The sequence below is a fragment of the Myxocyprinus asiaticus genome, chromosome 44, assembly GCF_019703515.2.
Source record: "Myxocyprinus asiaticus isolate MX2 ecotype Aquarium Trade chromosome 44, UBuf_Myxa_2, whole genome shotgun sequence".
Taxonomy (NCBI): Eukaryota; Metazoa; Chordata; class Actinopteri; order Cypriniformes; family Catostomidae; genus Myxocyprinus; species Myxocyprinus asiaticus.
Window position 1 is genome coordinate 34,034,812 of NC_059387.1, and position 65,378 is coordinate 34,100,189.

A 65,378-nucleotide genomic window follows, 5' to 3' on the forward strand; every position below is an offset into this window, starting at 1 on the left:
CAACTAAAAAGAGAGAAGCCTCGACAGGAAATGGTGTAAATTCCAACAATATCTGTGATAAATCATTTACACTTTGGTTTCATGAAAAAAAAAAAAAAAAAAATTAGTAGAAGGAAATCAACCTGTTACCAACAATTAAAAATAAATTTTCACTCTGGGACAATTGCAAGGGACTTCGTTTCAGCTTTTGGTTACGTTCTGCAAAAAAATGAAGTGCGTGTTCTGTTTTTGTTTTCATTCCTTGAAACGTTTTGCGCTTGCGATAAAAAAGGACCGGGGTACGTGTCCTAAAGAGCACGCGAGTTGACACTCAACACAGAATTACTTGGTTGCTTTAGCAATTGTGATTTTCATCTCACATTTGATTTTTATGACACTATTGGATAGGTTTAGGTTTAGGGTAGGGAGGTCGGTTCTTTTTGCAACTGTTTGAAAGAAAATGTAATTTGCTTTTTGCGTCACACAGTGGACATTTCACCTCAGAACTACCGTGATACGTGTTATAAACCACATAACATCATTTAGCAAAAATGTCGCCACATTGACCTAATTTTCACGAGATCAGACTCTTTATAATTTTAGTGCTTAGTTTTTAAATGTCTCTTGAATTTCGATGGTTTCATGCTGTCTGCAGCCAATTATTCACAAAGCACATTGTGATCACCACAAACATTATACTTGTTGCAAGTGAGCCTGTATTCAATGTAGTTTGATCTGATATTTGCTATCGTAACTATGCACAATTATAAAGTTAGTTGCATTTTATTATTTGCATTTCGCAAATAATATTGCGCCCCTCCCACCCATTTTTTGGTTGTGACCCACCAGTTGAGAAACCACTGATCGATTTAAGCCTCTCTGATTCTCAATCAAACCTATACACCCATTGTATGATAATACAGAACATGATTAGCTTCTGAATATTCCTAAAAGTCTCATCCCCAATTGGTCACCCCAGGAAACTAGACCTTTTTTTTTAACATATATACAGAAAATAACCAAGAAGGAACCATAATGTTCACGCCGTTTGCTTGTAGGGTTTAGTCCCAGTCTTGCTGTGGCCTCACCTATATCACATACACTTCCTGCATACACTCCCTGTTCTCGTTGCAGTGTTACCATGGAAACTGTGAAATGTGGGAAACCCTCTGTCCTTCAAAGGGGGAGTGAGGGGGTGCTGGTAATCAAGTGATTGAAAACAGCAATAGCGCATCAGCATGTTCTGAGCTAGTGTTTTCACTCTTAGAAATCATCTGCAATTAGATTGCTTGCAAGCAGTGATATTGCATGTAAACTGTATACATTACTGTATTTTTCCACTGTCCTTTTGCCTGGCAGACTGCATCACTGTATTTAAATAACCGATTATGTTATTTACTGACATTTTTGACTAGATGGCTTTTCTGAAGCTGTCTACACTGCAAATGCAGCTCTACGATGCTTTGTACTTATTTTTTGAAGGGAATGTGGCATTGTTAAAGTATATTGTGGTTTAAATTGTTTACTTGGTGACTGCATAGTACTTGACTGTATAACATTGGCTTCTTTAGGTCTGCACTGGCTGAGGTCACATCCCTGTAGTTGATAATGTTGGGTTTAAAACACTGGCTTGTTATATTTTATTCTTACTATTTGGAGACCAACTAATGGTGTGCTCACTTCATATCGGAATTACCGTAATTACGAGATTCCAACATGTAAGTAGCAGTCACATCTTTGTTTCCACAGTTTTCCTGAGCAACCACTAGGCGGCATCATGATGATTCTGATTCTGAACTGTTTTCGGGTTCACATCTCCATTAGAAGCAATGTAAAACTACCGAAACGAGCGATCCAGAGAACACATTTTTTTTTGGAGTAAAAATGAGTTGGCTGTCATATCAACTTAACCAACTTAGGGCCATTTCTTCATGTAATCTACCCACTAGGCACTGTCCAAAGATGGTCATCGCGACTCTGTATCATCACTATGGAGCCATATGTTTTTTAATTTGGCAATGTTTACAAAAATAATATGCTAAACATCACTTTGTGCTCTATTTTCGTGACCGCTCTAAGCACAGTGCTACACACAACAACCGTGTGCTGTGTCTATTATCTAAGCCAACTCAAAGCGCAAGTGGGTGTGGGTGGGAGTGTTTGCGCTATTTGTGGGTGTATGCGCGCAAACTGCGGGTGCATTGTATGTTAATGAAGTGGCACAATTTGCTATTTTCCTGAGAAATAGGTCCTTGCTCAAAGACGTTTGAGAAGCATGTCTGTTTTCAGCCCAAAGTATAAATTCTGTTCCTGCATCTGCAGTTTGAGGATTTCATGGAAATATATTGGAACATCAAATCTAGTCCCTGATGATCAGAGTTGAGGCCATTTTATGAAACAAAAATATATGAGACTTGCATTAAACTTTGTAGAGTTCATGGTTTATTTTTTTTCATTTATTATTATTATTATTATTATGTTTATGCTATATTTAGAATTGTTTTGACCACTTCGTTATTTTGATTATATTTTCATTTCATTTGAAGTGTAATTTGAATTTAGAAATTTTTTTTGGTAAAAATTTTCATTTCATTCCTTTCAATATATTAATTTATTTTTTTTAAGCAAAATCGACCAATAAAAGTAATGTGAGTGCAAAAAAAAAAAAAAAAAAAAAAATATATATATATATATATATATATATATATATATATATATATATATATATATATATATATATATATATATATATATATATATATATATACACACACACACACACACAGTTGAAATCAGAAGTTAGCCAAATACATTTCAACTAAGTTTTTAACAATTCCTGACATTTAATTGTAGAAAACATTCCCTGTCTTAGGTCAGTTAGGATCACTTTATTTTAAGAATATGAAATGTCACAATAATAGTAGAGAGAATGATTTATTTCAGCTTTTATATCTTTCATTACTTTCTCAGTGGGTCAGAAGTTTACATACACTTTGTTAGTATTTGGTAGCATTGCCTTTAAATTGTTTAACTTGGGTCAAACGTTTTGGGTATCCTTCCACAAGCTTCTCACAATAAGTTGCTGGAATTTTGTCCCATTCCTCCAGACAGAACTGGTGTAACTGAGTCAGGTTTGTAGGCCTCCTTGCTCGCACACGCTTTTTCAGTTCTGCCCACAAACTTTCTATCGGATTGAGGTCAGGGCTTTGTGATGACCACTCCAATATCTTGACTTTGTTATCCTTAAGCCATTTTGCCACAACTTTGGAGGTTTGCTTGGGGTCATTGTCCATTTGGAAAGCCCATTTGCGACCGAGCTTTAACTTCATGGCTGATGTCTTGAGATGTTGCTTCAGTATATCAACATAATTTTCCTTCCTCATGTTACCATCTATTTTGTGAAGTGCACCAGTCCCTCCTGCAGCAAAGCACCCCCACAACATGATGCTGCCACCCCCATGCTTCACGGTTGGGATGGTGTTCTTCGGCTTGCAAGCCTCACTCTTTTCCCTCCAAACATAACGATGGTCATTATGGCCAAACAGTTTGATTTTTGTTTCATCAGACCAGAGCACATTTCTACAAAAAGTAAGATCTTTGTCCCCATGTGCACTTACAAACTGTAGTCTGGCTTTTTTATGGCAGTTTTGGAGCAGTGGCTTCTTCCTTGCTGAGCAGACTTTCAGGTTATGTCGATATAGGACGCGCTTTACTGTGGATATAGATACTTGTCTACCTGTTTCCTCCAGCATCTTCACAAGGTCCTTTGCTGTTGTTCTGGGATTTATTTGCACTTTTTGCACCAAACTATGTTCACCTCTAGGAGACAGAATGCGTCTCCTTCCTGAGCGGTATGATGGCTGTATGGTCCCATGGTTTTATTCTTGCGTACTATTGTTTGAACATTTTAACGTGGTACCTTCAGGTGTTTGGAAATTGCTCCCAAGGATGAACCAGACTTGTGGAGGTCCACAATTTTTTTTCTGATTTCTTTTGATTTTCCCATGATGTCAAGCAAAGAGGCACTTAGTTTGAAGGTAGGCCTTAAAATACATCCACAGGCACACCTCCAATTCGGTACACCTCCTATCAGAAGCTAATTGGCTAATTTTCTAAAGTCTTGACATCATTTTCTGGAATTTTCCAAGCTGCTTAAAGGCACAGTTAACTTAGAGTATGTAAACTTCTGACACACTGGAATTGTGATATAGTCAATTAAAAGTGAAACAATCTGTCTGTAAACAATTGTTGGAAAAATTACTGGTGTCATGCACAAAGTAGATGTCCTAAAGGACTTGCCAAAACTATAGTTTGTTCATATTAAATCTGTGGAGTGGTTAAAAAATTTGTTTTAATGACTTCAACCTTAATGTATGTAAACTTCTGACTTCAGCTGTACATATATATATATTTCTTGATCCACAGCCTAACCTGGAAGACCGATATAACACTAACCTAACCATGATTTGTGTGTCAGTAAATTATTAATTATACTAACATTCTCTATAATTTAACGGATTTTACCTCTAAATCCTGATGAGAATCACATTTTTCATGTGGATAAAAGAAGCGTGTCACTGTTATAGAAATATGCCTGGCATTCAACAAGAACATCAGTCCATATTTCTATTCTTTTAATTTATTGCATACAGTCCATTTACACTTCCAATTTCTTATGAATATGCTGTCTTTGTTTATATCGCCGGTGCTTGAAAGGGAATGGACTATATAATAGGACATAGACGGAGCCGGAGAAGAACCTCAGAATTAAATTGTACTTGACCCAGCCCATTAGCGCTGTGCTCGTGCAATTTTACCAAACCCACTTGTGCCTAGACTTAGTGCATGACATGCTTGCACGAAAATACCAAAACTTCATGGCCATGTCCATTGACTTGGTCCGTATGATTTATTGCATAGTGCTGCACTTAAAATAAAGCCCATTATCCACTGAACACTACCCAGATAGCAATATAGCCTTGGGCCAAATTTGGCAACATTTCTGCAGTGAGTTTGGCCCACATACTACATGGAATTACAGTCCAAGATTGGCCCTAAAGTCACGTCATGTAAAAACCAACCAATATGGCAGCACCCTCAACATACTGCCAATTAATTATGCCATTGTTACCTGTAGAGCTTTCTTTGTTCTTAAACATTTTGAAAGAACATATAGATGTGAATTTATGAATGAATGTACCAATACATATTTTGCTGTTTTCGATAACAAAGCCATTTTGTTGCTGTAGGAACTAATAATTTCCAAGGTCTGAGGACGTGAACTACGAATAGAATCTCTGAGGTGCCGTTTCGACACAGTGTGAATGCAACATAATTGTATTGTTTTACCAATGGGTTTATATATGCGACTAAATGGCTTTTATGAAACTCTCTATTAATGCAAAATGCAGCCCTTTGATGCGTTTACTGGGTGATTACATAGTAGTAGGCCTACTTATTGACAGAGTGACTGGTTAACATTGGTTTCTAAAGGTTTGTTCTGGGTAAGGTCAAGATTTAGACTGCTGGCTTGCTATCTTTCATATTTAAAGTACAGATGCACTCTTTACATTTCTCACAGAGAGATCTCTTGTACCATTTACACCAGATTATAATCTGTTTATTGCCAGTTGTTCTTAATCAGATTCAAGCGCTTGGCATCTGTGAGCATTGAATGACTGCATCAGTAGTGAGGCTTCTGTTTCCATGACAACCACAGGCTGAAAATAGCCCTCCCTTTCTCTCTCTCTCTCTCTCTCTCTCACTCTAACATGCATGTATTTGTCTCTTAAGGCATGTCAATGTTTTTCTCCTTTTCGCTGCTGTCTGTCTCTACCCTCCTCTCCTCCCCTTTGCTTTCCAAACCTCACCTCTCCACTCTCCCCTTCCTCTCAGCAGATATATAGTAGCTCAGTTGTCATGGAAACCACTAGAAACTATGGTGATGGGTCTTACAGCATCACCTTGGCAGCACCATGTGGCTCAGCACAACTGCATACAATGATTTATGCAAATGATTACAGTAAATTGGCCAAGTCGGCCTGAAAGGACATCTTTTTGTATTTATTAATCATTATTTCTTTGTCTTAGTATTTTGCCACAGTTGACATCTTCTAGGTGTGCACTCAATATCTTCCTATTTAAATACTATTTATTTTCAACACAACAAATAAAGATAAAGTTGCACTTATTGGGTGTAAATATTCTTGCTAGATGATTTTACTTTGAAGAAAACCTTCAGGCAAACATATAATGTAATCGATCACCTTGAAAGATTTTAAAACATTTGGGATAACATTTTGTCTACTACTATACACCTCGATAGAAAGATTGTGTGTTTTTCATTCCATATTAAAACCGTTGCTTTTTAACATGCATAATTGTCCGTAGCAAGTAACGTCACTGGTTGCTATAGTTTTGATAAAAATACTTCTCACTGGAGCTGAATACAGTCAACCGAGCATTCATTCAAATTCTTGCAAAGCTACAAAATCAGAGCAAGAGTTAAGAACATGTGACCCATTAGAATAAGTTATTTCATTCATACAAGGAGTCTGTCAAACATAAATCATTTTAAGACAAGCTTATTGTTTTCAACAGATGTCACTTCCTCTTCATTTCATCACTGATGCTGATGCGGCTTCCATTCGTTTACTCCTTCTCTATTGGTAAAGCTGAGTTCAACAGAGAGAAAAAAGAGAGTTTGTGAGAAGAGAGCGATTCAGTCCAGTGAACAGACTTACCAGGTGTCAGGCAGCATGTGAGTGAGTCACTAAAAAAGTACCATGGTAGTACTGTGGTATTCTTTGAAGTGCTTTGGAGTAATATGTATGGAAAATGTCATGGTATTTAAATATGGTAATCCTTTTGTACCATGCTATATTTCCAAGTACCACAGTATTACCTCCTGATACCCTCACTGTGCCATAGTACCGACGCAAAACTTTGTTTTCACTGGTGGTTTCATGATATTCTTCATCATATTTTATTAGTAAGGTGAATTTATCCTATTTGTACCCATTTTGTGCACAGGATACTTGTGAATCTCACGAAAACTGTCAAGAACACGTGCGGGTCATGTTTTTAATGCCAAAATCAAAAGAAAAGTTTTTAATGATAATTTAGCATATTTAAAACCCATTCTCTGTTTGTGAATTCCTGCTTCTCTAATGTAAATAATAATAATAATAATAATAATTCATTCAAATATTTAATTGTAAAGTACATTTGTAAAGTATAATCGTAAATATCCAACATGGTAGTATTTTTTGTACTCAAATCTAATTTATGTTGATTTTAATAATAATAATTAAAAAGTGTCCGGACAGGATGGTTTTCATTTCTAGTGTTTATTACAGTAAAAAAAAAAGTAGACAGACAGACAGACAGACAGATAGATAGATAGATATATTATATTATATATACTGTATATATCTATCTATATATATATATATATATATATATATATAGTTGTGCTCAGAAGTTTGCATACCCTGGCAGAAATTGTGAAATTTTGGCATTGATTTTGAAAATATGACTGATCATGCAAAAAAAAAAAAAAAAAACTGTCTTTTATTTAAGGATAGTGATCATATGAAGCCATTTATTATCACATAGTTGTTTGGCTCCTTTTTAAATCATAATGATAACAGAAATCACCCAAATGGCCCTGATCAAAAGTTTACACACCCTTGAATGTTTGGCCTTGTTACAGACACACAAGGTGACACACAGAGGTTTAAATGGCAATTAAAGGTTAATTTCCCACACCTGTGGCTTTTTAAATTGCAATTAGTGTCTGTGTATAAATAGTCAATGAGTTTGTTAGCTCTCACGTGGATGCACTGAGCAGGCTAGATACTGAGCCATGGGGAGCAGAAGAGAACTGTCAAAAGACCTGCGTAACAAGGTAATGGAACTTTTTATAAAGATGGAAAAGGATATAAAAAGATATCCAAAGCCTTGAAAATGCCAGTCAGTACTGTTCAATCACTTATTAAGAAGTGGAAAATTCAGGGATTTCTTGACACCAAGCCAAGGTCAGGTAGACCAAGAAAGATTTCAGCCACAACTGCCAGAAGAATTGTTCGGGATACAAAGAGAAACCCACAAGTAACCTCAAGAGAAATACAGCCTGCTCTGGAAAAAGACGGTGTGGTTGTTTCAAGGAGCACAATACGACGATACTTGAACAAAAATGAGCTGCATGGTCGAGTTGCCAGAATGAAGCCTTTACTGCGCCAATGCCACAAAAAAGCCCGGTTACAATATGCCCGACAACACCTTGACACGCCTCACAGCTTCTGGCACACTGTAATTTGGAGTGACGAGACCAAAATAGAGCTTTATGGTCACAACCATAAGCGCTATGTTTGGAGAGGGGTCAACAAGGCCTATAGTGAAAAGAATACCATCCCCACTGTGAAGCATGGTGGTGGCTCACTGATGTTTTGGGGATGTGTGAGCTCTACAGGCACGGGGAATCTTGTGAAAATGAATGCAGCATGTTATCAGAAAATATTGGCAGACAATTTGCATTCTTCTGCATGAAAGCTGTGTATGGGATGCTCTTGGACATTCCAGCACGACAATGACCCTAAGCACAAGGCCAAGTTGACCCTCCAGTGGTTACAGCAGAAAAAGGTGAAGGTTCTGGAGTGGCCATCACAGTCTCCTGACCTTAATATCATCGAGCCACTCTGGGGAGATCTCAAACGTGCGGTTCATGCAAGATGACCAAAGACTTTGCATGACCTGGAGGCATTTTGCCAAGACAAATGGGCAGCTATACCACCTGCAAGAATTTGGGGCCTCGTAGACAACTATTACGAAAGACTGCACGCTGTCATTGATGCTAAAGGGGGCAATACACAGTATTAAGAACTAAGGGTATGCAGACTTTTGAACAGGGGTCATTTCATTTTTTTCTTTGTTGCCATGTTTTGTTTTATGATTGTGCCATTCTGTTATAACCTACAGTTGAATATGAATCCCATAAGAAATAAAAGAAATGTGTTTTGCCTGCTCACTCATGTTTTCTTTCAAACTGGTACATATATTACCAATTCTCCAAGGGTATGCAAACTTTTGAGAACAACTGTATATATTATTATTATCATTATTATTATTATTATTATTATTATTATTATTATTATTATTTATTTTGCATAAAGTAAATGAAGCCCATTTTAGGACCATACATTTTGGGGTTTTTTTTTGCATTGTGACTTTTTATTACAACTAAGCACATTTAAAAACCCTTCTCCAATTGTCAATTCCTGCTTTTATAAAGCAAAATAATAATAATAATAATAATAATAATAATAATAATAATAATAATAATAATAAAATAAAACAATTTATTATTATTAATTATTCAATTGTAAAGTACATTTGTAGGTATACATCATGATAGTTTTTGTTCTACTGAATTTAATTTATGTTGATTTTACTAAAAAGGGAAAAAAAGTGTCCAGAAAGGATGATTTTCATTACAACTGTATATTACAGCAATGATAGTTATATAATAATAATAATATGAATGTTACATTTATGAATGAATGATACATTTATACATATACTGTATAGACAGACAGACAGAGATAGATAGATATTTTTGTTTTATTGATTTATTTTTTTGCATTATACAGCAATGAGAATTTGGTGATAAATTAAACGTATACAATTATATATATATATTTTTTTTTTTTTTTTTTTTTTTTTTGTGTGTGTTGATATGAAGTATGACCTATACATGCTTTGTGAGATTCACCAATATTTGACAAATCATCTGTCTAAACATATCCTTATCAGTATATACTATAGGGCCTACATGTTTTTTTGAAGCAAAGCATACAAAGTTCTTCACATGACCTGCAATCTTCCAGATTTCTGGATGTTCACAATTTTTCAAAATCTGAAAGTTTGATGAGAGATGCATGATATTTTGGAAAATATGAGGACGTCAGTGAGCTTTGGAACTGCAGATTTTGACAAGGCCATCAAATGTGAGCCGAAATGCGTGTAACACATACTGAGTGTGTTATGCATACAGAATTCAAATTCTGAATGCTCCAAAATATTAGTATGAAAATGAAAAGCATAACCTCATTACATCAGCCAGTAGCATTCCTAAAAAAGAGAAATGTGAAATCAGGCATGAGTTTTTTATTTATTTATTTATTTATTTTTACATAAAACGTCTACTTGATTTCAGCATCTAAAGTTTGCAGTCAGTATGACATTAATTCACAGTAAACATATTCAGAAGTAACTTAATCTTGTTATTTACAGTTGCGTAACATCACTGTGTATTCATACTCTTTACTAGTGTCATGTAAATTTACTATTATAGTGTTATCGGATAACCTGTTGTATAGTTAGAATATGTATAATTTTGTGTAATGGTGATACAATCTTACCTGAAAACATGACAGCAGTTTAATGAAGGAAACATGAAGGCATTCCTGAATGACATGCGCCCTCTAGTGAGATATTACTGTACTGCGATTAAAATTGTAAAATGCAATTTAAACACACACACATTTGCACATATTACCTCTGATTTCCACTTTGCACTCCACCTCATCTTCTCCGAGTTCATTTACAGCCTTTCAGGTGTACTTTCCACCATCAAATGTGCTGGGCTTGTGGATATTTAGAGTCAAAACTCCCTGGTTATTCTGCATCAGTAATTTTGGATCATCACCTATTATCATCTTGTTCTTCATCCAGATAATCTTCGGCTGGACAGAGTGACAAAGAGGTGATGCTACATAATATCTTACTTTAAATTGTATGTTTTCATAGATTTTGGCCACATATTAAATACAGTATGTTCAAACATGATATGTACGGAACCCTGAACCATATATAGAGAGAGAGAGAGAGAGAGAGATGTCTTAGTGCCTTTCTGAGCCTTTGTCCTACAAAAAATAAAAAAATAAATAAAACAAAATTCTCTGCGGATTTTTTTCCTCTGAACATTTTTTTTTTTTCTCCTCAAGAGGCAACATGTGAGGGGAAAAAGTCAGAGAAAAAAAATCAGAAAAAAAAAATTCAGAGAAAAAAATTAAAAGATAATGAAAATCTGAGGGAAAAAAATCTGAAAATAAAAATATTTGCAGATAATTTTTTTTTTATTAATATTATTATTATTATTTTGTAGGACAAGCTCAGGAAGACACCAAAAAAAAAAAAAAAAAAATTCACCTAGTGAATTTTTGTTCACCTTGCGGTCAAAGGTTTCCATAGAAATGCAATTGTAATAGTATTCTACAGTAGTTTTGAATAAACACCAGGAGACCCCTCTCCCCCATTTAAATTTTTTTGGTCCTAATTGGAGGTCCATTAACTCTTAACTCACTTAAGAGTGAGTTGAGAATTAATGGGATCCCCCCCTTTATACCTTTAACATTCCTCTAACCTTTGGGAATCCTCTGACTGCACAGCTGATGGCCTTGCTGTAGCCCATAATGATCGATCTATTCATTAGCGGTGCCGTGAATTTAGGAGCGCATGTCATATCCTGCCTTAAAAGCATTACTGAGTAATCTTATCTTGGCATCTGTTGCCATCTGTGATTTTGGGTACGGAGCCCCCTGAGGACAGGGAGGGAATTAATTTTTTGTTTAACCAAGTTGTATGAGTTTGAGAATTTTTTTTCCCAAAAACTGCTCCGTTCACAGCAATCGTCCATTCGTTCCTATAGGATGTGTTGCAAAGCTTGTCAGAGCATGCAACGGTGACCAGTGGTGACCAAGCTTAGCGAAGGGTCTTTTTAATGTGAAATGCTCCTAAACAACATTCAGGCTGTTCATGACACTGACCGCTCTTGCCGATGATGGCTGTGTTCTTGCTCAGACACGGATCCTCACTGAGCCCACAGAGGTTCTCGCTGTACACACGGAACATGTACTCATTTCCAATGACGAGATCAGAGACAGTGCAGCTAGTGCGCCGATTGTGTTCATACACGGTAAACCACTCCTACAGCGGCAGAAATGACAATTCTTCGATGCATTAAAGGGACTTGGAATATAGTGCAAAAGTTGTATAGACTACTTTCATGGCATCGACAGCATCCATTCACATTCACTTTCATATAGAATTTAGCAGCATACATATCTGCCTAACATCTCCTTTTGTGTTCCACACAAAGTCATTTAGGTTTGGAACAACATGAGGGTGAGTATATGATGGCAAAATCGTTTTTTTTTTCAGTGGTGACCTATCACTTTAATGAATGTTTAGGTGGATAAATGGAAAAACAGATGGCTCACCTTTGTTTTCTTGTCAGCTTTCTGTATTGTGTACCCAGTGATCTCACAGTTACCGTCATCTTTTGGTGGTTTCCACTCCATCGCTGCATTGAAGCCCCAGACGTCAGTTACATGCACATGAGTCGGAGGGCCAGGTTTATGTGGGGAGAGATTAAGGCAGTCAGAGTCCATAAACTACATATGTATAATATAGGGATGTGCCACAGTGCTCGACTAATCGACTTGTCATAAACTTTTTTCGTGATATAGTGCCCCCTTTTTGGACCCGCTGGCAGGCCCATAGAGTTGAAGAGGTTAATATTTTGAGTGATGGTGGTTTAAATGGGAGAAGCAATTCTAAAGTTAATTAAAGGATGCAGCTTCTTGGAGAGTGTTTTTGCATGATGATAGTTTGTCAGCACAATAAAAGTTTAGTGCATTTATGCACCGCTGCTGTTTCAGCCATCAAAGTGCTGCATCAACAATACAAGACGATCACTGTCAGACGTTAAATCCTCTGCTGTGAGTAATGTTCCTGTATTTGTGAGGTGCTTGGGAGAGATTTACTAAGTCTGTCTGACACTGCTTGAATAAACAGTTGCAGTAAACAAGGTTTAACCTGCTTGATGTCGCATCCTTATATTGCAGTTCTGCACTTTTGAATGTGGAGCGAGCATCGCCCTCAAGCACTCCGGCTACATTGAAGTGTGTCATTCTGCATTCAGTATGCGCATAAGCGGTTTAGTGCCGCTCTGTATTAGAGCCTTTCTTAGTTCTTACTTTGATAGTTTTTTGTGATAAGATGTTATAGTTATTTAGCCTATATTTTTGTTGAATAGACTTTAGGTACCATGTTGAAGTGCTGCGCTGCATATATCCTTCTTAAACACGTCTGATCAGGGTCACGTGAACATAGTCAAGCCTACTTATACATTAATATCCTTAACACCAACTAGTTGACTAGTCGATTATGAAAATTGGTATTTTTGCCCTTATATAATATAACTGCAGTTTTTAACATTTTGATGCCAAGGATTGTAGAATATTGCAATTTCCTTGTGAGGAACCCCGTTTCTAAAGCTATATATTTTCACATGTAAAGACACATTTATACTCTGTGAGAAAAATAATACTGACATTATACTATAAAAGGCAAGCATGATATTATAAAGAAAACCATGTTGGTTGCAAAATAAAATAATTTTATATTGTGATTTTTCTGAAGCCAAAAGATGATTTCTTTTTTTATTTCTATTTTTAATCATTATTGAACATTTATATATATATATATATATATATATATATATATATATATATATATATATATATATACACATACATACAGTGGTGTGAAAAAGTGTTTGCCCCCTTCCTGATTTCTTATTGTTTTGCATGTTTGTCACACTTAAATGTTTCAGATCATCAAACAAGTTTAAATATTAGTCAAAGATAACACAAGTAAACACAAAATGCAGTTTTTAAATGAAGGTTGTTATTATTAAGGGAAAACAAAATCCAAACCTACATGGCCCTGTGTGAAAAAGTGTTTGCCCCACCTGTTAAAACATAACTGTGGTTTATCACACCTGAGTTCAATTTCTCTAGCCACACCCAGGCCTGATTACTGCCACACCTGTTCTCAATCAAGAAATCACTTAAATAGGACCTGCCTGACAAAGTGAAGTAGACCAAAAGATCTTCAAAAGCTAGACATCATGCCGAGATCCAAAGAAATTCAGGAACAACTGAGAAAGAAAGTAATTGAGATCTATCAGTCTGGAAAAGGTTATAAAGCCATTTCTAAAGCTTTGGGACTCCAGAGAACCACAGTGAGAGCCATTATCCACAAATGGCGAAAACATGGAACAGTGGTGAACCTTCCCAGGAGTGGCCGGCCGACCAAAATTACCCCAAGAGCGCAGCGACGACTCATCTAAGAGGTCACAAAAGACCACACAACAACATCCAAAGAACTGCAGGCCTCACTTGCCTCAGTTAAGGTCAGTGTTCATGACTCCACCATAAGAAAGAGACTGGGCAAAAATGGCCTGCATGGCAGAGTTCCAAGATGAAAACCACTGCTGAGCAAAAAGAACATTAAGGCTCGTCTCATTTTTGCCAGAAAACATCTTGATGATCCCCAAGACTTTTGGGAAAATTCTCTGTGGACTGACGAGACAAAAGTTGAACTTTTTGGAAGGTGTGTGTCCCATTACATCTGGCGTAAAAGTAACGCCGCATTTCAGCAAAAGAACATCATACCAACAGTAAAATATGGTGGTGGTAGTGTGATGGTCTGGGGCTGTTTTGCTGCTTCAGGACCTGGAAGACTTGCTGTGATAAATGGAACCATGAATTCTGCTGTCTACCAAAAAATCCTGAAGGAGAATGTCCGGCCATCTGTTCGTGACCTCAAGCTGAAGCGAACTTGGGTTCTGCAGCAGGACAATGATCTAAAACACACCAGCAAGTCCACCTCTGAATGGCTGAAGAAAAACAAAATGAAGACTTTGGAGTGGCCTAGTCAAAGTCCTGACCTGAATCCTATTGAGATGCTGTGGCATGACCTAAAAAAGGCAGTTCATGCTCGAAAACCCTCCAATGTGGCTGAATTACAACAATTCTGCAAAGATGAGTTGGCCAAAATTCCTCCACAGCGCTGTAAAAGACTCATTGCAAGTTATCGCAAATGCTTGACTGCAGTTTTTGCTGCTAAGGGTGGCCCAACCAGTTATTAGGTTTAGGGGGCAATCAGTTTTTCACACATGGCCATGTAGGTTTGGATTTTGTTTTCCCTTAATAATAACAACCTTCATTTAAAAACTGCATTTTGTGTTTACTTGTGTTATCTTTGACTAATATTTAAACTTGTTTGATGATCTGAAACATTTAAGTGTGACAAACATGCAAAAAAATAAGAAATCAGGAAGGGGGCAAACACTTTTTCACACCTGTGTGTATATATATATATATATATAACATACTATTTTAACATGTAATATATAAATATTATAAAAATGTAATATTATTTGGAAAATATAATACAATCATTTTAGCCATCTTGGGAAGGATTTTTCCCATTCATTTAAACAGGAATTTTACATCCGAAACCAGACTGCGCTCCAACGAATAAAATAATCACAATTTATGTCATTATTCCAGACCAGTCTTTAGAAAGCATAATAAACGGTAGCAATATTGCATTTGGTAAATGTGATATTTTTATTTATTTATTTTTTTACTATTTTGTATTTTATATAGATTTTTTTGGACCTCCGAGCACCCCGCTTTTGGGCCCCTGAGGGACCCCGGACCCCAGTTTGAAAATGCATGATCTATATGGTTGCCAACCATAGGCACGGAATGGATAGAGAGGAATATTGCATGTAACTATTTTGTTCAGTTGTGTATGTAAGAAAAATGTAAGCCCCTCACATCTGCACGCCAAATTACTATTGCCTTACCTACAATTCAGATGTCTATGCTGGCAGTGTCCTCCAATTTTTCTATTTTCAAGACAAGTTTATATTTTCCAGAATGATCTCTTTCAGCAGAGCGAATGAACAGGATGGAGTCAACATTTGAATTTCATCAACTGGCTATCCGTCCTTCAACCACTGAGCTACAGGACGGGGTTTGCCCTGCACACAAACACAAATAAACCCTTCTTGATGGTTAGTTGATTTGGAGCGAATGTTCTTCATCATAGATGTGGTTCATATGTTATATACGTTAAATACACACACCTGGAAGGGGATGACAAGGTTGATTTTCTCTCCAACTCTTCTGATGTACTTGGTTCTAAGCTCACGAGGCAGACGGATCTTAGGATGCCCTGAAAAGATCGGAGAACATTAGTGAGAACGAACAGTTTCGCTTGAGACACAGTTCTTCTTAACCATAATCTTTCTAACAGTGACTGGTTGACCAAGCAGGGCAGGGGGGCTGCGGCCCGCAATGTTTACTGCCATAACTCAGAAATTCACCTTCTCTCCAGTGGGCAAGTTTCTCACGACAAAACTCTGATGCCCGATCAGATCTGTGTTAGCAGCATGCCACTCTGATTCTATCCTACAGAGAGAGTGAGATGGTGAAGGAAGTGTGATTTGATTGGTTGGTTATTTATCAGATTTTTCAGCAAAAGTGGCACTTGCAAATATGGTATACATTGGTGATCTAACACTTTTATAAAGCGTTAGAGGCAAAAATCAGAGGTTAGCTGGTACTGGATTTTGCTGTTACTGATAACTTAGGTGGTGGGGAAAGTCGATAACCTATCTATCACCCAATAGTTTCACAGAAAATGTTCTAAGTCTTTCCTTACTCTGGCAGGCACAAAGATAGGGGCAACAAGAGTCCTAATTGAAATAACTGGGATTTTTAACCATAAACAAGACAGAAATACACATGGGACTCTTATTTTGAAATGTCTGTTCTCCCAGGTGCTCACACAAACACATAAGGGAAACAAAATATGCACTCTTACGATCAACTACATTGTATTACAATTTATCATACTGCTCTCCGGAATACTTGATTCTGATTGGTCAATGGCGCCATCTAGCAGTCTGATATTTCTCAGGAACAACCGCACATCCAGATATTGCGAGCCATCTTTCCTGCTACTTGGATCACTGTGTGTTCTACAAGTAAGCTAATAAATACATTTCAACTCAATTCAATGTTTCGTGTGCATTTATTTATTCATTTGGCAAGTAGTTTTGTAATAAGATGAATAATGAGCAGTCATGATGTCATTAATTACAAAATAAACACCAACAAATCTCTGGATTTCAGCTGTTCGGCGACTTATTTCTTCTCACTTATTTACATAATTTCAACGCAATTCAAAGTTTCATGTCCAATTATTTGTTTATTTGGCAAGTAGTCTTGTAATAAGCTGGATAATGAGGAGTAAGATGGTCACTTTCACAGAATAACCACCAACAGAACTCTGACACAAACCGGAGGTTGATTTCGGCTGTTCAGCGATTTATTTCTTCACATAATTACATTATTGCAATGCAAATTAATATTTTATGTTCATGTATTTATTTATTGATTTGGTTAGTAGCCGTGTAATAAGCAGGATAATGTACAATCAGCCGGTTGTTATTGCAAAATAAAGCCCTTCAGGGTGATACAAGACTGATAATAATCACCCTGTCTGGGTTTATTTTGCGATAACAACCAGCTGACTGTACATTTTCCCTTATATAAACACTATAAAATGAACTTTATAGTGATCCTCTTGCGAGGGCCCCTCTTCTTGAAATATATAGATGCAGCTATATATTTTTAAAAGTAAAGGCACATTTATAATGTGTAAGAAAAATAATAATCAACATTATATAGACAAGCGTAATATTGTAAACAAAAACGTTTTTTTGCAATATAAAATAATTGATATTGTCATTGTACTAAAGCCAAAGGATGATGATTTCATTTTTTTCATCATTATTAAAAATTCTAAAATATAAATATATATTATGTATAACACATATATAAGAATAAAATATTGTTTTGGACAAATGTTGTTGTAGTTGATTGCATAAGTGCTTATTTTGTTTCCCTTTTGTGTTTGTGTGAGTAGCAGGAAGCACAGACAGTCCCTGGTATATAGCTTTCTTGTTTATGGTTAAAAGTTCCTCGTTATGCACGAAACCTTATATTTTTCAGGTTTTACATGGGATAAGGAAAGGATGATTTGGGATAATTTGGTTAAGGAAAGAATAAGAAAATGTTCTGAGAATTAAACTGATTTTTAAAAACTATTGGCCGATTAATCGGTTATCGGCTTTTCCCCACCATCTAAGTTATCGTACCAGTAAACATTGTCAGATATCAAACATGAACAGTAATTCATCATCAGCGATCGCTCGTCATAAATGTCCCGTAATCCGGTATTATTTTTTTTATTTTTTTATTATTATTATTATTTTATCCCCTTTTCTCCCCAATTTGGAATGCCCAATTCCCACTACTTAGTAGGTCCTCGTGGTGGCGCAGTTACTCGCCTCAATCCGGGTGGCGGAGGACAAGTCTCAGTTGCCTCCGCTTCTGAGACCGTCAATCCGTGCATCTTATTACGTGACTCGTTGTGCATGACACCACGGAGACTCACAGCATGTGGAGGCTCATGCTACTCTCCACGATCCACACACAACTAATCTATGTTAATTTCTGCCGATAGTCCCAAAAGTAGCTGTTGGCACCGATTATTTAGCAAAACCGATATATCGGTCGACCTCTAGCACAAATCCCATGTTTATATCAGAAATATTAAATAAGTTAGATATTACTTTGTTTAGTGAAAAGAACCACCCATTCGGCCGACCATTATAATGAATGGGGAAATGAATTGATGAGACCATAATAGTGAGTCACAACACAGAACACACACACACACATTACACATCTCACACACATACTGTACACACACACACACACACTTAAAGAACTAAATGTCTGAACCCTCTGTGGGGAAAGTTTACCCTTGCAGACAGATTTATTGTGCATTATTTTGTTATAAAAACAAATTAAAAAATGGCTAAACTTTGACAAATAATAGTGTTTTATAATGTCTAAATATATTTAAATGCACAACTTGTGATAATATCTAGAAATTAAGTTGCAGCATTGAGTTACAGAGACCAAGCAACAATAAGGGGAACACCGAGGCCACCTATAGGCTATTCTTGTCATTACTATGAAATTATCATTTTTTTTTCTTTTTTTTTTTCTTTTTCCAGCAGATGGCAACAGATGTCCATAATGCATGACACATAGCAGCCTTTTCATAAACATTTCAGTTTGCTTTTTACTGGAGTGAATGTACAAAAAAAAAAAAAAATTGTTTATTTTATACAAAAATGTAATGATGTAATTTGAGCTCATTGAGGTCTAAACCCTAAGTCCAATAAAATGCAAAAAAAAAAACAAAATGATAACTAGTATGCAATAAGTTAGTTAAGACGTGTGACATACAAAATGTGTCAAAAAATGTTTTTAAATATATTCTAAAAAAGGTGTTACACAAAGACTGTTCCGGTCAATTTTGACCGCAAACAGTACCATTGTTATCCCAGTATGAACAGAACAGTTTCATTTGACAGTTTTATACACCTTTACTTCTTTGCAGAGAGAGAGAGAGAGAGAGAGAGAGAGGCAGTGACTGAAACACACCTATGATTTTAACGAAGAGATTGGCTTTGTCTTCGCCTGCTGGGTTGGTGATGGTGTAGTTGCCCTCATCCTTTCGCTCTGCTCACTCAATGATGAAACTGCTCATATCTTTCCTGCTTTCCACACGGATGCGCTTCTCAGCTTCTGCCACCGGCTGTGACACACAGAGACAGTTAGCGGTTTCACAAGGTTGCCTGTTCTTTATAAGTCGATATGGTGCAAGGGTCTTCATTGTATCTTGAGAGGGAATGTTATACAGTAATATTTTGCCAGGCTGATTGCACACTCAATTTGACCCTGCAGATGTGACAATGAAGTTTACTAAAGACAGAGAACATCTAACTAACCCAGCAAAATTGTATTTGTTTTTATTTGTTTTTTTACTTTTTTTAGAATACGGGGGGAAAGCAGAATAAGGCTTTAGAAAACCATGTCTCAAATGTGATTTGCTAGGTTTTGGAGTACCTATTCTCCTTTCATCCAGCAGATGGTTGGGGCAGGCTCTCCTGTAATCTCCACGTCCAGACGCAACTTGTTGCCAGCAACGACAATGATGGTGTTCTGAGAAACCATGTTTCCAGCTTGAGCATATAAGGGTGTTTCATCAACTTCAGGCACTTTTATCACTGTGGACTTCTAGAAAGTTAAATCTCGTTAAAACAGTTTTCACACTTTCACTAGTTTATTTCATTTCATTATTGTCTGCTAACAATGTCCAACAATGTGTGTACATGTATCAAATGAGATTTATGTCATTCATCTCATGAAAATTCCCACCACAGTGCCATTTCCAGCACATCTCAAATTCTGGATTGTTTTTACAAGAATTCTGTGCTAGAAATGATGCTGATGGAAATTATTTTTTTTACATTTTTGAAATAAAATGACCAACTCTCTTAATGTTTCCTCAATACACACAATAAAACATTTTTTAACACTTTTGACATAATTTGGCAAAATTACAGCTTGATTGGAAATGATGCCCAATAAAAATATAAAAGTGATTTTCACCTTGATTTTCTTTGTTTTGTCTCATATTTCATTTGCTGACACTTTTGTCTACTTTGTTAACAAGTACATTAACTTTTGAAAAAACTTTATTAGGGGCAAAACTATTTGGTGTGGTCGAAATGACGCCGCAATTGTGGGAAAGTCATAATTTTTTAAAAGGATAATAGAAATCATTTTCACATAATAAATATTGAAATGGTTTATGATTATTTCACTGGTCACACTTTATATTAGGTGGCCTTAACTACTATGTACTAACATTAAATACATACAGGACTATGTTTTTACTGTGTAACTACATGCTGTTCTGCAAAATGCCCACATTTGCTTCTACTGAGGTAAAGGTATGGGTAGGATTATGAGTAAGGGTTGGGTTAGAGTTAGGTTTTGGGGTTAGGGTTGGGTTAGGGTTAAAGTTAGCAGTGTAACTACAGATGTAATTAAATGCAAGTACTTTAAATGTAATTACAATGCAACAACATGTTAAGCCCACCTAATATAAAGTTAGGGGCAGTGGTGGCTCAGCAGTTAAGGCTCTGGGTTACTGGTCAGAAGGTTGGGGGTTCAAGCCCCAGTACTGCCAAGATGCCACTGTTGGGCCCTTGAGCAAGGCCCTTGACCCTATCTGCTCCAGGGTGCTGTATCATGGCAGACCCAGCACTCTGACCCAGCACTCTGACCCCAGCTTAGCTGGGATATGTGAAAAAAAAAAGTAATTTCACTGTATATGTGCAAAACATATAATGTGTGATAAATAAATAAAATTATTATTATTAATTCATTATTATTATAAGTTGGTCCATTTCAATTTTTGTTTAGGTTATCATGGTTACACATACAGCTTATCTATAGTAAATCTTAGAGAACTGTTTTTAAAAGAGTGCTGACCTGCCAATATGGGAAATTTTGATACGGTCACTGGGTTGAACTTCTACACCATCTTTAAACCATTTCACAACCTTCTCATCTGACACCTCACACTTAAACATCGCTTGCTCTGCTGATTTAACCGTTAGGTCTGCCATACTTTGCAACACCTCCAGTTCCTTCTCTGGGGAGAGGGTTAAAATTGATAAAGACAGGAAAATGTATAATTAGAAGAAATATTTTAGAGGACTCAATTTCAGACCTCTAACCCACTTTTTAAAGACCCCATGAAATGGTTTGATGAGCACTGTTTTCTGCCCTGTGTTGACACATTTTCTTACTGAGCCAAAAAGAACCATAAAAATATTTATTTATTTCTATTTTGGATATTTTCTTATTGAAACATGTTAGGGGGGCATCTTAAAGGCTCGTCCCTAGTCAGGCTTTAGTTTTGTCAGAGCCAAGTGACAAATAAGTTTGTCCGAGCTGATAAAAAATTGGAAATCTTTAAAAAAAAAAAAATTTAAAACTCATGTCAAAATAATTCTTCTCTAATTAAAATCTTATTTGACCTTATAAACACACATTTCAAGTTCATAGAAATGTAATCTTTGTGTCCATTTTTTGAAAAATATTTGTTGCAGTTTCTATTTTTTTTTTATTTGATGACTTTAAAAATGTCATGTGGTGTAACCATCACGTAAAATGTATTAAAATACTTTCCTTGCACAAGAAATACATGAGAGTTTTCAAACATATTTTTCATGGTAAAATATATATTTGACATTTTATTTAAGTTTATTTTTTATTTTTTAGGGTTACTCTATTTAACATTAACAAAATGTGCCTTTCCATTAAAATGTCAAGATATGTTTGTGTGTGTGTGTGTGTGTGTGTGTGTGTGTGTGTGTGTGTCTGTGTGTGTGTGTGTGTGTGAGTGAGTGTGTCTGTGTGTGTGTGTGTGTGTGTGTGTGTGAGTGTGTGTGTGTGTGTGTGAGAGAGAGAGAGAGAGAGAGAGAGTGTGTGTGTGTGTGTGTGAGTGTGTGTGTGTCTGACTGTGTGTGTGTGTGTGTGTGTGTTTGTGTGAGTCTCTGTGTGTGTGTGTGTGTGTGTGTGTGTGTGTGTGTGTGTGAGTGTGTGTGTGTGTGTGTGAGTATGTGTGTCTCTGTGTGTGTGTGTTTGTGTGAGTCTCTGTGTGTGTGTGTGTGTGTGTGTGTGTATGTGTGTGTGTGTGTGTGTGTGTGTGTGTGTGTGTGTATGTGTGTATGTATGTCTGGGCAGGTTTAAGTGGTTTACGAGGACTTTTAGGTTATAAACTGGTAATTACAAGGGTATTATGCTATAAATGTGGTTTATGAGGACATTTCTAGTGTCCCCATAATTCAAATCACTTAAACATACTAAACAATGTTTTATTGAAAATGTAAAAATGCAGAAAGTTTTTTGTGAGGGTTAGGTTTAGGGGTAGGGTTAGGGTTAGGGGATAGAATCTATAGTTCATACAGTATAAAAATCATTATGTCTATGGAGAGTCCTCATAATGATAACTGCACCAACATGTGTGTGTGTGTGTGGGTGTGTGTGTGTGTGTGTGTTGTTGTTGTTTTTTGGCAACTTGTAGTATGTTGGTTACACCATTCTCATTCTAGTGTGCATTTGATTGGACAAAAATCTGTGAGTGCAGCATGAGTCATCAATCATTTTGTTTTGTTTTGCCATTAGACAAAGACTGAATTTTAAATGCATTTATCTGATAACAGGTTATTTTGTCAACTTTTTGAAGCACACTAGCATGTAGATTACCTCAAGGCAAAAGCACATGGAATTATAACATTTGAACAGGCTCCCGTCCACCAAATGGAATCCTCTCAGCCTACCTCATCCTTACAGGAATAAACACCACAAAACTCTCAATTTGATTTCATGGGGTCTTTAAACAACTGTTGTTTTAAATCGACTGAGGATTGGTCGACAGTCATAACACAGGACATAAACAGATAGTTGTATAGAGATGAGGTGTTACCTTCAACGATAATCTCACCCTTGGAATGGCCTCCATTGGTGTAAAAAAGTACATCCCCATGTCTTCTAGTGTCGCCTCTTGGATTATGAGACAGTGGTGTTTCCTGTCCTTCTTAAAACGATACTTTGAATTTTTATCATCACTCCACATCCTCAAACATCCTACAATTAGCATTATTGCCCAGGAAATAGAACACAAACGTTTAATTAATACAGCATGGCATGTTTTCTACATCACATGGGGTTAGTTATTACAATGGGAACCTGCCATTAAAAAAAACAGTTATATAAGGCAATTTCCCTTAATGAGAAGTTGTAGCATTACCTAAACATTTCCATAGTGATGGCAGTGTGTGAACAGATCATGTGGTACATTTCCAAGTAAAGGCAACCCAACAGTTTTCCTATAATTTACCTGGTTGCATGTGTGAACGGGGCTATTGTTTTGGATAACAGAAATGACTGAGAGTTCATAAATTCTATATAATTATAAGTAATAAAACATATAAGACGACCTTACAATGATATTGGAATTTGAGTTTGGAAAATAGAATTCAAACAAAATATCCTAATATCATTGTGGGATTGGATTTTTGACTCAAAACATTATAGTTACAATGATATAGCCCTTGTGACAACTAGCCCCAGACTTCATGATATAGTCATAGACTAATAAATGAGCTTTTACGTGATGAAATGTATGAGATAACTGAATAACTGTTGAGGTGTTCATCAGTAATTAATGCAGTTGCAGTTCAAGATCATAGTTTGTTATGTGTGTGTGTTTACCAAATGACATGTGCTCCCTCTTCAGACACCTCAATCTCAAACTCCACTCGCTCTCCAACCACAACATAAGTCATCCAGAAGTTTAGTGATGGTAACCTGAGGCTCTGGAACACAGTATGAAAGTTTCACTCTTTCTGATTATGGACACTTTTCATATTTCCAGATTTGGAACGTGGAAGTAAACTATAGCAGGTTCAATCTCTATAGCATTGAATGGGGGACCACAGCGAATTATGTTTTATTAATTTTGTATTCCCATTTGCTCCAACAGCAAAAGAATGACTCTACTATTAAGTTTCCAGGACTTTCCAAAAGAGAGAGAGAGAAAAAAAAGAGAGCACTGGATTGCCACAGTTGGAAGAGAGAAAAATGGCAAATTTACTGTCAGTCCCTCAGCAGCTGTATTTGCAGTTCTTTATTATTAATAATGCCGGAACACAAAGTATAATGTTATAAATTTACAATAGATAATTTTAAAAATCAGGCTACCACTCGATTAAATTTTGTAATCAAAGTAATTACATAATATGCCGATTAATTATTCGAATTAATCACAATCAATCACAAACATATAAATCTTTGCTGAGAAAGGCCACTAAATAAAAATTATTAAATATATAATGATTAAAAAATTAAAATCATATAATAATTATTAGGACTATGAATCGATTAAAAACTTAATAATTATTAGGACTATGAATCGATTAAAAACTTAATAATTATTAGGACTATGAATCGATTAAAATCATATAATAATTATTATGGATATGAATCTATTAAAATCATATAATAATTATTAGGGCTATGAATCTATTAAAATCATATAATAATTATTAGGACTATGAATCGATTAAAATAATATAATAATTATTAGGGCTATGAATCGATTAAAATCATATAATAATTATTAGGGCTATGAAGCTATTAAAATCATATAATAATTATTAGGACTATGAATCGATTAAAATCATATAATAATTATTAGGACTATGAATCGATTAAAATCATATAATAATTATTATGGCTTTGAATCTATTAAAATCATATAATAATTATTATGGCTTTGAATCTATTAAAATCATATAATAATTATTAGGACTATGAATCTATTAAAATCATATAATAATTATTAGGACTATGAATCGATTAAAATCATATAATAATTATTAGGGCTATGAATCTATTAAAATCATATAATAATTATTAGGGCTATGAATCGATTAAAAACTTAATAATTATTAGGACTATGAATCGATTAAAATCATATAATAATTATTATGGATATGAATCTATTAAAATCATATAATAATTATTAGGGCTATGAATCTATTAAAATTATATAATAATTATTAGGGCTATGAATCTATTAAAATCATATAATAATTATTAGGGCTATGAATCTATTAAAATCATATAATAATTATTAGGGCTATGAATCTATTAAAATCATATAATAATTATTAGGGCTATGAATCGATTAAAAACATATAATAATTATTAGGACTATGAATCGATTAAAAATCATATAATAATTATTATGGACTATGAATCTATTAAAATCATATAATAATTATTAGGGCTATGAATCTATTAAAATCATATAATAATTATTAGGGCTATGAATCGATTAAAATAATATAATAATTATTAGGGCTATGAATCTATTAAAATCATATAATAATTATTAGGACTATGAATCTATTAAAATCATATAATAATTATTAGGGCTATGAATCTATTAAAATCATATAATAATTATTAGGACTATGAATCGATTCAAATCATATAATAATTATTAGGGCTATGAATCTATTAAAATCATATAATAATTATTAGGGCTATGAATCTATTAAAATCATATAATAATTATTAGGGCTATGAATCTATTAAAATCATATAATAATTATTAGGGCTATGAATCGATTAAAAACTTAATAATTATTAGGACTATGAATCGAAAAAAATCATATAATAATTATTATGGATATGAATCTATTAAAATCATATAATAATTATTAGGGCTATGAATCTATTAAAATCATATAATAATTATTAGGGCTATGAATCGATTAAAATAATATAATAATTATTAGGGCTATGAATCTATTAAAATCATATAATAATTATTAGGACTATGAATCGATTAAAATCATATAATAATTATTAAGTCTATGAATCGATTAAAATCATATAATAATTATTAGGGCTATGAATCGATTAAAATCATATAATAATTATTAGGGCTATGAATCGATTAAAATCATATAATAATTATTAGGGCTATGAATCGATTAAAATCATATAATAATTATTAGGGCTATGAATCTATTAAAATCATATAATAATTATTAGGACTATGAATCTATTAAAAATAAACAATAATTATTATGGCTATGAATCTATTAAAATCATATAATAATTATTAGGACTATGAATCTATTAAAATCATATAATAATTATTAGGACTATGAATCTATTAAAATCATATAATAATTATTAGGGCTATGAATCTATTAAAATCATATAATAATTATTAGGGCTATGAATCTATTAAAATCATATAATAATTATTAGGGCTATGAATCTATTAAAATCATATAATAATTATTAGCACTATGATTCTATTAAAAACTTACAATAATTATTATGGCTATGAATCTATTAAAATCATATAATAATTATTAGGACTATGAATCGATTAAAATCTTATAATAATTATTAGAGCTATGAATCTATAAAAATAATATAATAATTATTAGGGCTATGAATCAATTAAAATCATATAATAATTATTAGGGCTATGAATCTATAAAATTTATTTAATAATTATTAGAACTGTGAATCTATTAAAATCATATAATAATTATTAGGACTATGAATCTATTAAAAACTTAATAATTATTAGTGCTATGAATCTATTAAAATCATATAATAATTATTAGGGCTATGAATCGATTAAAAACGTAATTATTATTAGGGCTATGAATCTATTAAAATCATATAATAATTATTATGGATATGAATCGATTAAAATCATATAATAATTATTAGAGCTATGAATCTATAAAATAATATAATAATTATTAGGGCTATGAATCTATTAAAATCATATAATAATTATTAGGGCTATGAATCTATTAAAATCATATAATAATTATTAGGACTATGAATCTATTAAAATTATATAATAATTATTAGGACTATGAATCTATTAAAAATAAACAATAATTATTATGGCTTTGAATCTATTAAAATCATATAATAATTATTAGGACTATGAATCTATTAAAATTATATAATAATTATTAGGACTATGAATCTATTAAAAATAAACAATAATTATTATGGCTTTGAATCTATTAAAATCATATAATAATTATTAGGACTATTAATCTATTAAAAATATACAATAATTATTATGGCTATGAATGTTTTAAAATCATATAATAATTATAAGGACTATGAATAAAAAAAATCATATAATAATTATTAGGACTATGAATCAATTAAAATCATATAATAATTATTAGGGCTATGAATCAATTAAAATCATATAATAATTATTAGGGCTTTGAATCGATTAAAATCATATAATAATTATTAGGGCTATGAATCTATAAAAATCATATAATAATTATTAGGGCTATGAATCTATTCAAAACATACAATAAATATTATGGCTATGAACCTATTAAAAACATACAATAATTATTAGGGCTATGAATCCAATGAAATAATATAATAATTATTAGGACTATGAATCAATTAAAATCATATAATAATTATTATGGCTATGAATCTATTAAAAACATAGGCTTCGAGGAAATCAACCAGGTAACACAGTTTGTGAACACTACTGGGAGTCAACGGCGCACGTCTTCAGCTCAGGGGAGGTGAAAGGCCATATGCGCAAGCAATACACCCGGCCAGCTGTCCCGGACTTACCTGCTTGTGCGTGCCACTACACAGGACGAAACCAGTTTCCCAGAAAGAATATCCTTTCTCAGGGGAATTTGCCGCAAGGAGCATGAGGTCCGAGAACCATGTCTGGGTGGGCCAGTAGGGTGCTACCAGGACGACCTGCTCCTCGTCCTCCCTGACCTTGCACAGGGTCTGTGCAAGTAGGCTCACTGGGGGAAATGCATATTTGCAAAGTCCAGGGGGCCAGCTGTGTGCCAGCACATCTATACCAAGAGGTGCTTCGGTCAGATCGTACCAGAGCGGGCAGTGGGAGGATTCTTGGGAGGCTAACAGGTCTACCTCTGCCTGCCAGAATCGACTCCAGATCAGCTGGACCACCTGAGGGTGGAGTCTCCACTCTCCCCTGAGGGTAACCTGCTGTGACAGCGCATCCGCTGCAGTGTTGAGGTCGCCCGGGACATAAGTGGCTCGCAGCGACTTGAGGTGCTGCTGACTCCAGAGGAGGAGATGGCGGGCGAGTTGTGACATACAACGGGAGCGTAGACCGCCTTGGCGGTTGACATATGCTACCATCGCTGTGTTGTCTGTCCAAACTAGCAAGTGCTTGTCCTGGATCAATGGCCGGAACCTCCACAGGGCAAGCAGAATTGCCAGCAACTCGAGGCAGTTGATGTGCCAACGCAGCCGCGGGCCAGTCCAGGAGCTGGCGGCTGTGTGCCCATTGTATACGGTGCCCCAGCCCATCTTGGAGGTGTCTGTTGTAACCACGACGTGCCTGGAGGCCTGCTCTAGGGGAACCCCTGCCCATAGAAATGCAAGGTCAGTCCAAGGGCTGAAGGGGCGGCAACAGATCGGCGTGATGGTCACGCGATGTGTCACACGGTGCCATGCCCATCTCGGGACTCAAGTCTGAAGCTAGTGCTGAAGTGGTCACATATGCATCAACCCGAGTGGTGTGGCCGCCACTGAGGTTGCCATATGCCCCAGGAGCCTATGAAAAAGTTTCAGTGGAACCTCTGTCCTCCATCTGAATGCCTTCAGACAGTTCAGCGCCAACTGCGCACTCTCGTTTGTGAGGCGCGCTGTCATCGAGACTGAGTCCATCTCCAAACTGAGAAAAGAGATGCTCTGAACCGGGGAGAGGTTGCCCTTTTCCCAGTTGACCCGAAGCCCCAGTCAGCTGAGGTGCCGGAGCATGAGGTCCCTGTGTGCGCACAGCAACTCTTGAGAGTGAGCTAGGATTAGCCAGTCATCGAGATAGTTGAGGATGCGGACACCCACTTCCCTTAGTGGGGCAAGGGCTGCCTCTGCAACCTTCGTGAAGACGCGAGGGGACAAGGACAGGCCGAAGGGGAGGACCTTGTACTGGTACACCTGGCCTTCAAAAGCAAACCGCAGGAAGGGTCTGTGTCGAGGTAAGACTAAGACGTGGCAGTACACGTCTTTCAGGTCTACCACCGTGAACCATACTTGATGCCGGACTCTCGTTAGAGTGCGTTTTTGCGTCAGCATCTTGGACAGGAGTCTGTGCAAAGCCTGGTTCAGTACTCGCAGGTCCAGGATCGGTCGCAAACCCACCGCCTTTATTCGGTACTAGTTCATCTTGGCTGGATTGACAGGCTCTATCGTGCCCTTGCGCAGAAGGGTAGCGATTTCCGCATGCAAGGTAGCGGAGGTGAAGTGGACGCCGCTGAACCTGGGCGGGCGCCTGCCGAACTGAATCGCGTAGCTGAGTCGGACAGTCCGGGTCAGCTATCGCAACGGTTGGAAAGCACGAGCCATGCGCCCAAACTCCGGGCGAGGGGGACCAAGGGAATGATCACATCGGACGTACCGGCGGGTGGGGCCTCGCGGCGGGGTGGAGCTCGAGATGCCACGTCGAGGGGACTCGAGCCCTGTGGCTGTGCTGAGTCCAGGGACATCGAATTGGCCGAGGAGGGGGGAGGAGGAATCTCGTCTCCGTAGTCCACTGGAACCAATCCCATGTGGGCATGTTTGTGCCACAGCTGGGCGCACAGGGGCGGGGGGTCCGCCACTGGAGCACCACTCCTGCCAAAATGGGATGGTGGATGGTGGTCATGACGACAGCCGTGCACACTGGATATGTGACCCAGGAGATGAGGGAACCATTCTTTTGTCAGGCTTTTGGGTGCCGCAGCCTCCTTGGCATGCAGAGACAAAATATTCTCCTCCCGGCCCTCCACCGGGGGATGGAGTGGTCTGTCGACCAGCCCCAGAGAAGTGGGTCTCCTCGCCCCTGAGTTGCCCATCTCGGGGGCACTTCGAAGCCTTCCTTGGGTTCTTAGCGGCCGGCCGCGAGACGGGTGGCGTCTGCCTCCTATGGAGGGCTCCACGCTGGAGCTGGACCATGCCGGAGCCGGTGTTGTTGCTGCAGGAGGATGCCCTTGGTGATGAGCAGACAGGGTGCGGGGTCTTAAGCCACGCCGGGGCAGGATATGTTGTAAGGCCTCCGTCTGCTTCTTCACTGCCGAGAACTGCTGGGCAAAGTCCTTGACGGCATCGCCAAACAGGCCAACCTGGGAAATGGGGGTGTCAAGGAACCGTGCCTTGTCCGCTTCTCCCATCTCGACTAAGTGGAGCCAAAGGTGGCGCTCCTGGACCACCAGGGTGGATGTCGCCTGTCCGAGAGACCGCACCGTGACTTTCATCGCCAGGAGAGTGAGGTCAGTCGCCGAGTGTAGTTCCTGCATCAATCCCGGGTCAGAACTACCCTCGTGCAGTTCTTTTAGCGCCTTGGCTTGGTGTACTTGCAGGAGAGCCATGGCGTGCAGGGCGGATGCGGCTTGTCCAGTGGCACTGCAGGCCACAGTTGTCAGGGACGACGTAAACCTACAGGCCCTGGATGGGAGCTTCAGGCGCCTTATCCACTTGGGGGATCAACGAATACCCCCTGGCTGCTACACCATCGAGGGTAGTGAGAGCGGGGGAGCTGAAAGACCGGGACCGGGCAGTAAAAGGTGCCTCCCTCGATCTTGTCAGCTCCTCATGCACTTCCGGGAAGAAAGGAATGAGGGTGGGGCGTGGCTGTGGGCGGCGCCCCGTGCCCAGGAACCAATCGTCAAGCCACGAGGGTTCAGGGGAGAGTGAAGGGTTCCACTCTAGCCCGACTCTCGCAACCACCCGGGAAAGCATGTCTGTCATTTCTGCATCGGCGTGAGACTGGGCGACCGTTCCCGAAGGAGGAAGCCCAGCCAAAGCCTCTGCATCAGACTGGACGAGCCCGCTCTCTGTTGCTGCCCTCGATAACTCATCGTCTTCCCGAGCTCCGAACAAGAAGTCGAACTCATGCTGAGACGAGCCGGCGGTCTCGTGTGAGAGCCCAATCGGAGCAAGCGAGCGTGCTGGGGAATGGGAGGTCCGTGGGGGGATACTCGATGGAGGTTGTCCCATTGATGTCCTCAAATTGCCCCCAGTGCTATCCGACGCAGCCTCAAACCCGTACGTAGAATGACCGGTGCGGGGATCCGCTGGGGTGTGACAGCAATGTTGCCATGGTCATGTTCTCGCAATGAGGACATGACTCATCCACGAATGATGTCTCTGCGTGGGCAGTGCCCAGAAATGTAATACAGCGATCGTGGCTGTCAGAAGAGGAGAGATAACGACCGCAACCAGGAATAACACACAAACGGAAAGGCATCTTTAAAAAGACGTTCTGTGTGTGTGTGCCGCTCTTTTTGTGAATTAAAATATACTCTTTTAGAATATACTCTCTTATTTTTGCTCTGCCGAAGCACTCAGGGGCATTCTCTACACTCCACGGGTGCAGGAGGGGGAGAAGCCGCTGAAATGCACCATAAATCCAGCAGTTTTGAGGTGCCTCTTTGGAAGGAATTGAATTCAGTGCACTGAATACAACTGCTCAGCTCTGAAGAGAAAATCTGAATGAGTGGTTGCATACCATCTCCTTTTATACCCGTATGTCCGGGGGAGTGGCATGCAAATTCCACTCGCCAATTCTCATTGGCCTTTTTAAAAAAAAAAACAGAGGTGTTTGGGGCTCCCAAGAGTGACCCCTAGTGTCACTACATTGACACAATGTCGAGTGAGTGACAGATAGGGAACTGGTCTAACTGTCCATTCCACTGCTTACACTGACCACCTTCAGATGTACAGAGCTGCATTAAACAATGCACGCTCAGCATACTGGTCCTCAATCATTCACAATTCTATTAATAGCCCAAAAACATTATTTTCTACTGTTAACAAGCTCATAAACCCACCTACCTCTGTTATTACGGGGTCTTCAGATCTTTGCACCTCTTTCCTGCACTTAATTAAGAACAAAATTGACTGCATCTAAAAGTTATTTCTTCAATAGTACCTCTGCCTCCTTTCCATGACCTTCAAACTGACCCATCTGGACCCATCTGATTTCAATAACTACCACCCTATCTCAAACCTTCCTTTCCAAATTGCTGGAGAAAGCTGTCGCCTCACAGATACACACCCACCTTGCTTCCAACAACATTTTTGAACTTTTCCAATCTAGCTTCCTACCTCAAAATAGCACAGAGAATGCACTAATTAAAGTTGCTAATGACCTGCTAATTGCTGCTGATTCTGGTGAACTCATAATGCTTGTCCTGTTAGATCTTAGCGCAGCCTTTAACACTATCTCACATTGCATACTTCTCTCTCGCCTCTCTGCTATTGGTGTTTCTGGTACTGTCCTAACCTGGTTTACCTCCTAGCTCTCTGATGTCAGCACTATGTATCCATCAAACAGTCAAAATCCACTCTTCCAGTTTCCCAAGGTGTTCCTCAAGGTTCTGTCCTTGGCCCTTTACTCTTTATTATCTGCATGCTCCCACTTGGCCAAATTATTCAGAAGCATGGGCTTAACTTCCACTGCTATGCTGATGATACACAACTTTATGTCAGCTCCAAACCCACTGTCCCTCTACCCCCCATTTCTTTAACAGCAAGCATTCTCAAAATCAGGGACTGGATGACTCATAACTTCCTCAGACTTAATACTGATAAAACAGATATCCTACTTGTAGGTACCAATAACCCACCAGTACACACTCCAATCTGTCTATTGATATTGATGGAGTTATGGTCCAACTCTCCCACACAGTCCGCAATCTAGGTGTCATTTTAGACTCTTCACTCTCTTTCACTTCTCACATTTCCTCTCTCACTAAAGTTGCCTTTTTTACTCCTATTCTCCATAACCTTCACTGGCTACCTGTTTCCTATCGGATTTGAACAAAATCCTACTCATCACTTTTAAAGCCCTAAACAGACTTGCTCCACAATACATCACTGACCTCCTTCACCCTTATTCTCCGGTACATGCAGTCAGGTCATCTGGCTCTGGTTCTCTTGTTACTCCCCGCTTTAAGCTGTCAACACATGGCGGCAGGGCGTTTAGTGTCGTAGCCGCAAAATTATGGAATTCTCTACCAAAAACCATTTCTGATTTCAAGACCGAACTGAAAACCTACCTTTTAATTAATTGTTAACTTTTATCTTGTCTTGGTTAATATCGGTCATATCACTTCTGATGTCATGGATTAAACCACTTGAGTCTTAAGTATTACTTTTATCCTGCCTTTATGTGCTTTGTGAAGCTTCAAAGTTCTGGCCACCATTCACTTGCATTGTGAGGACCTACACAGTTGAAATATTCTTCTAAAATCTTCATTTGTGTTCTGCAGAAGAAAGAAAGTCATACACATCTGGGATGGCATGAGGGTGAGTAAATTATGAGAGAATTTTCATTTTTGGGTCAACTATCCCTTTAAAAGTGTAAAATGAACTTATATTTGTCCCTGTCTTCTGTCTTTGACTTCACAGCTCAGGATAGTCGCTAGTGAAAGGTTTGGGACTGTGTGTGTTCTTCTGGCGCTTTCAGCTAGTCAGCCTTTTCACGATGTAATTTTCCCTGGCTTCAGAGTAAGTAGTCACATGACACTTAAAGCTCAGGTGATTGCCTCAAAAACATCTAAAGTTCTCAGGAGCAAAGGTGGCTTACACACGAGCTGAGTGTATTACAGACCTCATTGTTGAGAGCTGCCAGGGGAACACAGAGAGCAAGAGGAGTTTTTAAGGGACAGATTGACCGCTTACTTTTTTGCTGCTTTGAGAAGAGCGCTGAAGTCCAGTTCTGCTTCATCTTCCCCAGCATCACTGCACAACGAGAACAACAATTGTGACAACAGTCTTTAGTTTTGCAGTTTCATTTTAGTGATGCCAGTGACCCAGAAGCTACACAGTTGGAAAGAAATTGGTAAAACTTTCCAATAAGTTTCTAATTGTTAACATTAGTTAATGCATTAGGTATCATGAACTAACAATGAACAATGTTTTTTTTTACAGCATTTAATAATCTTAATGCTAATTTATGAAAATACAATTGTTAATTCGTAGTTCATGTTATTGTTAGTTCAACTAATGTTAACTTTAGCAACAAAAATTAGTATAGTGTATGTTGAAATTAACATTACAGAAAGTTAATAAGTACTGTAAAAGGTTTGCTCATTGTTACATCTGTGTTAATGTAGTGAACTAATGTTAACGAATACAACCTTATTGTAAAGGGTTACCAATAAATTATGTAGGCACAATTTACAGAGTACAGTATATGTCTTCAGAACTAGTTTCAAACATTCAAGGAAATGCTTTTAGAAGATTATGAGAAACATAAATTTAGTCCAGACGTTTGACTGGTAATGTGTAACACACTCACGCTCTTTTGAAGGCAGACAGAATATCTCCCTTCTCTTCTTGTTCAGCAGCTTTAGAAAATGAATAAATAAATAAATAAACATAGAACATTCATTTGCAGATTTATAAGAGAGTAAGTGTGTGTGTGTGTGTGTGTGTGTGTGTGTGTGTGTGTGTCCTTAAAACAACTGGAGGCAATAAGAGACACACTCTGTTTCTGTTTTAAAAAGTGCTTGCAAATATTTAAAACATATTTTAATTGATGCACATAACATATTCAATGAGACTAAAATGATTAATGAACGAAATGAATTAAAAGTCAAATAAAAAACAGAATGTTTACTCTCTTTCTGAGCAACAGTTAAGTTTGTAACTCATACCAACAAATACAAAAACTCTTTCGTTTTAAATTTGTCCAAAATATTAGGTTGAATCCTTAAATGTTGATCTAGAAAAACAACATTTTTCATAAACAGGCCAGAGAGCTTCATGCACAAGGAAAGACGTCAATACAGCACAATAGAATTTCCTATTCTCATCCTCATTCATTTACATTACCATTGACATTTTCACATTAATGCAAGCAAAGTATATTTTCATACACCATAACAGGTGAAATAAAACCATATTAGATTACTAATATACTGTAATGTAGAAAACATACTATTAACAGTAAACAAAATGTTTTCTAATATAACAAAATGTTATATTAGAAATATAATTTTTCTCTCTGTTATGCACGCCTGCTTAGAATTTTGGTCATAGTTAATGTCAAATATATATAGTTAGTATGTAGTTTAAATGTAAGGATTGTAAGATATGAGGACGTTGCTATGTGTTTTTCTTAAGCATTCAGGTTTATTACCGTCCTCAGCTGGACCTTCTGTCGATGAAAGAACGACAATAAACTAAAGAAAAACTCAAACGCTATGCTTAACTTTTCATTTTTATAACTTAAATGTCTTTTGATAAAGTCACTTACCCTCTGCTGGCTTTACGTCTGTGAAAAGTAATGAGAAAAAGTGAAAGTTGACATTGCATTTACAGTGTAAAAGCGCTTTTATGCCCATTTAAAAAAAAAAAAAAGTGTAATATAACCTATAATTGTACATCTGCTACATTTCATTTTACCTAGCAAATATTGTCTGTGCCACTAGTTTTATCAAACAGGACTGCAAACATAATGACAGGTTATCTTACTCGGCTTACTTATAGTAGTAGTATATACTTATAACTGACTCTATAAAATACGTGACTTGATGAACGTCACTGACGACCACAGAAATGACAGAGTTTATTATTTTATTTTATTTTTTTCAATTTGGAACGCCCAATTCCCAATGCGCTCTAAGTCCTCGTGGTGGCGTAGTGACTCGCTTCAATCCGGGTGGCGGAGGACAAATCTCAGTTGCCTCCGCATCTGAGACCGTCAATCTGCGCATTTTATCACGTGGCTTGTTGAGCACGTTACCGCGGAGACGTAGCACGTGTGGAGGCTTCACGCTATTCTCTGCGGCATCCACACACAACTCACCACACACCCCACTGAGAGTGAGAACCACATTATAGCGACCACGAGGAGGTTACCCCATGTGACTCTACCCTCCCTAGCAACCGGGCCAATTTGGTTGCTTAGGAAGCCTGACTGGATCACTCAGCACACTCTGGATATGAACTCGTGACTCCAGGTGTGGTAGTTAGCATCTTTAAAAGTGCAATTAATTTCTTAACGTGTTAACTTTTTTAATGAGGAAAAAATGACTGAGTGCACTTCTAAACAGAACACAGATATATCGGCTGACTTAGCATTTTGTTGGTGGTACTCACTACTTAATCACCTCTTCAGTGTGTACATTCACATTAATAAAGATTCTGAAACTGAAGTGGTTATGAGCAAATGATGGTATTTTTTGGAGCTGAGCTCTTCCCCTGGGGATATCACTGCTGTGCAGTGTCTGTGGGCAGAGAGATAAAAGGCACCCACAGATTCAAATGCTAAAAGTGCTTTTTTAGCTCTGATATATTATCTTAGACTGTCACATGGCCATTGGTATGGATTTAGTTAAGGTTATGAGGGTTACTGTTTACTAGTATCCCATAACTGTTATTTGGACCCCAGCAAGGATTTCTACACAACAGGTAATGAAATATAGCGGTTAAAATGTGTCAACCCTTGTGTTTTTAGTTCCTGATCCTCCTCAATTAAGTGTTGCCTTTTCCCAGTTTTCAAATCAAAGTTGACTTGGCAGACTTCAACATTTCACGTTAACCTGAATTAATGTAACTTATTATTATTGATCTGTTTCATATTGTCTTTGAAGTGGTGAGTGTGGAATTGTGTTAAGACACGTTCACCTAATGCTGGATATTCTCTCTCCCATTCTCAGTCTATCAGGTGGTTTCTCGTCTTACAAGCTCAGCAGTGATTCACCTGAGGGATTTTCAGGACGGTTAAACAACTAGACTGCTACGACAGGATGAATACACATATTTCACAACCATATTTAATCTGCAAATCACTGTCCGTCTGACAGAGCATTAGGTTTTATGAGCTCCACTACAGGTTTGGTGAACTGTTAATGGATAGTTGACCCATCTTATGAACATTATTTACGTCCACATTTTCATGGAAGGAATATAATGTGACTGTATGGAAGCCGGATATACATTGAGTGATATAAACTTGCAACTGTGCGATATCAAGTCAAGAAAACCTCACAAATACAACTTTATTTCTCATAATTTCGACATTACACAGTATCTCACAATTCCGACTTTCTTATATCTCGCAATTTCAACTGTATTTCTCACAATTCTGACTTGATTTCTCACAACTGCAAGATATTCACTAAATGGAGTTCATATCTCATGATTACAAGAATAAAGTCACAATTGTGAGAATAAAGTCAAAATTCAGAGATACAAAGACACAATTACAAGATATAAACTCGCAATTGCAAGGTTTTATAGACTTTATTTCTTGCAGTTGCATCTTTAATTCTCGCAATTGCAAGATTTACACTAAATTGTGAGTTTATGTCTTGTAATTACAGAAAACGTCACAATTGCAAGAAATAAAGTCAAAATTGCAAGATATAAAGCCGCAATTATGAGATATACTAGCAAATGCAAGGTTTTATAGACTTTAATTGTGACACAATTGTGAGTTTTTATAGTGTAATTTCAACTTTATTTCTCGTAATTGCAAGATTTAAACTAAATTGCAAGTTTATATCTTATAGTTACAAGAAAAAAGTCATAATTGCAAGGTTTTAGACTTTATATCTCTCAATTGCGACTTTATTTATCACAATTCAGACTTTCTCGCAATTGCAAGATACACACAAAATTGTGAGTTTATGTTTTGTAGTTACAAGAAAAAGAGTTGCAATTGAGAGAAATAAAGTTGCAAATGCAAGGTTTTACAGACTTTATTTTTTGCAATTGTGATTTTATATTTTGTGATTTCAACTTTATTTCTCGCAAATCTGACTATATTTCTCACAATTGCAAGATCTAAAATAAAGTGCGAGTTAACAGTATATCTCGTAATTACAAGAAAAAAGCAATTGCCAGAAATAGTCATAGATGTGAGATATAAATTTGCTATTACAAGACATAAAGTCACAATTTGCAAGGTTTTAGACTTTATTTCTCACACTTGCGACTTTGTATATATTGCAATTGTTTCTAACATTTTCGACTTTTTTCTTGCAATTGCAAGATATACACTAAATTGCGAGATAAAAAGCCACAATTACGAGATATACTAACAAATTCAAGGGTTTGGAGACTATTTCATGCAACTGTGACTTTCTATCTTGTAATTTCAACTTTATTTCTCGCAATTGCAAGATTTAAACTAAATTGCGAGTTTATATCTTGTAATTACAAGAAAAAAGTCATAATTGCAAGGTTTTAGACTTCATTTCTCTCAATTGCAACTTTATCACAATTCAGACTTTCTCGCAATTGCAAGATACACACAAAATTGCGAGTTTGTTTCGTAAATACTAGAAAAAAGTTGCAATTGCAAGAAATAAAGTCAAAATTGCGATAAAGTCGCAATTATGAGATATAAAGTCACAATTGCTATATTTCTCACAATTTTGATTTTATATCTCGTAATTTTGACTTTATATCTCACAATTGCAAGATATAAACTAAATTGCGAGTTTATATTTCATAGTTTCAAGAAAAAAGTCAATTGCAAGAAATACGTAAAGCCGAAGATGTGAGATAAGAATTTGCAATTAAGACAAAGTCACAACTGCAAGAAATAAAGTCCCAAATTCAAGGTTTTAGACTTTATTTCTCACAATTGCAAGATTTATGCTAAATTGTGGTTGACACAGGATACTTGTGAACCCACTGGCTCTCCAGGCCCCGCAAGCTCAACTTGTTCTTCGGGGCGTTTCGAGTCACTGATTCGATCAGGAACCGCAACAGTGATCTCTGTATCATCTCGAACCGCACTACCATTTACTCTTAGATCTGTATCAGCAGGAGTGTGCTTCGTGTCCTCAACATGATTATTAATTACAAGCTCGTTAGCATTTTCTCTGTCTTCAGACAGAGGAGACGCTTCAGCTTGCTGATCAGTTTTATCACCATTGTTTTGTTGTCAGAGTTATTGTTTATCTGAACCAGACGCGTTTGTTCCACAGAGGGGCCAAGCTCAGTCTCATTGCTTTTAACCTCATCGTTCATTTGACATGATTGTTTTGTGTGACCAAATTTCCCATTGAGTCTGTGCTGATATAGATTGTATAATCTTTTCCCAGCACTGCAGTTTTCGCTGACGTATTTAAAGATTGAAATTGAGCATTCAAAATCATGAAAGTATGGCGTCTAAACGACATTACATGTTTTAGATCTGGATTTTTTAATCCTAAAGGAATCATTTTAATCGGCCCAACTAGTATACCATAGCGAGCTAGTAAACACTCAAGTGACTCATTAGAAGTGAATGGAGGTACATTCGAAAGGGTAACTTTTATGGAGGGGTTCGATAGTGGTAAAACTGGCAAAAATATATCTCCTACAGATAAACCAGATTCAACTAAATGCTGAGCCATGGATACTGCTCTCAGGAAAACTACAATGGCTTTATTCATCCTGGATGCAGACACAATATTTCGAGCACCTACTTCCCTGCCAATCCCATTTAAACAGTCCTCAACTGTTACAGATTCGTCCGATAGACATTTGCACCCATGTCGGGCTGTTAAGTTAGTAAACCCGTCTGAATCTGTTCCCATTTTCACCACCTTAAGCTAACCAAATCAGCGACACACAAAGATACCTAATTAAACTTGCACAATATAAACTAATCTTGAACTCATACTAGGACTGTGTTCCAAATGGCATAAATCACCCTCCAAAAGGGTACATTGAAGGGAGAACAATCATGATAGTTATGCTGTAAGATCGATTCAAACTGAATTTCCTGTAAACATGACTTAAAAAGTGAGTTCCAAATTACCCTTATTTTTGAGCCCCACACCTTTTAGCCTTTCAAAGCTCTCAGAGTGGATGGCAAAGTCTTCGATGGAACGCACCCTAAATATGGCTACCTGGTAAAACTAATTTTCCAGTCAACATATTGAATTATATCAATGGATGATAATAATACAGCCCTAATTTTAACACTGGTCTAATAAACTAACAAGAATAAATATTCAATGCAGTATAAAAGTGACTTTTAATGGAACTACTTTTATGTAGTCAATTTGTTCAAATTTTTTTATGAGTTTTAGCAGATTGCACTACAAGAAAATGGGAGGTCAGAAGAGGACGCTACAGCAAATCTATGTTTTTTTTGTTTTTGGCACCATTCGGAGTAAATTCTAGAGACTGTTGCGAGTGAAAATCCCAGGAGATCAGCAGTTACAGAAATACACAAACCTGCCCATCTGGCACCAACAATCAAAATCACTGAGATCACATTTTTTTCCCCATTCTGATGGTTGATGTGAACATTAACTGAAGCTCCTGACCTGTATATGCATGATTTTATGCACTGCACTGCTGCCACATGATTGGCTGATTAGATAATTGCATGGATGATTGTTGGTGCCAGATGGGCTGGTTTGAGTATTTCTGGGATTTTCACACACAACACTCTCTAGAATTTACCCAGAATGGTGCCAAACGCAAAAAACATCCAGTGAGCGGCAGTTCTGTGGACGGAAACACTTGTTGATGAGAGAGGTCAACAGAGAATGACCAGACTGGTTTGAACTGGCAAAGTCTACGGTAACTCAGATAACCACTCTGTACAATTGTGGTGAGAAGAATATCATGTCATCTGCTATTCTGAGATGCGGGTTGGCGCTATATATCGTTTGGGTTTCCTGATGATTTTTTTAATTTTTTTAACCATAACCAGCTTGTACTGCTCTGTTTAGGCTTTGTGATCAGCAGTGTTTCATGACAGGGCTGGTCAATTAATCCTGTGTCGCCACTGTTCTGGTATATTCATAAAGTCACAGACAACAAAGTATTGAGTCTTTAAAGGGTTTAAAGGTTCTAGGAAAATGGAAACGTCAATATCGAATATATAATGACAATAGATTTGTCCTTTTTTCGTTTTATCTTTAAATTATCCCCTATCGTTCCTGCAATAATACAAGTCTACCACTAGGGGTCAGCATGCGCCAGTACAGTGCAGTGAGTGAGTTTACAAGCAAGATAGATCTGACATTATGATTAATAAGCAGCTGACATGTGTAAGGTCGTGTAAACGCCTTAAATAGTGTTTTTATAATATTCCTCTGTCGCATTTAGTGGCCCCAAAAACTTTAAAAAAGTCTAAATGTCATTGCATTAGTTAACAAAATATCAAAACAAGTATATGTTCATTTTGCTCAAACACTATATATATATATATATATAATGTGTTTGAATAAAATGAACATTTTTGTTTTATTCTATAAACTACTTATTAGGTGATCACCTGAAACAAATCTTATTTAATGAGGAAAAGTATAAAACCACTGCTGTGGTCATCACTATCCTCTTGCAATAGGACCAGCTGGATGGCAAAAACAATGCTAGTAGTACCTCAAAAAATTACTACTGACCATGCCAAAAGAGTTGAAAAGTTTTCAGTGAGGAAAAGAAGTCAAGTCAAGTCAATCTTTATTTACAGAGCACATTTAAAAACAACAGAAGTTGACCCAAAATGCTTTACAGATCAAACCAATAAATATACAATGACAGATATATCTATATAAACATAATAATAAATAAATATCTTTAAATACAACATCGTGCATTTACCTATTTCATCCTATTCAAGGACCTACTCAAAAGCTAAAGAATAAAAGTACGTTTTCAAAGAAGATTTAAAAATGGCTAATGAAGAAGCTGACCTCACATGGAATGGGAGACTGTTCCAGACATTTAGACCTACCACAGAAAAGGCACGATCACCCTTAGGTCTATAGCGACAGTGAGGAACCCTCAAAAGAAGTTGATCAGAAGAACTGAGCACTCTAGAAAAGAAGGGTTCAATTCTGGCTTTACTGGCAAAGGGATACAGTGAACATCAGGATGCTTCCATCCTTAAAATTTCAAAGACGCCGGTTCATAAGAACAAGGTCAAGCAGCAGACATTGGGGACAACAAAGCTACAGACCGGCAAAAGGTGAAAACGACAGTCATTCGAATGTCACTCAACAACCGTAGGATGACCTACAAAGTTACCTACAAAAAGAATGTTAAACAGCAGCTAGGGTGAAGTGTACAGTTCGAAACAGGCCCCTAGGGGCAGGGCTGAAGTCATGCAAAGCTATAAAGAAGCACTTCATCAATGAGAAGCATAGAAGAGCTAGGCTGAGGTTTGCAAAAGACCATAAGGATTGGATCGTAGAGGAGTAAGGTCATCTTCTCTGATGAGTCCAATTTCAGCTTTGCCCAACACCTGGTCGTCTAATGCTTAGACGGAGACCTGGAGAGGCCTTCAAGCCACAGTGTCTCGCACCTACTGTGAAATTTGGTGGAGGGTCGGTGATGATCTGGGGGTGCTTCAGCAAGGCTGGAATCGGGCAGATTCGTCTTTGTGAAGGATGCATGAATCAAGCCACATACAAGGATATCCTGGAAGAAAACTAGCTTCCTTCTGCTCTGACAATGTTCCCCAACTCTGAGGAATGTTTTTTCCAGCAGGACAATGCTCCATGCTACACAGCCAGGTCAATCAAGGTGTGGATGGAGGACCACCGGATCGAGACCCTGTCATGGCCAGCCCAATCTACAGACATGAACCCCATTGAAAACCTCTGGAATGTGATCAAGAGGAAGAAGCCATCAAAATAAAAAAATAGGTGCTTGACACCCCTGATCAAAATAGTTCAAAAATCGGTCTGAACGATTAATTGGCAAATTAAAAAAAATACATCATAGTAAATGTTACACCTTACAATTTCTCATATTTTTACCTGTCTGCTGCTAGGAGTGATCAGACACATGGCAATTTGAGTGCCCATGAAGCAAAGATGGCAGCATCCATGTGGCATTCTGTCGGGACTGAATGCACCAGCCGAATAACTGTCATTGAGATTAATGGGAATGCTGACGGATAGCTCTTTCCCGGTAGGTCAACGTTGGAACTTCTACCTTTGCTGCGCCTGTTTCAAGTCAACATAAAAAGAACGTTTACAACCCATTTTACTTCTGTAATGTGACATATTTTTGAGAGAAACAGGAAGTTCAATGCTAAAAAATATGTTGTCTATCAGGAATTGATTGGATGTTGAAAGTGTTTCTAAATGAAGGTGGTTGGAAAGGAGGGAGTGAAAAATAAGCGGGATTGGTGACATGAGCCGAAATGGAAAGTTGGTTCAGAGACGGAGTGAGTTATTGGGTTAAAGACCTGACACTCTCTTTTTTGTCCAGATATATTAAATTATTCAAAAATCCGTAATCCGTAAAAACGTAATTCACACAACAATTCACACCTCTTCTATGAACATATTTTTTATTACAGAGTTCAAAGTCATTTTGATAATATTTCTGGGGCTTTACGTCAACATGTCATGTGATGTAACCATCCAGACACAGTAAGAAAGAAATACATTCATAAAATTAAAGTCTCACTAAAAGCTGAAATTCTTGATAAAAGTAGGCACGTGCATAGTGCAGAATAATCTTTTATTATTATTCATTAAAAAAGTAAGCAGTGAAACAATTTAGTTTTAAAATATGATTCATGTCTGCCAACCAAATCAAAAGTCATGTGATGTAACCAACATGTACCCGCAAGACCGGGTGTGGACAAGGGTGTAGCCCTTACTTTTGGGTGGGCCTCAATAAAAATGGATGGGCCATGTTTTTTTCCCTAGCAACAGCGAAGCGGCACATTCAAACAGTGCTTTCACACTTTCAGAAATATGAATTTATGCATTATTTTTACTATTTTATAAATATATATTTGAAGTCAAAGAATAATCTCTAATATTCTGGGCCCTCCCCGGCCCACCCTTGGATACGCCACTGTGTATGAAGTTTGAAAGAGTCACATTATTTTGACATTTTGGCCTCATAACCAGTACTTTCAACAACTGCATGCAGAATTAATACATTTAATAGAACCCAACACTGTTTATATAGCACACTGATTGTACCGCTGACATCATATGTGAGTACTGCACAGCAGGTGATGCCCATGTCCTTGGCACTCTCGCTGTCTGTCACTCTCACACTTTCTCTCCAGTCGGCACCTGATTTCAAAGGCAGATGTGGTTTTATTCCACACCAAAAACAAGCATGTTAGCCATGTGCTAGCTGTTGACCTCATTCAGAATGGTGTCACATGCCTTGCACAGCTCTATCGCAAAAGTCCTATCCACAAAATTCCCATGCCGCTTTGTGGGCGATGTGGGCGGAACTTCCAGTTAGGCGTAAACAATCGTTATGTACTAACGCAGCATTAAAAATGACAGAAACTTGAGAACAAATGATCACAGAATTATAGCGAGGCCATATTGTTCTTCCTCACCAATCTGTTAATGATTATGGGTTTCAGGATGATCGCAAATAGAAGCATTTTAGTTATTTTGTTGAGTCTTTATCCATCGATTTAGGAACCTGAGCAGACTAACCTGAAAAGCGATGTAGCCTAGGGTTCCTCAATAGCTGGCCCACGGGCCACATCCGACAAATGTTTGACCTGCGCTAAAGGCCTGTTCACACCAAATCCATGACGATTATGTGAGACAAATGAGACGAAAGGTCTATATACACACATAGTGCGTAAAAAAGTAGGCGGCGCTTTTGCTGTTCAACAAACATTTATACCATTCTCATAACCACACCTCCAACTGTTAGAGATTAATATATTGAATGCTGTTAAAGCATTCATTTACCTAACTGCTTCATTATGTTCTTTAATTATTATGTTCTCTGTTTCATTATGTTCTCTCATTTCCATGGTGTTGATGCATTCTGAGGAGTATATAATCTGTGTTTTTATGTGAGTGAGATGAGTAGACACTGTGTGTCTATCTGTGTATTTGTGCGTTTGAAGTGTTGTCTTTATTTGGCCAAAGTTTGACACTGGCAACGCCCTCCTTACAGTATCTAATGGCCGTTTGCCCGATCGCTCTACATGAGATAACTATATAAGAGCCACTGCGTAAAGACGCTGACTACCACCCCTGAAGTTGCGAGTTCGAATCCAGGGCATGATGAGTGACTCCAGCCAGGTCTCCTAAGCAACCAAATTGGCCTGGTTGCTAGGGTGGGTAGAGTCACATGGGGTAACATCCTCGTGGTTGCTATAACGTGATGCATGGTGAGTTGTGCGTGGATGCCGTGGAGAATAGCATGAAGCCTCCACACACGTTACGTCTCCATGGTAACGTGGTCAACAAGCCACATGATAAGATGCACGGATTGACGGTCTCAGATGCGGAGGCAACTGAGATTCATCCTCCACCACCCAGATTGAGGCGAGTCACTACACCACCACGAGGACTTAGAGCGCATTGGGAATTGGGCATTCCAAATTGGGGAGAAATAATAACAATAGTAATAATAATGTATGTAATTGTAATGTAAACAGAATGTATTATTAAAAGTACTAGTTGTACACATAAATTTAATTGATACTGAATTAATGTCAACACTGTTTTCCAAATTCCTCTTAAGGGTAGACATGCACATTCTGCAAAGACTTGTGAATTGCAATTCATGTGAAGCATTCACAAAAAAAAAAGATGCTAAATAGAAATGAACAAACTCTCAAAATGTCTAATGAACTTTCAGCACATGTACACACACCTGTAAGCCCAGTAGTTCTATCGTTTATATGTAAATCGCTCAGTTTCTGGACGTCTATCGTAGCCTGACCATAACGGTGGATAATATAAGTAATCCCCTCTGTTGACTTCTTGCACACAAACAAATTATTCCAAGCTTTTTCAAACAGATGTTCCTAAGTTAATCCTTCTGTAGGCAGCTGATGGAAGAAGCAGCATCTGGGACTGGAGCGATGTGCTTTGCGAGTGGTTTCTGATCATAACAAAGACAAAACTTTAGTTTCGCTTGATTATTAGGATAACCAAGGGCGTAGATTTGGCAGTCAGTGCCCCTCAACAAACCTCACAAGCAGAGCAGCCACAGAATGAGATCCAGGATGTGTTGACAGCTTGGCGAAGAGGCACAGAATGCAGGGGTCTCCAGATGCAATTTTCATAGTTTCAACTGTTAAACAGCGTTTATGATTTTGAGATGCTCCAGAAGTGTAATTTAGTTTACCTAACAAAATTAGGTAACTCACAATAAAATCTACTTTTTGCAGTGCATAAAATGTCTTAATAATCTAATCCAAATACTGTAAATGCAGAAGTATGAAAATAATTTATGTTTGATTTTCATGCATATTTGTAAAGAAGAATGACCAGCTCTACAAATTGGACAACTGAATACCAAGGTTTTATGTCATATTGAACAAAAGAGATGGCCTTTCCAACAAATAATGATGTGATTTGGGAAAATATAATTACAGTATGTACACTATATTGCCAAAAGTATTCACTCATCTGCCTTTAGATGCATATGAACTTAAGTGACATCCCATTCTTAATCCATAGGGTTTAATATGACGTCGGCCCACCCTTTGCAGCTACAACAGCTTCAATTCTTCTGGGAAGGCTGTCCACAAGGTTTAGGAGTGTGTTTATGGGAATTTTTGACCATTCTTCCAGAAGCGCATTTGTGAGGTCAGACACTGATGTTGGACGAGAAGGCCTGGCTCGCAGTCTTCGCTCTAATTCATCCCAAAGGTGCTCTGTCGGGTTGAGGTCAGGACTCTGTGCAGGCCAGTCAAGTTCTTCCACACCAAACTCGCTCATCCATGTCTTTATGGACCTTGCTTTGTGCACTGGTGCGCAGTCATGTTGGAACAGGAAGGGGCCATCCCCAAACTGTTCCCACAAAGTTGGGAGCATGGAATTGTCCAAAATCTCTTGGTATGCTGAAGCATTCAGAGTTCCTTTCACTGGAACTAAGGGGCCAAGCCCAGCTCCTGAAAAACAACCCCACACCATAATCCCCCTCTACCAAACTTCACAGTTGGCACAATGCAGTCAGACAAGTACCGTTCTCCTGGCAACCGCCAAACCCAGACTCGTCCATCAGATTGCCAGATGGAGAAGCGTGATTCGTCACTCCAGAGAACGCGTCTCCACTGCTCTAGAGTCCAGTGGCGGCGTGCTTTACACCACTGCATCCGACGCTTTGCATTGCACTTGGTGATGTATGGCTTGGATGCAGCTGCTCGGCCATGGAAACCCATTCCATGAAGCTCTCTACGCACTGTTCTTGAGCTAATCCGAAGGCCACATGAACTCTGGAGGTCTGTAGCGATTGACTCTGCAGAAAGTTGGCGACCTCTGCGCACTATGCGCCTCGGCATCCACTGACCCCACTCTGTTTTACATGGCCTACCACTTCGTGGCTGAGTTGCTGTCATTCCCAATCGCTTCCACTTTGTTATAATACCACTGACAGTTGACTGTGGAATATTTAGTAGCGAGGAAATTTCACGACTAGACTTGTTGCACAGGTGGCATCCTATCACAGTACCATGCTGGAATTCACTGAGCTCCTGAGAGCGGCCCATTCTTTCACAAATGTTTGTAGAAGCAGTCTGCATGCCTAGGTGCTTCATTTTATACACCTGTGGCCATGGAATTGATTGGAACACCTGAATTCAATTATTTGGATGGGTGAGTGAATACTTTTGGCAATATAGTGTACTAAGAAAATAAGCATTGGTACTAGGCTATATATTGATGAAAATGTATTAAGTATATATATACCACGGACATGAAATGTACCCGCAATTATAGAACATGAGAGTCTCATGTGCGTGCCTCAGATAGACACGTTTGGAGCATCTCACTTGTACTCTGCATTTTTAGTATGCTTTGTCAAGATTCTGTTGTGCTTACTCCTGAAGTGAGCGATTCTCATTCTGTGTCTGTGCTGCTTGTGCGTTGCGCTGCAACATACTGACGTGGCTCATAAAAACAGATGTACTTCAAGCTTGAATTGCTGGTATGGTAGGAAATCCATACTTGAATTATGGAATTTACATATGATATATAAAAAATGAAGAAGCAGGTGTCGAAATAAGCGCAAACTCTGAGAACGATGATTCTCAGTGTGTTCAGAAGCACCTCTAAGAGGTGTGACATAGTCTGAAAATAACCCACATGATTCGCTCTTCCCTCCTGGACATGCTGGTTTGCTCTCAAGTGTTTGGTACTGTTACGATCGTGATATAATATGATATCATGATGTATTGCGATATATTGGGTCTTAGGGCTGGGTATTGATACTGATTTCCCGATTCACAAGCTTTTGATTCCGATTTAGATTCATGTTTCCAAATGATCTACCGTTTTTATCAACTGATCTTATTCACTTGAAGATCAGCTTACATTTTAGGTCAAATTAATGAGGGACTAAAAAATATTCTAAGAGGTGCTTCAGCTTTCTACATGTACCTTCACTCTCTGTCGCTATGTACACACACACAAACATCAAGTTAAGTAGGGCAGAGAAGGTCATTTTGGCTTTGAGACATTATATCACTTTGGCATTTTGACACATTTACACACTCACCAGACACAAGGTTGATGGATTTATATGTTGTCGAGATGCCTGTACTGTTTCTGTAAAGGCAGCCCGATGACAGCCATGTACCACACACACACTCATGAACAAACACATATAAATATACTCACATTCATCTATTTTGTAAACTTTATTTTGCTTTGCTTTGTTTTGGAAAGGGCTGCCAGAAATATTAAACCTAAACTGAATTCACTATATGATCACAAACATACAGGAACAACATTAGGAAATGACGACTTTCCATGAGAATTGTAACATTTGGGTGAGCTATTTTTTTTGAAGTGGTTCGAGCTGAATTAATTGCAGAAATTTGTGGAGAATAAGAATAATGAAAAGTTACATTTTAATACAGTGCTTGTCTTGCAAATCCAACAAATATATGTATGTGTGTGTGTGTGTATATATATATATATATATATATATATATATATATAAAACAAAGTGCATAGTCCCAACAGCCAGACAAAAGGTAATCAAATACTATCCAATATACATTTTCCAAGAGAATACTAACACAACTGTCGAGTAAATCAAAACAGCAGGTGTGTATTGCAGCATCACAAGTACACAGTTTGGTCACTATGGACGTGTGACTGGGTTTAGAAAGGTTCTGTTGGGAACATTATCTTACAACTTATTATTACAAATTATATTATTTTACATGATTTACTATCTTCATCCATGTACTGTACAGTATGTTGAATAATTTAGGATAACCGCACTGCTGAAGTGGGTAACGTTTCAGAGGAGACATGCACACATTCTGTGTCATGCTTTATTGATGATGTAGCATGTATTTTAGACCTGTTAATCTCTGGATCATATATCTGATAAAAGTGTTTGTCTGGAATGAGTCTGTGGAATCCAACTGGTAAATGCTGCAGTGTGCCAGGATACACAGTCATGCCAGCTGGGGAACACACCTATGTTTCACTGGAACTGTTCACATGTGTACAAACACAAACTTTTCATGCATTTTCAAGCTTTTTCAGGCTGTAAGTTTAATCAGACAAAACCTCATTTTTAAAGAGAAAGGTTGTATAAGCAAAAAAAAAAAAAAAAAAAAACCATTTCTTTTAAATGCAAAGGCATTCATTTGGTGTCAGCATATAATTGTGTAATTAATTTTTTTAACATTATTTGTACATTAGAGGCTTCTTTTGTTGGACAAGAAAAACTAGCTTCATAGCATGTGAACCACATTTGGTTTTCGACCATTGAAAATAGGTCAAATTTAGCAATTTACACCTGGAGCCGCATTTAAAATCCCATATCTCTGGGATTTAACCATGTAGGGCCTTAAAAATTAAAATTGGTTCAGAACCAGAATCTAAAAGGATATTAACATTTCTTTAATACTTCTGGAGTTATACAGTAGATGCTTTAACTTTGATAAAATAAGGAAATAAAAAACTTGTTTTTCCAATTTTTGGCACCATTGGCATACAATGCAACAATAACAGACCTACCTATCTCTGTGTAAAAATAAAATAATGATGCTGACACCTTTTATTAAGTGAAAATGGGATTACTCAGTACATGTGTATCCATGGCATTTAATATTTTGCCTTTCATCATCATTTATGTAGTTCTTTCAGTAGAGAAAAAATGATCAGAAGCAACATTTTGAGTCAGGGACCTCTGGTTGAGTTGACATGGAATGACTCTGTTTCAGTTTGTGGCAAGTCTTTCTATAGATAGTGGGGTAAAACTTGTGTGAGTCATTTGTATTGGTTTGTGTTACCTTTTCACACTGTGTGTCTATCTGTGTATTTGTGCGTTCGAAGTGTTGTCTTTATTTGGCCAAAGTTTGACACTGGCAACGCCCTCCTTACAGTATCTAATGGCCGTTTGCCCGATCGCTCTACATGAGATAACTATATAAGAGCCACTGCATTCAGCACACTGACCATATCCAGACACATTCAACACAGACATAATCAAGCTCTTACAAATATAACCCTCAAACAAAACAGCAAAATGCCTTCAAGCTCAAGAATTATGACTCCTCAAACCAAGAAGCCAGGTAAACCTTCACGATTATATAACTATATAACTAACCATACAGTAAATCTCAGCAGGTTTCTTTTCCAAGTATGTTGTTAAATGCATTTATGTTTTTTGCATCACGTTTTTAGAAATGTTTTAGTTTTAGGGTTTCCATTGTAATACATATTCTGAACCTAGAGCTAACAGCAACATAATTCAGTCTGAAAATGTAAGTGACTGTCAAACAATAGTTTGAGTAAATAAGTGCGCAGCGGTTTTATCACAGTAAAATTAATTAATGCCATTCAATTACAGCTAAGATAAGAATCTGATAAGAATTTAAATGTGCCAGTTTCAAATTTCCAATTAATAAGCTTTTTGTTGTTGTTGTTGTTGTTGTTGTTGTTGTTGTTGTTGTTTCAAAGTTGGAGCATTTATAACTCCAGAAGTATTAAAGATATTTTAATTATTGACGCTGACTACCACCTCTGGAGTCACAAGTTTGAATCCAAGGCGTGCTGAGTGACTCCAGCCAGGTCTCCTAAGCAACCAAATTGGCCCGGTTGCTAGGGAGGGTAGAGTCACATGGTGTTACCTCCTTGTGGTCGCGATTAGTGGTTCTTGCTCTCAATGGGGCATGTGGTAAGTTGTGTGTGGATCGTGGAGAGTAGCATGAGCCTCCACATGCTGTGAGTCTCCGCGGTGTCATGCACGACGAGTCACGTGATAAGATGCACGGATTGACGGTCTCAGAAGCGGAGGCAACTGAGACTTGTCCTCCGCCACCCAGATTGAGGTGAGAAACAACGCCACCACTAGGACCTACTAAGTAGTGGGAATTGGGCAAGATATTTTAATATTGTTTTAGATTCTGGTTCAGAACAAACTTTCCTTTTTAGGTCTTCATTTTTAAGGCCCTATATGGTTAAATCCCAGAGATATGGGGACTCTCAAATAAATCCTGACCAAAAAAAAAAAAAAAATAATACATAAAAATAATTCTGATTCAATTAATCGTTTATAAGCAAATAAGGTTGTTGAGGTATTTTTACTGAACGAAAAAAAAAAAAAAAGCTCTAATACAAATCAGCCCAACTGATGATGTATGAAGTGTGAATTGTCCAGATGGAGATAATGAGTTTTGGGCTGGTATATTGTTGGGCTGTAGGTAGATGCCACATTATTAACCAAAACAAAGGTGTTGAAACTCGTTTTGAAACTGGGCTACTGGGTCAATCAGTCACTCTTACACACATTCATACACACAGTACATACCATTCGAGTCTTGCTGTTCCCGGAGGAATGTCCTTGATGGCTTAATCCTGTCAAATGTCAAAGAGAGATGCCATTTCATGTTAAGCTACAAGCACAAACAGCCACACACACAAATATTTGTAGCATTACTTGGACAAGAAGTAAAAATTTCCCCATATTTATTAATTCAAAAGTATATCCATTATTATGTTTATAATAACACCACAGTGGTATATGATGTGTGTAGCACATATCTGCTCTCTCTTTACTGATTAAAATCAAATCAAATCTTTTCATTCCTCTTCGTTCTTCAAGGCAGGAAAATTAAAGCCAGAAATACTCCTGCTGGTAAGTGCAATATTAAACATCCGTCTAAACCCGCTCTGCACTTTTACAAATTGATGATATTACCATTAACATTACGCAGAATTCAAATTCCATGCAAATGTTTCTTACTTTTTCCCTTTTTCAGAGAAGCTGCCAGTTTACGAGCCCAACATCCCAGAGCCCACATCCAGAGAGGAACTGCTCAAATGTGAGTCACACAGTACAGTACATTTTCATGTCTCCAACACAAACAGTTTGTCTTAAACTTAAAGTAATAGTTCACCACAAAATGATAATTCTCTTATCATTTACTCACCATCATACAGTCTCAAAATCATATGGTACTTGACTTTCTGTCTTCTGTGGAACACAAAGATATTTTGAAGGATGTATGATGTGTTTTTGTCATTGTAAATCAATGGGGACATAAAGGCAGCATAACATCAGTCTATACGACTCGAGTGGTTTAGTCTATGTCTTCTGGAACTATATGATCACTTTGGGAAAGAAACAGACCAAAACAACTCCTTATTCACATCTGTAGTCTCGGCACGATCTTAAGAATAGCCGTTACCCTTCCTTGCACTTAATGCATGCATCAAGGATGAGTAAATGATGAGAAAATTATCATTTTTGGGCAAGCTATTCCTTTTGACATATGTTGTTGTTATTTTTATGTCCTAACATTAAAAATTTGCAAGATGCATTAGCAAGAGATATTCCAGGTGTTCCTTCATTTTTTCATCTCTATAATCCAAATGTTTCAAAGAATTTTCCTTTTTGTGTGGTACTCAGTTTTAGAGGTGGACCGATTCAGTTTTACTGATTAATCAGTGCCGATAGTTGCTTTTTTTTGGAACAATCGGTTATCGGCAAAGTTTCTGTTAACTTTTTTTGTTTTTATTCTTCTGTGTTCCTCATGTGGCCGGTGCTGGTGAAATATAAACAGCCACTGACACCTCGTGAGGATTTGCTGTATCAAAATATTTTGTCACTGACAATGTTCATGCATATTCTTATCCTCACTTCAATGCATATTTTGGTATTTTAATGAGTGGATAATCAAGTGTTCTAAACTGAAATGAGGACATGAAAAGAGCAATGCAACTACAGTATAATGAAACAGGATATGGAAACTTTTGAGCACAACTGTATGTGTATATATATATATAAAACCTTTCATATGGTGACTATATAGGCTACTTCAATATAGAGCATCTCAATGTAGAGCTTATTCTCTATTGGGAGGTGGCTGTGGCTCAGGTGGTAGAGCAGGTTGGCCACTAATCACAGGATTTGTGGTTCAGTTCCCAGCCCACATGACTCCACATGCCAAAGTGTCCTTGGGCAAGACACTGAACCCCAAGTTGCTCCCAATGGCAGGCTAGCACCTTGCATGGCAGCTCTGCTGTCATTGGTGTGTGAGTGTGTGTGTGAATGGGTGAATGAGTCACAGTGTAAAGTGCTTTGAAAAAACTGCTATGGTTAAAAAAGCACTATATAAGTGTAGACCATTTATCAATTGGCTTTGGTATTGTTTATAGTTAAAGTCCTGAGTTATGCACCAAATCTTCTTTTTTCTGGTTATTATTTGAATTAGGATTGGTTGAACAAGAAACTGCATACAATGTTATTCATTTCAGACTCTTCTAGCCTCTGTCTGTGCCCATCTTAAGGAAAGACTAGGACATCAGCTGGTTTATCGGATATCGGCCTTGTCCACCACCCTAGTTATCGGTATCGGTAAAATCCACTGTCGGTCCACCTCCACTCAATTTATAGGTCCTGTCCTGTTAATCTTTGTAATATTAAGCCAGTTCCATAATGACATAATTCCCCAGGAAGTGACATAATTTTTGTAAGAAAACAAAAGTACTGTACAAACATCAGTAAGTTTTAGCAATGGATTTTATGACTTGGTTTGTCCCACTCAAAAGCATGCCATATTGTTTGATAAAATGACAAAGTTGTATGATAATATCAAAACTTCAGAGGATCAAAAATATCAAAATGCACTTCAAGTTGACACGCTCATGTATGCGAACTCAATCCCTTACTGAGCAATGGCTAACTTCAGCTTTTTATTTCCATTGTTAGGCATTCTGTTACTTTTCTAACTATTGTGTAAATAATCACATAAAGTTGAAGTGCCTGAACTTAACCAGAGCTGAAAGTCTGCTACCTCCTTTTTAGGTATGTGCACAGATAGTTGTCATTCGGTTAACCGTTCGACGCGGCACTGTTTGAATATCAAAATGACTATACAGTTATTCTACAGGTGCTATACAGGTCTGCAACCTGACGAGCTCATCTAGTTCTGACAAACCTTTAGGTTTTCTGGACGGTTTTGGGTCAGTTTTTCAAGTATAGGGCAAGTTAGGGGCTGTTCAAACATGCTTTTGTGTGCATCTGCGCTGTTATTCTATGTACTGTTAACATGCCCTGGTCAGACGACTTTGACTGTTGCCGAATCTCACCATTTTCTTTCAGCGTCTCGCGCAGGATCGCCCCATTTTTAGACACAGAGTAAAGTTAAAACATTTTTATAAACACATCTCGAAACAGCTGCCTTGTGTTTCATTCGTTGTGCTGCGTTCTGAAGAAGAGTACCCTACTTTAAGTGTACCCTACTTTGTTTTTCAGTGAGCAGCGTTTCAGCGCTTGTTAGACAGTAAGACATTGTTTTCCCCTTTTGCTCTGATGTGCATATTTAGTACAATAATTAAACAAGTTCAATGCCATTTGTCAATCTATGTAACCATTTAAAAGCACCCCGAATAGTCCATTTAACAGCAGCAGTGTGACTCCAAGCACATGATAATATTTGCATTTGTTAGGCAGTGACAGTTTGATTATTTTTGTTTGACTTTAATGCGTGTGTGGAATTGGGGGCGTGGTTTAGCGATCGAATGGTGAGCGAGATCAGGAGATGAGAACGGTAAGGATCATCACCTGTCAATGATTGTCTCTAACAGTTGTTTGTCGTTGCAGTGAGAGTTGGGGACAGATTAAAGAGCAAGCCAGTCGCCAGGGAGGGGAGAGAGAGAGATACCACGCGCCCACAGAGACTTGCGTGCTACGAATAGAGCAAAGTTTTGTTTTGTTGAAAAATCTGTAACTTTTTGTGTTGGAACTTGCCATCTTGTTTCCTCCTTGCACCTCATCATGAACTAGTTACAGCGAGATTTTATCATTTGAAGATGTATGTATTGTGCTAGTTAGACTCATTGCTCACTGTGCACTTTATTTGCTGCTGTTTTCAGTAGTGTTTAAGGAAATTCCATAACAATAAACATTCTTTGTTCCCGCATCCCGACTCCAGATTAGAAACCGGTTAGCCGTTCATAAAACCTCATGGTTAACTGCATGTTAAAAATGGTAACCGTGCACATCCCTACTCCTTTTACAGAAATACTTCCTTAAATTGCAATACAATCATACCAAATGTAGAGTTCTGGCAACTACCCTCAAACTTGCCACAAATTTGCCACTCATTTTCACATTGCTGCAAAGCTCATCTGCATGTGAAAATGATCAGTGGCGAATTTGCAGCAAATTTTCCATGAACACTTGATTTTAGTAAGAGTATTCATTTTGTAAAAAGTTACAGTTCAAAAGGTACTGCATAAAACAAATGACCCAGACACAAACAAATTTACAGCGGTTATAACAATATTCACCAATCATTTCAATCTTAGACTGGGTCGATCTTTCATTGGATGATCGAACTGCCAATAAATTGCTGTGGCTGACGGAGGGTGGAGCCAAGGTGTCCCGCATGACGAATGAGGTGTGCCCTTACCTGGACAGGCCAGAAAGATTTGAACACTGCCCACAGGTGAAACACATTTACATTTGTGATTTATGTTAGTCAATTTATATTTTATTATTATACATGCGTAATTCAACATGCATGTTAATTGAAAGATGACATAGAGTATTTGCACATTAACAGAATGTTCAGGGTTTAATACAAGTTCAGCTCAATTGACAGCATTTGTGGCGAAATGCTGATTACCACAAAGAATAATTTCCCTCATTTGAAAAACAAAACTAATCACGATTACAGTAAGGTGCTTACAATGGAAGTCAATGGGGCCAGACATTAACAGGGGCGGGGCCAGACAATAACAGGGGCGGGGCCATACATTAACAGAGGTGGGGCCATACATTAACAGGGGCGGAGCCATACATTAACAGGGGTGGGGCCATACATTAACAGGGGCGGAACCATGAGTTTTTCAATGGGGTGGCCAGGCAGGGGCAAGCAATCAGTCTGTGGTGGCACAGAAATGTTCGGGCAGCATTTTTATATCGTCGGACTGTGGGGGTTGGGGGGAGTGGATACAAAGACACCTGGGACGGAGAGGTGAGGCGACCTTGGTGTGCGCACATGTTAAGTCTGTATGTTTGTACAGAGACGATTCCACCTCTAAAGAACTAAATTGTGCCAAAAAATGACCAATAAAATTACCAAAACGGCAATTGCGAGTGGGGTGGCCAGGCTTCAGTCCATGGTGGCCACGGCCACCCCTGGCCACCCCATAGCTCCGCCACTGGTCATTAAGTATTAAAATATACATTGTTTCAAATGTATAGACATAAGATGTAATCTTTATACATGTTAACATGAGTTTAGTGTGATAAAATCGCTTACTAACCTTGTCTGTGTAAAGAGTAAACCATTTTGCAGTTTTGTCACCATGACAATGTAACACCGTAAACACGGCAATGATTTTATAGTAGTACAGAGATATTACACATTAAATACCATCCGAACATGTATGTTTACATCTTGTGGCAATACTTCTGAAACAACGAGCTCATTTACATGCACGTTCTTACACCGATTATGCTTAATAAGCTGAAAATGTGACAAAGTTAATGGACCTGTTATTTGTCAGCTACCCATTTCTGTTTTACACATCCACAGGATGCAATGATTGCATGTGTCTCTACAGGTACTGTGTAAGGAGTCTATCTGGGCATCACGGTGTTACTGGGAGGTACTATTCTCCGGCTGGGTGGTTATAGGTGTTACATATGAGGGTGCAGGGAGGAGGGCAGGCGACTGTGGCCTTGGGGAGAACGAAGAGTCCTGGGCTCTGGGTTGGGCCGGGTCCTGCTATGACGCCTGGCATAAAGGAATAAACATCAGAGTGACAGACGTGCCTCACTGCAGCACTATAGGGGTGTATGTGGATCAGCCCGTTGGCCTGGTCTGCTTCTATGCTGTGGAGACAGAGGAAGATTCCAAGAAAAAGTATCTGAAACTTCTTCACAGGTTTAAGAATCCCATAAAGGAGAAAATGCTGCCAGGTTTCTGGATGGGAAGACAGTCCTCCTGTTTAATACTTAAGAAAGAGGAATGAGATGAAAGAAATGGACACGGCAAGGAAATACAGATTTTAATTCATATATATATATATATATCAAATGTTGTAGTAATCCTTACTAGTTCAAAACCTTTTTTTGATAAATGTCAGGTTGAGGCAAGTTGCCACAATGTTTCACATGTATACAGTTTATCAATTATGGATTTGTTGGCCAAATCAATAGATTAATTATGAAACAGAAAAAATATAAAAGGTAACATACCAAAATATCAGTTTTATGTTTCATAATTATTTACTTCATTAAAAAGTGTGACAACTATTCCCTATCTCGCCTATGGCAAGTACTGTATATATATATATATATATATATATTTACACTCACACACACACAATTTACAGTTCAATCTGTTCTGTTGTTGCTGACAAGTTCGATTGTTTTGTTTTTTTGTATTATTATTATTATCATGTAAACTTTTAATACTCTTCATGATATAGTCTGGTCATATTTTTTTATTTAATTCTGGGTTGTTTGGTATTCGCCTAATAAGAAAATGCATCATTGTGCATAACGATGCAGTTGTGATTTTTAAAGCTGCAGTGTGTAATTCCTCATTAAATAAAATTGCAAAAATAAACTACTTTCAGAATATTCCCTTTCTTCGTTATTGGGTGAACAAACAGACCCCAAATCCTATTGGTTGAATGAATCAATGTTGCTGTGTTGAGCTGGTTGAGATGCACAAACAAAAAGAGTGACTTTCTGAAGGACGTATTTACACTTTTGGGGAAATCAACCTACTAATAGTTTATGCACCAGTAGTTGTCTCTTCATATTAAGCCAGGAGAAGAGAAAGTATTTTAACATTGAAGTCACTTTTGACAATGTATGCGCATTTAGATTTATATATCCAGTGGCACTGTTTTAAGGCATACATATGATACACTTCACAATTGACCTCTGTTTGTCTTTACAAACGTAGGGGATATACTGTAAGCTACCTTCATTTTCAGAATTCTTCTGTGATGCATAATCACTGTTTGACCGTTATTAGCTACATTAAATAAAACAGTGTGAAGTGTAATTTTCGGAGAGTTATACAATGTTTTTTTTATTATTATTTGCTTTAAAATATACTAAAAGCTGGGAGTAAGACTCAGGCAGCTATTATGGCTCAATTAGACAGTTTTAGGGGACCCTCTTGTGGTCCGATAGGGAAGGGAGAAATTCTGTTGAGCATTAATTTACACCAGCTGTTCTACTGGTTGTATGTTGAAGGTTCTGTTTACATTGTATATAGATATTTATTGTTATAGTAATTTATAGTTAAATTGTATATTTATTTATTGTTAATTTTGTAGCATTTTGTGTAGTTAATATATTCCAATTTTAAGGTAATATACTCAAATTTGTTGAAGACTATATTGTGGTGTCATTTTTTGGGTGGACCTGGATCCGGATGGGGATTTAGGGAGTGGTCCATGTAGGATTTCACTTAGGGCCCCCATAACGACCCTGAATGAAGCTGTTTCAAATGTTTCAGGTGCACTTTTTAGAAGTTTATTGCTTTATTTTGAATAGTCTTTGTTTTGTTTTCTTAATGCTTGTAATCTGACCATTTGTGTGATAGCATCATCACCAAAGTAGACATCCACAGCATCTTCTGTTAGGTACAAGTGTTTGATTCACAGGAGTCACCTAGCAATTGTACATTTCATACATTTTCCCCCAAAAGTGTTAGTGGGTTTGTGAATGTGCAAGTTTTATTTTCCTTATTAGCTCACTGCCACATTATTTAACAAGGGAAGTACAAAGTGTGAAGGGTTGCTTACAATAGGGTATGTTTCCTGATGGCAAGATGACGTCCATCTTGTCTGCCTCATCTGTCACTTCCTTTTCACTACATCAGTAAAGTATAACGATCTTATCAGTCAGGATACGTCTGACACAGTCTTATTAGATTACAAGAGAGAGGTGGTTAGTCATTTATGTTTATCATGACCATGTGGCACACCAATATTGATGTGGATGAATAGCTTTTGTATGAAATGACATGTACACAACATTTCTGGCCAATGTTCTTATCATTGTGTTCTTGTTAATGCTATTCATTTACCTTTGGGAAAAAGTTTTGTTCCTGCGATTGGATGTCTACTTGCCATATCGTGTGACAAAACACCTATGGTGGAAGTTCTTTTGATGGCCTTTTTCATTGGCAAATAGGTGCTTGATTCCTGAAACAAGTTTATTGTTGTTGTGAAAACAGCACTTTCATTAATGCTATTTGCTAAAGTTATCATTAAATCAGTCTTAAGAGCATTTGTCTACTGTCAGATTACATTGGAGTTAATCTATAATAACATGCAATTCACCATGTCATTATGTACCATTATGCATTCACCACGTTCCAAGCAATCCATGGCACCTACTACCATATTAGCTTTTCCAGGTTTGGTTGCATTACCACACTTGATGCCTTGCAGCACCTCTTTGGGATCTGAACTCGACCATCTTTCGACAGAGGTCATCGCCCCTCTCTTCTGAATGGCGTTAACCCGTTCCCTTAGGCCCGACTGGCCCTGTTTGCAAGAGAGAGGTGGTTAGTCATGGATGTTCATTGAATCCAGACATTCTCTCAAATGTCTCTGGATATTCCATTGTAACCCTTTACTGGTAACACATGGGTGTGTGGGGCATGTGTTAATAGTGAGAAGACAAAATCAAGTTTCATGCCACCAATAGAAAATATTAACTTCTGGGCCAGGTTATCTTTCAAATACCCAATCTAGGTTCATATAAGGAGGGATATATTTTCAGCTCCATTCCAAGTTCTTAGACGTTCCTTAAGTCTGGTCTGCCTCCTGTTTCTTTTGCATCCAATTCTGTTGTACAATCCCCTCAAGTTGTATATTATCTTTCTTGCACTTTGTTATTAGATCTTGGCATTCTGTTTACACACGCAGACATCAAATAAGGACTTATTGCAAAAAGTTGACTCACCACTTGGTTGTCAGACATCAACAAATTTGGAAAGGCTGAAATCGATAATTTTCACATTGAACCCTTCCATCTCCACAAGAATATTTCCACCATGCAAGTCACCATGAAATATGCAACGAGACAAGCAATCCTTGGCACCTTATACCAGATTATGTATCAATCGGCGAGCCACATCTTGATTTATTAGATGTCTATGGTTCCTGATGGCTGTGATCAGTGGTATGTAGGTCTCCTGGTATTCCATGACGATGTATATCCTCCCCTTTTTCTCAAACCCCTCATACAGTTTTAATATATGAGGGCTTTCTGGTGATGTTTGTAAGGGGAGCATAGCCACATCCTTCATCAGTTCAGGATACCCAGGCTAGAGAAAATTGTTTCAACAAAATATATTAATTATTCAAATTGGCACTAATTGTGTCAATATTCTAATTCTCTCTCTCTCTCTGTGTGTGTGTGTGTGTTACCAAATGCCAACTTACCAGAAATGTAACACTAACTTGACACCCTGAATTACATTTGATGGCAACCTGAAAATCCCACAAAATCACAGTTAATTTTTTCCAAAATCAAGAAAACTGATAATAATAAACCATTTGACCCAGGACATAACCTAATGATATAATCAATATCTAAGGGATAATGTACAGTCAGCTGGTTGTTATCGCACATTATTACACGGTTCTCTGGAATACTCGATTATGATTGGTCAATGGCGCCATCCAGTGGTCAGATATTGCTCTGTAACAACCGCACATCCGTTCTGCGAGTCGTCTTTCCTGCTTCTAGGCTCACTGTGTGATTGTTATTTGAACCGTCAGATCCTGCCGGAAAGCAATGACGGCAGGGGAGAGGAGCTTAACCCAAAAGGAATTTAGAACCTAATTTCAACTATATCCCCCAAAAGAAGAGGAGAACTAGTATGACTCTGAGAATGTACAAGATCTTCAGAAGCAGGAACAAATCTGAAAGAGAAATAATATGTAAAAGATTATGAACATAATCCTGGATATGGCATTGCGACTAGAGCACTAAATGTGCCATACCCTGAGAAGTGTAAACTGCTTAATGAAATGTTGAGCCTTGCGAGAGAGATAGAAAGCATTGTTTGTACAATACCTTTGCAGAATGGTAAACACTGCACTGTGGTGTGTCCGAATCATGAAAAGGGTGGCAATGTTGTGCAATACCCTTGAAAAGGATAACAATGCATATGACGCTGTTGCGCCCCTACGGCGCTCGAGTATGAGGGTGGGGGAGCATCATTTGTGCAATACCCTTGAAAAGGATAACAATGCTTTTGAGGACTATGAGGGTGGCGGAGCATCGTTTGTGCATTACCCTTGAAAAGGATAACAATGCTTATGACACTGTTGGGCCCCAATGGGCACTTGAGGAGTATGATGGTGGGGGAGCATTGTTTTTGCAATATGCTTGAAATGGATAACAATGCTTTTGAAGAGTATGAGGGTGGTGGAGCATCGTTTGTGCATTACCCTTGAAAAGGATAACAATGCTTATGAAACTGTTGGGCCCCAATGGGCACTTGAGGAGTATGATGGTGGGGGAGCATTGTTTTTGCAATATGCTTGAAATGGATAACAATGCTTTTGAAGAGTATGAGGGTGGTGGAGCATCGTTTGTGCATTACCCTTGAAAAGGATAACAATGCTTATGAAACTGTTGGGCCCCAATGGGCACTTGAGGAGTATGATGGTGGGGGAGCATCATTTTTGCAATATGCTTGAAATGGATAACAATGCTTTTGAAGAGTATGAGGGTGGGGGAGCATTGTTAGTGCAATACCCTTGCAAAAGGGTAACCAATGTTTAGCTATAATGAGCAATGTTTGTGCAATACTCCCACAATGATAAACTATGCCCTCATCCAAAAGAAAAGTATAAAGCAGTATAACCAATAACAGTGCAAATAAAACTGCACTGGCAATGTTATAAAAGACATAAAATATAAAATGCATAAACATTACAGTAAACAGAATAATACACACATGATTTACCCATGAAACACACTGTACCAGCTGCTGGGTGCTCCATCACTTGTTTATGATTATGAATGTGTAATGTCAATAATTTCCAAGTGAACGCTAGTATTTGTATAGGTATATTGTAAGCTCACTTGAACAATTCTTCAGTTTTTTTTTTTTTTTTTTTTTGTTGTTGTTTTTTTTTAAATCCTGTGAACCAAAATGCACAAACCAGAAATAACAACCACCACAGACAGCGAAAAGGGTTGGCACTGCCACAATCATGCAAATCTAAGTTCCACTCATTTTCACATAAAATTGGGAAAACCAGCATTATGGATGTGACATCTCTTCATTGGATGTAACAGTTGTGAAAGCAGACTTACATCATGAGGGAAAACCATCAGAAATGCCTTGAAACCTGCAGACATCAACCCCCGTAACATTGTTATGATGTCCATCAAGGCTGCATGATTAATTTTCCATGGTATGGTTGAAATTTCCATGGAAATGTATAATTTGTAAAATGCCCATCATATGTGGCAGGAGGCAAGCATGCAATGACAAAACTCCCCTTAAGGAGAACTGTGATAGACCCATTATGAATAGAAGGAAGAGTTAAGATTAATGTGACATAAAACAACAAGCCTAGCTGAAATTGCTTAGACAGATACATAAAACAGCCACAGAAAAACACTAATGAAATATAAACTATAAAGAACATGTCTACGTTTAATAGAGATAAAAGACTATGAATTCTAGAGGGCATACATAAATAAATGCATGAACACTAAACCTGATTGCTCAAATGCAGGAATGTATCAGCATAGCATGCTGATGCCACTGGTAGTAAACAACATGACTTTGTTACCCACACGGTACGCAGCCGCAATCTGGCTGGATGTAAGCTAACATCCAACAGGAAAACGGAAGCACTGCCAGTATTGTAAAAATGAGACATAATCACTTGAAAAGCATTTACTGCTGCTGTATGATAAAAATAATAAGCAGTGCATGAAAAACATGTAACCTAAAACCCCATCAGCCACTATATTGGATGTGGGGACCAGCTGCTTTGCAGATATAAGCATTTGTGGTTTGTGAGGAGCAACCGACAGAAAAATCTGACTAAAAGACATAATCATACCATACACTGAAGACTTATGAATAAATCAATGTGCATGCATGCTGATGCCCAATGCTGGAATTACAATATGCAAACACTGTTGAAAACAGATGAGAAAAGAATGTGTTCAAAGTTATCCCACGCAGCGAGGCGGCCGTGATATGCCAGGTCACGCAGTTTTCCCTGCAACATGAAAATCGGTGTTGGCCGACTAAACATGTGTAAGTAAAACATTTATGTAAAGACGATTTTAGAAGCAGTATGTTAAGATGAACAGAGAACACTGAAAAAGCTTTAAACCCCATGAAAAGAATGAACGGAGACTTAGATTATCTTTCTGATGAACAGCTGCGCTGGGATGTGGAAGCTGAGTAAACTGAAGATGTATAATCCAATGTTAAATTGACTGTTTGCTTGAGAAGCAAGGAAAAGCATGTGAGATGGATGCGTTTCGATGTATAATTATGAAGTTAGCGATTGTTTGCTTGAGAGCAAAGGTATAGCGTGTGTTCCGCTCACGTGCGTGAAAACGAACAGCGACATAATGAGAGATGAACAACAGCTGGAATTTATGAAGCAGAGGCTGGATGAGATACCTGATTTGATTGAAAGTCATGGAGCAACTAGGAGTTACCCTGTGAGAACTACCGCTTACGATTCCATTTCTCGGACCAGATTAACTTAATTAACTAAATATTAACCAAGTATATAACATCCATAAAACACTATCCAGCAGTGGTGTAGTAGTGTCTGAAGAGGTGGGCATTCTGTGAATTTATGAAAGACCCAACCCAATTCTTCTAAAAATCTTCGTTTGTGTTAGAAGAAAGTAAGTCATACACATCTGAGATGGCATGTGGGTGAGTAAATGATGAGACAATTTTCATTTTTGGGTGAACTATCTCTTTAAAAAACACGTTTTGTTTGGATATCAATGTATTTTGTATAAGCAAATCTATCCAGGTCTACAAATATATAACATGCATGTTTGGTGAATTGCCAATGGATAAAACCATGCAAGTTTTATTTCTATGGCACCATCTACTCTTTTAATTTCAGTTGATTGTAGACATATCAAAATATAATTAGACATCTAATTTTTACCTCAATCTTACTTCTCCTTGTGTAGAAGACAACATAAGCAAAAGTGGTACAGATTAATGTTTTTTTCTTTTTCATATTGACAAACAATAATATATTTATGAATGAACTGCCGTCATGACAATAGTGTGTCTATCATATTTAGGAAATGTTTGTGTTTTCACAAACAGGTTTCTTGTTTCTCTTTAAATGATAGTGAAACACTGTTCAAGAAATGTTGTCTGTGGCTGTAAGGAAATGGTACAGAACATTTTAACCATTGGAATACAATTTGAGTTTATTCCACAGAAACCGCAGGATACTGTAAATCATTTCTGACACTTTCTAAACTTCAACAGCATTGAATGAATACGACAGACAGGTGCACACATTTTCCTATACGTGT

The 65,378-nt window shown here is 37.7% G+C and overlaps 1 protein-coding gene, 1 long non-coding RNA gene and 1 pseudogene across 2 annotated transcripts; 1 reads left to right on the forward strand and 2 right to left on the reverse strand.

Moving 5' to 3' along the window:
• Positions 1 to 10,335: 10,335 nt before the first annotated feature.
• LOC127434553 (myosin-binding protein C, fast-type-like) lies at positions 10,336 to 34,179 on the reverse strand (annotated as a pseudogene).
• Positions 34,180 to 42,009: 7,830 nt separating this feature from the next.
• LOC127434811 (uncharacterized) lies at positions 42,010 to 52,272 on the reverse strand. Its single transcript, XR_007896097.1, has 3 exons — positions 52,143 to 52,272; positions 43,175 to 43,363; positions 42,010 to 43,015 (listed from the first exon to the last, which is right to left on the reverse strand). It is a non-coding gene; the product is annotated as an uncharacterized LOC127434811 (long non-coding RNA).
• LOC127434810 (tripartite motif-containing protein 16-like protein) lies at positions 50,788 to 58,625 on the forward strand. The gene is made up of 5 exons (XM_051687809.1): positions 50,788 to 50,904; positions 52,437 to 52,469; positions 52,594 to 52,656; positions 56,147 to 56,286; positions 57,410 to 58,625. The coding sequence occupies exons 1-5, from the start codon at positions 50,859 to 50,861 to the stop codon at positions 57,818 to 57,820; spliced, it is 693 nt and encodes a 230-aa protein (XP_051543769.1). The 5' UTR covers positions 50,788 to 50,858; the 3' UTR covers positions 57,821 to 58,625.
• Positions 58,626 to 65,378: the final 6,753 nt, after the last annotated feature.

What these genes read in the sequence shown, in the direction of transcription:
- LOC127434810 (XM_051687809.1), top strand. Translation starts at nt 50,859, where the DNA reads ATGCCTTCAAGCTCAAGAATTATGACTCCTCAAACCAAGAAGCCAG. An exon ending in AGCCAGAAATACTCCTGCTG is followed by an intron (nt 52,470 to 52,593) that starts GTAAGTGCAATA and finishes TCCCTTTTTCAG; the next exon opens with AGAAGCTGCCAGTTTACGAG. An exon ending in CAGAGAGGAACTGCTCAAAT is followed by an intron (nt 52,657 to 56,146) that starts GTGAGTCACACA and finishes TTTCAATCTTAG; the next exon opens with ACTGGGTCGATCTTTCATTG.